Here is a 51,266-nt window from a genome sequence, read left to right on the forward strand (position 1 = left end):
CCAGCCAGACCACGAGAGCAGCAGCAATTTGAGTGCACGTTTTGCACTCAAACTGCCCCTTATTTTACTGTGATTTCTTATTTACCTCCTACAAATGCTGTGGCCGCCCTCCTACTCTGCCAGAGTGCCCCTTTTCTCCCAGTTTCTCCTCCACTGCCACTCATGGACTCCTGGTTCTCTTGTTCTTTGGATCACGGGCTGTCCCACTCTTTCACCTCCCCGAAGCATCCGGATCCAGCCTTCACCTCTGCATCACAGGCGGTTTCCACCAGTGCTGGGTTTCAGTTTCCTCCTGATGTCAAGTTTCAGCCCAGCCCACGGCTCTTCCATCATAAGCCAGAAAACCCTCCTTTTTCTGTGAGGGATTTTTGCAGGGAAGCAGCGGTTTTATTCACCCTGTAATTTATGCACAGTTTCTTTTGCAGCTTTTCTTTCTTATGTGACAAGAGACAGCTGCTTGTGTTGGGGGAAGCCTTTTCCTTGAGCTAAATCCACGCCTTTCCTGGAAACAGAACTTTCAGTGGCTCCAGTGGCACTGAAATCCCCCAGAGTCAATAAAACTTCTCTAAGGAGCGTTTTTACCATCGAGCTTTATTTTTATATCTATAAGAAATACTTACATGGTCTTTAGAGGGGCTTATTTCTCTTAAAATATGAACAAGATTCTAAATCTAAAATCCTAAAACAATGCAACTTTTTATAGGTATGAGTGCTGAAGAGAGAAAAAAAAAAAAAAAACAAAAAGAAAAAAAGGGAGCAGAAGACTTATTACTTGCACAACGTTTAGTTAAATGCTGAACCTACAGGGTAATCCTACAAACTGGCTCAAGAGGAATTTGACTCAATCACTGAGCTGTTCAGGGCCGCTCATTTTGAGTACAGTTGGTAACACAACACAGGTTAAAATTTGTAGAATCTGGGGTATTATCTTGATATCTGAGTGAGGCCAGGACTGCCTGCTACTGTTTGTTTAACACACAGCACAAAGCAGCTTTCTGCTCCTGTCAAAAGCCTCCGGGTAGATCTCCAGTGAGACTGAACAATAACAGCAGATTGCTGATGACTTCTGGAGCAGTCTTCCTGCCTTATCAACCCTCCATCAAATTTTACACCGCAAATCACATGTGAAGTTTTAAAGCTGGGTAAATGTGCGAGCTTGATTAGGGACACTCATACAGAAAAGAAGTTACAAGAAGCTACATTGCGGGACTTCTCCATTTCTGGTACAATTTCTGTACCAGAGCTCTGTAATTCTGTCATAACTTAGGAGTTTACTTGACACTCCCACTTAAAAAGTGCTTTCCCCAGGCTCTGAACAACTCATTCTCATCTTTAAAGTAAACCAGCACTAAATCTGGACTCTTAACTCAGTGAAATCAATGACTTTACTGTATTCCAACTTTCCCATTGGCAGTCTAGAACTCCCAAACTAGATATATTTGCAGTATTCCCTGGGAGAAAGGGGAATAGGAGGGATAAAATGTTTCTCTGCCACCCAAGTATGCCCCTGATGGAGAAGCACTGGTGGTCATAAGGAGCTCCCAGCACCTTGGTCCCCACAATATACTCATCTCAGAATCCTACAGCTTATGGGAATGTTGCTCAAAATGTCACATGAAAGAGCTGGTTTTTCATCAGAATTGTGAATGTTTTGTGAATTTTTTTTAACCAGAACTGTGAAGGTTTGATATATATGCTTCTCCCTGGGCAAATTTTATTCCTTACAGTGCTCACACTCACAGAAATATGACTTCACCACTTCACCTTTTATTTACCACCATCACCAGACAACAATGGGCTGGCAGGAGATGGACAGAGAGGGTTATAAACTCCTTATGGTGGCTTTCTGCATTTTTTTTCAGAATTTTATTTCATCCCACAGAAAAGGCAGTAGAAAGAAAGAGATGACAATATTTTCATCCAATCCTGAGGATCAAGGAGAAATGGCAGGTTCAGACTAAGTATCTCAGCAGTGGCTTTTCACACAGTTGTATCTCAAGGAAACAAAGCAGATCAAAAGGCATTGACGTTAAAAATACTTCAAAAGTGCATGCACAGGCTGCTGAAGAGATCTGGTGCTCTTAAGGACTGACAAGATGAAATCCTACTGTATTGTTATCAACACAGCAGTGTCCACTGACACCTTTAGAAAACCTCACTACCTTCTTTTGATTGGGTTGTGGAGCAGTACCCTGACCACAGAGGAAAAGCATTAAAACAAAAATTACAATAAAATTAAAAACTTGGCATGTGGAGACTGCTAATAGAGCATGCACTTGCTGGCAAGGCAAGATGATGCTGCCATTTTGCTGCTAATGTCACAAATGACATGCTCATAAATGCTGCCAACTCTTCTCTACTCAACATTTGCGAAATAAGAGCAAGGTTTTTTGTGAGGAACACAGCAATGATGCTGCTGAAACCCAAATCCTTCAGTCAGTATATACAAGGGCACTGCAGCAGAGCAGACAACCAGTCTAATGGAGGCTCCACATGCCACTAACAACAGGTGATGCTCACAAGTCACTTCTGGGAAGCACAACTCAGATCCCACTTTATGGCAGAATCTGCAGCGTTTGTTTAGCATCTACTTTGCGTGAGTTTATTGGCATTACTTTGCATTTTCATCCTCCAGGGACAACAGGTATGAAGCAGAGAAGGCGGGAAAAGTAAAGGAAGAAGAGAGATGGAGGCACAACTAGTTTTTAGAAGTGTAGTGAACAGCTCAGTATTCCACAGCTTCCTTTCAGCCACTCTGGCAAACACATCTTTGGGTTTCTCCCTGTTTGGATACCACAGTGCAGAAATGCAGTGTAGACATGCCCTCAGTGCATGAAACCTTGTGAATGGTCAACTTCTCTCCAAGGCAATTTGTGCAGACAGAAATCACAGAGGTCAAAAGCCCCACAGGATTTTTAAAAAGGACTGGACAATGCAAATGCCCACAGTTATGATAGAGATATGATCTCTAACAATGATATATTTTAAGATACATAAAACCTTCTCCAGCTTTGGAATAGAAGGCAGCCGTTAAACTGCTTATGATCACAGATGAACTTCCCTGCAAGGGTTTCTTATTTCAAAACTGCCAAGTGCTCAAGATTTATACCTTTTTCCTCAGAAGCCACAAGCAACAGCCTCACTCAGGAGCTGCACTGTGTGCTGAAATATGATACTGAAACAAATATAACCACTCCTGATTTTTGCCACAATCTCTGATTTCACACATATCTGAAGCGTTTCATCACACTCCAGAGAAATTAAGGCCCTGGAGATGTGAAGCTCACCGTGCAGTCCTGGACACGCGTGGCCAAGCGCAGGAGAGCAGGGTGACAGGAACTCGGGTTCTGCTGACACTTCTGCAGCATCACGCCCCGAAGAGTGTGCTGAGAAACCTAAACAACAAACAGTAAATTCCAAAATGGAGTGCTTTCCATGCAATCACCACCCAGGCCAGGAAGGAACTCCTCAGACCAGCCCAGCTGCAGGTCTGAATGATTGCAGGGGCACAAAAATTGGCTGAGGACCGGCTCTGTTTTTCCTTTGACACAGCTACTGCTTCAAGACAGGGAGAGACTCCCTTGCCTGGCATTTCAGCATCTTGAAGTATCCATAAAGGCTGTTGAAATCCAAGCCTCTTCAACACTATAAAAGTGGTTCAAACAATGAGTGAGAAAATTTTTCATACCTCTTCTCTCTTTCTTCTGAGGTTTTTTCCGGAACTGAGACTTGATCTAATAGGTAGTTTTGAAAATGGAGAAGCGCTCTATTCCTAGGCACAAACAGAACAGTTAAATCTATATTAGAACAATCATATTTGCCAGGGAAGACAAGAGAAGGAAAATTCACAGTCAGAGCTGGAATATTTGTACCATATGCTTCCCCATAGCCAAGCACAACAGGGTTCCTGCGCAATCCTTGCCTTACTGCACCCTGTTGTATTTCCACCTGGAAAGACATATGGCAGTGCCTAGGACAGAAAATGTTCCTTTTTCTTTTTTTACTTTGCTTTCTTCTTTTTTTTTTTTTTTAAAAATGTAAATGTAATTTCCCAGCTTTAAAGGAACATTTGATTATGACACATGCTCGGGCCAAGGAATAAAAAAAAAGTTCCTATCTGTTCCCACTAATGACAAAAACAGGCCCATCGACCTGTTGGCATTATGACCAAGTGGAAATTTGAAAGAATGGCTTAGATGCTACTTTGTCTCATGCGTCACTGACAAAATTGCCTCCTCTGCAGGAACCTGATGCCTCACAGTTATGGCAGGGACACTAAAAAGTACTAATTTTGTTTTTTAGCTCTCAGGGTACAGTGTGGGAGATAAGAATCATCCTTCCGCTTATAAAATGAAAAACACTGCTTTGTGGAGAACTGACCATGGACGGATATTCAGCACCACCAGGGTTGCTTTTACCCTGATTACAGTCAGTTTTACAGTGCCATTTTTTACTGTGAGAACATTCATCATTATAGTAAACTGCTTATCACCGCTGCTGGGTGAAGGAAGAAGTAGTTATGCTAAAAAATGGCAGTCCCTATAATAATAAGAGACTACACAAAAAGCTCTTGTAACTGTCCTATCATCAGAAATATTTTAACAGTGGTGTTATTGCAGCAGTAGTGCTTTTCACCCCCTTTCACAGCAGCTTTAGGAGAGGTATGCTGGATCACTTCTGCTTGAAGAGGGCTATACTTCAAAAAAATAAAAACAGTTGATTATTGCAAGCCTCAGCACCCCATACCACCATTGGGTGTGAGAGGGAGACGGTGAAACTCTGGATTTGCCTCACCAGCTTGGATTAATGTGACAGTTGTGGAGGTTAGTTCCATCCTCCTTTAGTGAGGATGCCCTTCCTCTGGCCACCCCAAACGGCACTTTATCCCTGTGCTTCAAAGGGGCAGGTGTGCCTCGGCAGGCTGTAGCCAAACATTGAGTTTGATTGCCCCAGGAAGCCGATCCAACTGGGCTTTGGTGTGACAATTCCTCCACCCCAGGTTTGAAAGTGCTAGCAGAGGTTTCACCGATGAATCACAGAATCAATTGGGTTGGATCTCCAGGATCATCGAGTCCAACCTGTGACCCATCCCCACCTTGTCCCCCAGCCCAGAGCACTGAGTATCCATGTCCAGTCGTTCCTTGGGCACCTCCAGGGATGGTGACTCCACTACCTCTGTTGGCAGCCTCTTCCAATGCCTGATCAGCCCTTCCAGGAAGAAATTCCTCCTCATGTCCAACCTGACCCTCCCCTTGTGCAACTTGCGGCCATTTCCTCTCATCCTGCCCCTCGTTCCCTGGGAGCAGAGCCCGATACCCCCCTGGCTCCTCGCTCCTGTCAGGGAGTTGCAGAGCCAGAAGGTCCCCCCTGAGCCTCCTTTTCTCCAGGATGAGCCCCCCCAGCTCCCTCAGCCTCTCCTACCACTCCAGCCCCTTCCCCAGCTCCGTTCCCTTCCCTGCACAAGCTCCAGCCCCTCAAGTTCTTCCCTGGACTGAGGGGAAGCGGCTGCCGAGCCTGGCTCAAGCTGGGAGCTTTCAGTCTTAATCTGTTAATTTCCTGAGTAATACAGATCCACAGATCCCTCAGATACCTCAAGCCCTGTACCCGAGGGTTCACCGGAGGCTGCTTGTTCCCGTTAGAGCACCTGGGAACGTGTTTGCTCCTGCCTGGGCTTTGCTCAGGGTGCACTCACAGCCACTGCCCCTCGGCCTACGCTGTCCCCTTCTATCAATTTCAGAGCACATCCTGCTCACAGATAAACAGATGTGACCTTCCCAGTGCAATTTGGCAGATGTTCTCAATACACCAAAGTTGCCACAAAGCTGAGTGGTAGCCCTTAATTTAATTCACTGCAGAAAATCTGCCTGCATCCTTCCTGAAGCAGAAAAACCCTTAATTCCTTGTACTTTCCTTTCCTTTTCATTCTGCTTTCTACAACCAGGATTGAATGAACACTACAGCTAATCTTTTTTGAATCTCTGATAAAATATAAGCAGTTCTAAGTTTGTATCACCATATTATAATTTACAATAATCATACGTAATTAGAAAACATATTGTAATAACGAATTGTGATAAAGTAAAAAAGCATTAATAACTTAATTCATAAGCAGGGACCTATTGGCAAATAAATGATGTAATTTTTCACCAATGTCTTCTATTCATTTCCCAAATGAAGTCAGATGCCTTATTTATGAGGCCAGTCCTAAAGTTTAAACAAACTTGATTGAGTTACCTACTTGTTCATTTGGTTTGGGCAGACAAACTAGTGTGTTTCATTACCACAGATGGTCACACAATCCATTTCAGATTCACACATGATGGTCTTGGCTCAGGTCTCGTTTTTACAGCTTTTCAAAACCAGTGGTTTGGGGCCAAAGTATTTCAAATGACAACAGCAACCTCACTGATTTAAGGACAACAGAATAAGGGCAGCACTGAGACAACACTTTTGAAAGTCATATCTGCTGCTTTTGTGTGTTAGTATTAATTCTGAATACTCTTGCACATCATCCAGTGAAGGAGCAGAAATGATAGGGAGAGTCAAGGATTCAAACCCACAGGGTGCTTGAGGTTGCAAAGTTTAAAAAAATACTGTGGCAACAGATTAGGGAAACTTCAGTGCCACTCTGGAAAATCCCAAAAGCTGGTAGTAAAATTATTCAAAAATGATCATACCATACAACTACAACTTACTACTAATAGTATTTTCATTTTACACTCCTGAAAATCCAAAAATTCAGGCTTTTTCTGCTCCTTACAAGGTTTACTGGCATCAGTGCCACGGATTTTCTAACACTGTGTTGGTCAGGTTCCTTTTTTTGCTGCCACAAGCACATCCACTACAGACCTTTATTTGTATAGAAATAACTGTAAAGCAGAGGAGTCACAGGAGTATTTTGAGGTAAATGTTTTGAGTATTTTGAGATCCACTGCTTCCTCGACGAAAAATCTACTGGTCTGGTCTCTGTTAGTAAGTGAAATCACTGGTTTTAGAGAAACAGTTGCCCCACCAGGTATTTTACAACAGGGAAAGATTTTGTTGCAGAGTGGCTTAGTAATAAAGCTGGGAGTTTTTTTCTTCTCATTACTAGAAATCAGATCGAAAAAGACAATCTACTGAAATATGGATAAACTTTCTGTCTTCAGAGGATCCCTCAGAGTTGTTAACGGTAGGTTTAAAGAAATGCAATTGGTAAATAAAATAATTAGGCTGTAGATTGATCAAGATTAACTGCAATGTTTTGACAGTATTAATACTGTAAATGAGAAATTATTTTAATCAATACATTTGATTTACAGAACAAGCTAAGTTTTTAGCTCGGGTGGTGTCATTGTTATCCAGGTAGGGCTCAAATTTGAATTCTTCAGAGGAAAATTCTATACACAAGCAGGTGAAGGCAGACTTGAGTTCCTCACATGCACTTGGAACTCTTGAGATCTGAGGCAGCACTTACATGGAAACTTTGGAGTAATGATAATGCCGTAGATTTATGGAATGGATTGAGTTGGAAGGGACCTTAGAGCTCATCTCATCCCATTCCCTGCAACGGGCAGGGACACATTCCAGTAGACCAGGTTGCTCCAAGCCCGGTCCAACCTGGCCTTGGACACTTCCAGGGATGGGGAACCCCTGAAATAGGAAATACTTATGCACATGTACAAAGAAGATCCAGTGCAGAACAGGGTGGGTGAATACGGACAAAATTCTGAGAAACAATGGAAGTGGGAAATGGCATCTCCTGCCACACAGGTATTAACTATCATGCTGGTTTTTTACAGTTTCAATATATCTTTAATGAATAATGACTCTGTCTCCTTGTACCCTGACTGCCATGGTGGTGCAATACTGGCTACAGTCTGAACCAACCTCTTTCTTGAGAAGCCTCAGCTGCACTTTAACAAACTTCTCTTTTCAAAGCTTTCCAAACCTCCAAAATGGCCAATCTGCTCTTATTTACAGTGCTCTAAACAGAACAATTCATCGCTTACACAAAATCATTTTTGATTCTCACAGGCAGATCCCGGCATATAAAAAAAAAAAAAAAAAGACCAAGTCTGTGCAGAAGGTGGGTACAAAAAATAATGTAGCACTTCAATTTCCATCTTGCCCTTAGAGGGTGTGCTGAATGGCACACAGCCCTTTCATTCTTCGGGCACAATTTAGGTGATCATATTGGATGTTTTTTTACTGGAGATAAAACCAGAAGGGATTCAGTACAATGCTCTCCACATCCACAGCTGAAGGTGGTGCTGTGGAGGAGAGAATAAGGACAGTAATTGCTCCAGAAACACAGAAGACTGTGCTTTTAGTGAAAAGAAAAAATGTGGGAAGAGGAATGGTTAGCACCTGTAAGAAGATTTTTGTAGGTAGTGTATAAGCTGAAAGGTACTTTGTGCAAGAGCTGTCACTTTGAAATGGAAAGGAGGTCATATAAAGAATAAAATACCCATGAAAATGGCATGTCAGTAAACACTTTGTGGTTTCTGCAGGCAGCCTGTTAGCTTGCAAAATTTTCAGCTGTTCTGTAATGTTTGTTTTCCTGCACAGACTGGCATAAATTGTAAAGAAATAAAAAGACAAAGGAAAATAAATTTAATTTCAGTTATATGTACAGGAACATGGCTGAGCACCAGCCATGCAAAACGGTCCTAAAATTGTGCATTTACCTGGATGTAGACACGAGGGAAAATTGGTTTTGTCACCAGCCATCAAGTCTTCAGAAGGAGCTCTCCTTGCTGACAGAGAACTGTGCACAGAGCTGACGTTCAGGCTGCAAAATCAAGTCCCTGCAAGTGCTGCTCAGCTCTTCAGAACAAAACAACAGCGCTTTTCCTCTGTTGTGACACAACCAGGCTGTTTAAAGGCAGCTATTGCACATCTACTTCACAACCCCTGGAAGACAAGAAAAATAAGCCTTTGGGTAGGAAAAGCTTGACAGAGAAGTACCTGGTGAACATCTCCCCTTGTTCAGGGGAAAGAGGTGGATAAAGCAGCAGTTTTCTTTCTTGGCCAAGTGAAGAACTTTGGTCAAATAGGCGATTTTTTTTCTAAATACAGGTACTGACCAGGCAGCAAACACATTGGAAACTTACGGCCAGCTCAACATGGAGCTCTGAAGTGTCTGGATACAGAAGGTCTGGAGCTCTCAGATATAGTTTTTACTCTGAATGGTGCAGCTACTACCTACTTTTTAATAAAATGAGTAATGCCCTTGGGGCAACATGTAATTCTGAACTCCTGTCTGCACATTTATGACCACTGAAATTGCTGTTTAATAAAAAAAAAAAAAAAATATCCAACCTGCAGGCCAGAATTTCCACATCCTCACATTCTTGCCCCTCTCTGAGTGCTTGTTCTTGGTATTTTGTTATCTTAAACATTTTTAACTATATTAAACTTTATCTAGTTGAACAAAATCCTGCAAGTGTTCCTTGCAGCAGAAGCTCTGTGGAAAGTAATGGGACAGCATTTTTCCATGCCCAAGGCTGGCAGGGGCTTTAAAAAAGACCATTCAATCTGTGTGGCTGACACAGCCACAGTGTATTACATATAAATATATATATATTTCCATCCATAGTGCTTTATATATAATAATATGCTTGATTTGATATTCATCTTTTCTGACCTTCAGTCCCTAGGAAGTATTACTGTATAAATTTTCCCTTAGTTTTGTCCCAGAAGCTGGTGGTTTTCCGTGGAGACATTCACGCACTCGCTCTGTGCTTGACAATTTAATTACCTAATATTTCTAAGAGACGCTTTCGGATGAAAGTCTGTATTAAAAATGTGAAGTGCTGTTATTACTTCAGTGCCTTCCGTGACAGTGAGTTATTTTTAAAGGGACATGATGTCATCTCTGCGTTTCAACAGGGAACTGATCAGTCATTTAACTGATTTTTTAAAGACAACTAATGAGGGGTTACAGCACCAAGCCTGACTACCTGCTCCAAGCAAGAAATCAAAACTACACATCCTCAGAGGGAAAACCCACTGGGAGTGGTCCTTGGGGCAGAGCAGTGAACACCATGGCTGGCATGGAGCTGTATCAGGAGAAGTTTAGGTTCGATATCAAGAAAAGGCTCTTCCTACAGGGGGTGGTTGAGCACTGAACAGGCTCCCCAGGGCACTGGTCTTGGCCTCAAACCTGCCAAAGCTCAAGGAGCAACTGGAGCTACACTCTCAGGGCCAGGACGATCCTTGTGAGACCTTTCCAACTCAGGATATTCTGTGATTCTATGTTTGGAAAGAGCTAAGCTTTGGATGAAAGTCTTGTGGTGAGACTCATATTCCTCCTTCCCTGTAGGGGGAAGGGGAAGACACAGAGTTCCCCAGGACATAGTGACTTCATCCCTCACCCTCTCCTTGACCAGGAGATGGTATTTACAGTCTGCTTTGACTCTGAGGAACCCTCCTCTCCTCCTGAGGGAACAAGGGAGGATTAGCGCGATGCTCGCAGTCGGGGCTCTCCTGCATCTCCACATCTGTGTCACTCCTCCAGCTCATACAGTAACATGAGTTCCCAGCCCCAGGAGAACTAATGAACCCAGGGGCACCACCATCCCTGAGGTGGGGGTGCCACTGCCTCCCTGTGCCCTCCATCTCCTCCTGGAGATGATGGTACCAGGTAGCGCTTGTGTTGCTGAACTCGTCCCTTTCTGCCCATCTGTAGGACTTAAGCACCCTCTGAGCTTATTGACTTGTTTTCACCCCTCCAACCCTCACTTTATTTCATTAGAAGGGTTCCAGGGAGGGTGTTGCTGGTTCTCTCTCTCCTCCTTTTGCAGGTATGGGGAGTGCTCCTGGTCAGTGCAGGTCACAGATCTGAACATTTCTGTATGTTTTGCCCGCAGATGTGTGCCATGAATTCAAGTGTAAGGTTTGGGGTTAAACCCTGATCATCAGTGTTCAGAATAAGAGATAAAAGCTCTGCTTCTGAGGAGGGAAAGGCTACCTGTGTGTGTGAGTGTGTGTATTACACAGTGCTGCAGTGCACTCACCTTGAGGAAGAATCGCGGCATCACAGAACCAAATAGGTTGGAAAAAACCTCCAAGATCCACGGTCTGACCTGGATCAGATCAGTGATTTCTTGGGGAAATCAATAAGTTAGAAACACTGCAGGGTAGCTCTTTTGGTTGTGTTTTTTTTTCCTTTATTTTTCCTCTTAGGAAGCCTGTCCCATTATTTTTGAACATCTTGCCCAGGGAAACTGTGGCTGCCCCATCCCTGGAAGTGCTCAAGGCCAGCTTGGACAGGGCTTGGAGCAACCTGGGATAGTGGAAGGTGTCCCTGCCCATGGCATGGGGTTGGAACAAGATGATCTTTAAGGTCCCTTTCAGCCCAAACCTTTTTTTGATTCTGTGATTCTACTATTTTAAATCACTGCACTCCTGGTAACATTTCACCTGATTTGTCTCTCGTTTCATCCTAGCGAATCAGTGATAAGCACATGCTTGTGCATCTTTGCATTTCTTGATAATTAATGCTATCAAAACATTTTTCTTTTTTTTCTTTTCTTTTTAATTCTTGTAATCTTTCATTGCGTTAATATTATTGTTTATTGAAAATAGACATTATACTCACCCATGTCAGCTTCTGTAAGTGTTTTCATTTTTCTTTGGTTTTCAGAATATTTATTTCTGAGATGGAGCATGAACTTCAACACAACAACAGATTTAACTTCTTTAAGAGAAAGAGATACCCTGCAGAAGAGGAAGGAGTCTACTCTGGAGGCATTTTGGATAGCCAGGGATAGACATCACTGCAGTATGGGCTACCCAAATAATGTAATGCACAAGTCAAAAGGAGCAAGGTCATTTTCTGCTTGCACAGGCCATGAATTTTTTTTTTTTTTTTTTTGCAAAAGTGAGGCATCTGTTTGCAATAAAGGGGTGATATTTCTCCCCCTTCTGCAAATATTGCTCTGAGCTCACTTGTTCTGGCTTGCTGGAGCACATGGACAACCTCAGCTCCCCTGCAGCAAGCATCTTACAGCAAGATACCTGTGATCTGGTTGCTGCCTGTCACAGCAGAAGAGAAATTCTGTAAAAGCTCTTTAACGAAGAGCACTTAAAATTAAAGTTGCTGTTAATTTTTAATCCAACTTTGTGTTTTCAGTTGTACTCATGACCAAAAAACCTGTGACACCAGTGCCTTTCTCAGCAAGGTCTGTTTTGGCATCTGTGTAAGTGAAGTGTTAAATAAAATGTTTGTAAGCAGATAGCATTTATTAATACATAATCCTGAAGTTCCTTCCAGAAGATCTGGTAGAACATTACTATTACCACAGGAAAACCATTCAGACCTGTTGGAGTAACTTGTCCATGACCTTTACATTTAAAAATTAGTGTAACTGGACACCTGTAAGAGGCTTAAAATACGAGCAAGAAATAAACTGCTGTGTTCATCTCTGCTCCTTTGTCCCAATATAAAAGAACAGTGTGCATAAAGGTATTGGAAGCTTGGAGACAATGGGAAAAAGAAAGGTTTCATTTCAAAATGTAGCATCTGTGCAGGTTAAATATCAATCAGAAGCGAATTTCACTTGTACCATTAAGAAACTGTACAATAAGCAAAAACAAAGAGCAGGTAGGTATACTTCTCAACACCTAAGAATTTATTTGCATTATGAAATAACTGTTATTTATTTGCATTATGAAATAACTGTTATTTCCCTATAGCTATTTCCCTGTAGCAAGTTCTGACATTATACCTAATCATAGTACTAACTGTAAGTATTGGGTCCTGTTTTCTCTAAATGGAGAAGCAAGAGAGCAAATAAATGTTTAAAGATCTCGGAAGATGTTTGTAAATGTTGTAAAAGTGAGTGAAATGCCCTAGAGTGTTCTAGAAAAGAAATATCACTGCTTCCTTGTTAAGATGAAGGATCAAATTCAGAAATTAAGTACCTTCATGTGAGGTGGATCACTGATGAAAGCATAAGCACACACTAAAAATTGTCTTGTTTGTACTTAGTTTTATTTAGCAGCAAAAGAAGGGAAGCGAATTGGTTGATTTGTGCAGTTTGAGATAGGAAAGAAGCTGTAAAAGTGGGAGAGAGTAGGGAAATAACACATTTTGGGGTGAAGAGGGGAGGCTGCTGCTTAGAAATTTCTCATCTCTAAAAAGAACTTGGCTACTTTAATAAGAAGTGTTCATTTTTTTTAAGGAGAACCAATTTTTGAGAAAATATATAATGAGAAAGTTGAATCTGAAGTTAGTATGAGAATATGCAGTAATAATTATATCAACAGTGTATCTGTCCCTTGAAAAGAAAAAAATCCTGTTTTCCTTACATATAAGTATACTTTGAGCTGGGCTGTGTTGTTTTTAGGGTATTTTTTTTTTTAAATTAATATCTTATCCTTGTGTGAAGACAGGCTGTGTTCAGATGTGCTCATTAACACCCAGGCTGTGCTGGAGACTTCTGCTGGTGTAGCAATAGAAATGCATTTCATTTTATTTCTGTGATATTTGTGACTCCAGTGCAGACCGGGAACCCATTTAGGTGTTCCTTGAGGTGTATTTTTCATCACTTGAACAAGTGTGAACTACTGACCTAGCATGTGATTTTTGTGTTTGCTTGTTTCGTATTCCCCATTACTTTTCCTCCCTGTTCTATCCTTTTCCCTGTCCCTGTGAAACACTTCCTACATTAAAGGGATTTACAAGAATAGCCACTCCTGTGACTTCAGGTGACTCATTACAGACTGAGGCAGGCTGAGATTAGTGACATCTCACCTGCCTTTGCTAAGGTGTCATGTGCTTAATAGACAATTACCAGCACTTTTGGGGGTCAAGATTTCTGGTTTTTTCTTTCTTTCCTTTCTTTGCAAGTAAAGGAGGGGAATTATTCTTAGCAAGAGACAGAAGAATTACAGAAACAAGAGCTACTTCTTTCTGCGGTACAACCTGTGAAAGGAGCTCTAAAAATTTTGCACTTGGCTAAACAAAGTCTTTAAAGAGGTTTAAGAGGCTTTAAAGTGGTCAAGCCTGAGCTGGGCCACCAGTTTCTGGAGCTGGTATATTGCCTATGAAAGGAGAAGACCCAGAATCCACAGGTGGACTCTTCACTGTCATGGTAGCTGACATTTTGTGGTATGAAATCAGAGCTGTATTTCAAGTTGAAAAGCTGCTGTGAGTGCTATCTTGAGCAGTTGATTTTGAATAAGGGTTAATTACACACAAAGCAGAATTTTAGGTCCTAAGAACTTTAGAGATTGAAATATTGAAACCTTCCTGGGGCTTTCGCTTGAAGTACATTAAGCATTGCCACTTAATGTAATAAGTATTAGAGCAGGTATAGCTGCCTGACCAATGCAACTTTTAAAATCAGCAAGTTATGAAAAATTATTATTATTATTATTTATTATTATTGTTATTATTATTTTCTTCTCTTGCAGGGCAATTTCTATGTATTGCAAAGTCTCAGACAGTGACTTGGCCTTCCTCAAACATTGTAGGGGTGGTTTGAGTTTTCTTGTTAACTTAATTGATTCCTTGGACAGGTCAATTTCTTCTCTGAAGTCACAGCAGCTCTCTGTGCCATCAGTAGTGCCTTTTTGTGGTGGACTGTTTCAATTAGAAACTGCTTTTCAGTTAGAAAGGACTCGGTGTATTTTACCTTCTTCTTCTTCTTAAGGAAAAAAAAAGTCATGATAGAAGAAGCTTGGTTCCCTGAAAGCTTAACTTGTAATGATATGAATTCTGATATGCATCCTCATATCAGATATGCATCCTCATATTTGGGGATGCTATTTTGGACCATCCAACAGGGGAGTAAAAGCAACTGGGAGAGAGGACAGAAATCACAGCATTTCCTGTATTTTAGGGGCCTTCCACTCCATATTGAACTTGTGGGCTGAATGTGGAGTAACTAAGGAAAAAAAGTCAATCTTCCAGTGAAATCCCGGAGAGCAGAGCTGTCTGTCTCTCTTCTCCTTCCATCAGAAAACAGAGCACTACACGCAACTCAGAATGATGCTTTTGATACCACCAAATTCCCAGTCTGAGTTTGCCAGTCACCAATCTATCAAGTAGATTAGAGATCTTCCCTGTATGTAATGCAAGTGCTAATGGTGCTTAGATTTTATCAAGGGGTTTGTGTACAGACAGAGACTGTTCTGGGGCAGGGTATTGCAGAACATGTCAAACCACTACTGATGATGAACAAAATGGACCGTGCTGTGCTGGAATTGCAGCTGGAGCTGGAGGAACTTTACTAGTGTACTGTGGAAAATGCCACTGTCATCATTCCCACACATGGAGAAGGTGGAACTGGACCAGTGGGTGATATTATGGTAAGGAAAACTCTAAAACTGTGCTGTGGCTGAAGTCCTGTTTTGGAGGCTGCCAGCCTTGATATGAAACAATGGCATATATATTTATGGCAGTTCAGATCTCTGCAACCTGAAGGAGCCATTCTTCCATTCCCTTCCGCCCACCCTACCCCATAATATTTCTTTTGGGGATGCTATTTCGGACCATCCAACTGGGGAGTAAAAGCAACTGGGAGAGAGGACAGAAATCACAAAGCAGATCATCCTCTAGTGATGCTTTCTCTCTGACAAAATGTGCCACCAAGTGCCAGACATTTGCCTGGGGCAAACTGCTGAAGGGAAGTTGTGGGTCTTTAAAGCCAGAACACTGGGTTTCTGTGCCTCTCTTTGCTGCTTGTGCCACACACACAACAAGTAACATGGCCTTTCTGCTGTCCCATCTGGCTGATGGGACATTTGATTTGCTCTTTTCTGATACGAAGATGCAAGTGTCTGTTTTTCTACCAGTAATTACATCATAACGTGCTGGATATCTTTGGAAGGGTAGTTCTGATAGAAAGACAAGTAGTATTTCCTGTATTGCAGCTGAGAATTGTAAAATAAAAAAGTAAAGTCAACCAGAAGTACTCTCTGGTGGTCCAGCTGTTACTGTGAGAAATTGTCAGGACTGGGTTGCGTCAGATACTACTTTTTTCAGCCAAAAGGTACAAGACAGACCTTCTCACCAGATTTTAGACCTGTTTCCCTTTGTGCAAATGTGATTGTCCTGTACTGGCTTGTTTAACAACTAGAATTGCAGCTTAATCTAGTTGTTGATTTAAAGGACTCTCGTTTAAGATTTAATTCTGATATTTAGATTCCATGAAATCTCAGCCATTGTTAAGTCAGATCTGTCTTATCTGTCTGGCGGGAATGAGCCACCTCTACTTTAATTGCCAGAGAAAGTTCACTAACAGTTCAGTTAATACTCTTTTCAAAGTGATCATCCCCCAAATCCTACTTAGAGCTCTACAAATGTATTTCTGAAGTTCTTATTTTACCTTCTGTTAAAAACATTCCCACTGAATGGAACAAAGAGGGGTTTTTGCTTCAAAGCTCCAGCTGAGCATTCAGCAAAAGAGGGAGACACGATGAAAAACCTCTGGGGTGGTGAGTGAGAACTGCAACACACATGGAATGGCTGTCGATCCGTGCTTAGATACCACAGTGACACTCTGAGGATGTCAGTGGCGCATACCAGTGCATGCTCAGTCTGTGCCCCTGCAAAAACTAAGCTTTCATAGGCACTTAAGAGACAGGAGCTTGTAACTCTTAACAACAAAAATATTTACACATTTGAGTGTTCGAGGACGACACTGAGAGAGGCGTTTGTTGAGCAGATGTGCTGTGAGAGCCTTCTCTGATAACCTGCTCCATAAGGGCAGAGAGAGAAGGTTCACTCCTACAGCTTCAGAACCTAAATGCTTTTTCTTGAACTGAGTTACACAGAGACGACACGGTGGAGCAAGCCCAATCTTTTTATTCCATCTTTTTATTCTGCGCATTTTATAAACCTGAAATTGTGTCTCTGAAGAGGTGGAGTCAATTTCCTGTTAGATGTGGATACAATTAGCTGAATTCTCTATACCTGTGTGAAAGCTCAATGAATCTGCTGGTCTTCTGATGCCTGATGATAAATTAACCTACCCTGCCTGACTCACTCAGCTCATAGGATACTTCCAGGATTTATTTTGTATGGCATTTTAGCAAGGCTTCAAAAGACAGTTAAAGATCACAGGGTGAACTAAGAGAATTCTAGACAGCAGCATTGCTTACAGGGCCTAGTCCCCTGTAAAAGGCTAAAAATAATAGAATAGACTGGTCTGGTTTGGAAGGGACTTTAAATCAACTCATTCCAGCCCTCTGCTATGGCAGGGACACCTTCCAGTAGATCAGGTTGCTCAAAGCGCTTTCCAACCTGCAAAAATGCATGTTGAAGTCAAGTGTTTATAGTAAAAAAAACCTCAAAATCCTAACCAATAAAAAAAGCCATCCTTTGCCTGCCCAAACTTCTAACAGTTATAGCTGTATTCAAATTGGCCACTTTCTGCTATTTTAATCTTTGCTAAATATGAAACTTTGTGAAGTTGTTGGGGATTTTTTTTTTTTTTTTTTTAAATAACAAAGTGGAAATTTGCAGGACAAATGGATATTCCTCAAGTTCAAACTGGCTGAATAAAAATAAACATCTCCTTTAGGTATTTTGATCCAGCAGCTGGAAAATTCAGCAAATCAGCCACTAGCCCACAGGGAAAGAAGTTGCATAAGGACACTCTGCCAGCTAGTTCTGGATCCTGTCTTTAGGGTAAAACACTACCTTGTCTTCATTTAATTGCAAGGGTGTAAGGGGAGACTTCTTTTAGTTTAGAAGGTTAACTCTTAGGAAAGCCACCCTTCTTCTAAAGTGGATCCATGCTTTCTGTAAGAGACCGGAAACAAGAAGTAAGAACAACGTGACAAAGGTGGGACAGAAGTGGAATACAGCAAATCTGAATGGTCTGTTACCTGGAATAACAATTTCACTACATTAAAGGTTTGTGTGTCTTGTGTGTGAACCCACTCTGATAGGAATTTGGAACTTCTCTGTGGGGGGCCACCTGATCATGAAGCTGCTTCGGGTAAAAAACACATTCCCAGAATACCAGAGGCTGTAAAAAATACATCACCATTACGTTACTCTTTGTGAATTACCAGCACCATTGGAAAAGTTGTGATTTGGGTGGGTTTTTTTCTTCCCTCCTTTCTTTCCATCACTGTAAACATTCAGGATAACAAACACTGGATATCCTAGAAAACCACAAAGAGCAACAAAGATTTTTTTTTTTTATTTTTAACAAGCTCTTTTTGAACTGTTTAAACATTAACCTCTGTCCTTTGAATAAGTGGATTTTCCTAGTACATTAAATTCTTCCATGAAAAGCCTGGAAAATATGTTCGATCCTAAAAATATTTATTTATCACTAAGTGCATCTATTCACATACCAGTTTGTCTTAACTGTCCTAAAAGCAATTGAAATATTTTAAAACCTGCTTTAAAAATAAAATCCAGGCTACAGTGCTGGGTAACAGGCAGGAAATCTACCAGATCAGTTGCTTAAAAGAAATTAACTTGGCCATCAGGGCTGAGAAAGGTTTGTGCAAGTAAGGACAAAGAGGCAAAATGGAGAACTTTTTCATGCTGATGACTTTGTGAGACCCACTGAGACAAAGCAGGGGAGTTTTGCAGCTTTAGTGGTAACATTTCTAATGCCGTGTGAGGGTTTTTTTGGGCACAGTTTTTATCAGAGTGCTTGTCAGCGTGTTATCCCTGTGCATCTCCAGTGCAGAACAGATAGTTTACTCCCTTTTTTCCTGGCAGACAGCTCCCCTAGGCTTTGGTGACAGCAGAGGGTGCCAGAAAAATGTGGCAGCTTTTGCACATTCCGACTTTTCCCTGTCTGGGAAACCAGGCTGGGTTTCCATCATTTTAAGTAAAGGTTTTCCTCTGCAACAAGTTTGGAAGAAAGAATTGGTCACCAGCAGCAGCAGAGTAGAAAATTCAGTAGCCAGCCTGAGTAGCTCTATGGCATTACACCCTCCTGCCAATCTTAAGGCTACCTTGAAATTTATAATGTAATCCTTCTTATGCTGCCCCTGAAACTTTTCAGTGTGGTACAGGGCCCTGGGGTTTGTGTATGTGACCCCTTTCCCTCCTCCCCGTTTAAAAACACACTTCAAGAGTATCCTGTGACAGCAGGACATAGAGTTTACTGGCTTCACTGGGCACATTTGGAACTCCTCACATGGTAAAACTATAAGAAATGTGGTTTATTTCGGAGGGTGCTTCTTTGCCGAAGCACATGGCTGTGGTAACTGCTTAAATAATCAGTGATGAAATGAGAGATGCTTAACTTTTAAAGTATAAACCAGCGATTTAACATCTTAGGAGAATAATTTATGGGTGTGTTTGTGTGGCTGGTTTTGAGTATTTGTTGGTTTGGGGTTTTTTTTAAGTGTTGTTTAATTTTTAGCCTTGTGTGTCCTTCCTACTGCGCTGCTGCCTTTTCCAAGCTGAAGGATCTGAGCTGCTCAAGTGTGGTTTTTTTGTGTGGAAGCCAGTTCAGGGCTTTGGTCACCTCTTTTCCCCTTCTGGAACCTTCTGTGCAGTAACAGCTTTGGTAACAAAGGAACCACACAATAAAGGGACAGGCTTTCACTGGACATAACGTTTTGTTTCCTGTTCCTGTCCTAACAGGTACAAGCACTTATTAAGTACAAGAACTACCTGACAAGTACTTCTCACTTCACTTCTGAACCCTAAACTAACACTTCTTTGAGTTATGGTAAGCAGTGCAGAGCTCAAGTTGTATCAGGTCAGTTCCTGAGACACATGAAACGTATTTTTTTCCCCCCTATACTTTTCTGTCCATCTAAATTGAATTTTGTTTGCCTTTTTGCTGGCAATTTACTTGGTCACACAAGATCTCTCTGCTCCCTTTAACCTGCTTAAAAGAATAACCTGCAAAATAGTAGTTTCCTAACTACAGTTAGGAAGAGGGGTTTAGCATTTTGTCTATGCATATACTCACAATTAGCCAGTTTTATTTTTTCACCGTAGCCAGCTCATCCCTTTTTAGTTTTAATTTTTTCCTTCCCACTAGGTTTTTTACTGCCAACTTGGGATCCAGCACTGGCAGGCAGCTTTTTCCAGTGTGCCTTTGATCACTGGCAGATTTTGCCTGGAGATCCCTGTGATGAAAATCCTCATCCTTGGCAAATTGTGGCCGAAATACATAAAAGTAAAGGCTTGCAGGAGGGTGTTCCACCTGCGGATAACTTCCTAGGTAAGTTATAATCATTTCTGTTTCATGGTGTGCATTGCACTGCCCAGTTTTGTCCTGATACTCTTTCCTCATAAAATCAGAAAGTTTTCAGTGTCACATTGATTACACACACAATGATAACAGTGTAGTGATGGCACGATTACCTACTAAATAAAAGAAATAAAAATTACATCCCAATTTGCTTTATGTGGTTGCTGTTGCGTGTACCTTGCACGTGACCACCTCTACCTGTGTCAAAAATCCACATTTAAAAAAAAATTCAGTCACCTACGAGTAATGGTGTTCTTCATAGTTTGCCTAATCCACAATTGTTTTTAACCTAGGAACCATCTCCCTCCCCTGTTGCTCTTGCAGGAATTCCTGCTGAATCTTTTGAGGTTTTGTCCTCTCAGCCAGAAGACTGGTTCTTTGATTTCCCAGCTGGGATCCTCCCTGCTCTTGGAGACTGATGGCAAAACGCTGGAAAGTTCCAGGTAAACTTTCGATCACCCCCCACCCAGATTTAAAGCAGATACAGAAAATTCCCACCAATGTTGAAATCACAGAGTCATTCAGGTTGGAAAAGACCTCCAAGGACATCGAGTCCAACCTCTGCCTGACCCCCACCTTGTCCCCCAGCCCAGAGCTCTGAGTGCCATGTCCAGTCGTTCCTTGGACACCTCCAGGGATGGGGATCCACAACCTCCCTGGGCCGCCCCTGCCAGTACCTGACAACACCTTCTGTGAAGAATTTTTCCCTAATATCCAATTTAAATCTCCCCTGGCACAACTTGAGGCCCTTTCCTCTTGTCCCATGTCCTAGTTTAGTCCCCTGTGGGTGGCTGGAGAGGAGAATTGGAGGCAAAAAAGATCACAGGTTGAGATAAGGATTTACTGGAAACAGCAATGAGATAAGAAAACCAACAGTAATAAGAACAATGCCGATAACAAAAGGGTACAAAAGAGATTCGCATGCAAAATGCCCCAAGGGGAACCCAACCCACTACTCTGACTGGGACAGAATCCCTTTCCCACACTTGTAGTAAGGAATTGAGGTGGTACAGAATAACCTCCAGGTCCTGGCTCCAGTCAAAAATTAACCCTCTCCTGGCCAGAACTAGGACTGTTCCCTGGTCCACCTACCAGTCAGGGAGTTGCAGAGCCAGAAGGTCCCCCCTGAGCCTCCTTTTCTCCAGGATGAGCCCCCCCAGCTCCCTCAGCCGCTCCTGCTGCTCCAGCCCCTTCCCCAGCTCCGTTCCCTTCCCTGCACACGCTCCAGCCCCTCAGTGTCTCTCCTGTCTGAGGGCCCAGAACTGCCCCAGCACTGGAGGTGCCTCAGCAGGGCCAGCACAGGGACGGGCACTGCCCTGGCCCTGCTGGACACACTTTTTTCTTCATCCAGGAAACATCCGAATTCCTGCTGCTCAATAGGTGCAGACCTTCCTGGAGCATGAAAATCAGAAGCCAGCTCAAGCTGAGAGCTTCAGGAAGGTGGAGCCTTTCTGTCACTATGATTTTAGCAGCTAGCTAACTTCCAGGAACTGCAGAAGAAGTCATAGCAAAGGGATGGGTGAGGAGAAAAAAAAAAAAAAAGGGCAGTTGGTGCAGGAAGGCTTTCATTGCATGCTGTTACCTGCACCTTTAATTATCTTATCTTTATTTCCTTCTGCAGTTGGCTTGAAAGTATCATTTGACATAGTTCGCTCAAAGCAGTAACCAGAAACTTCCACAGTGGCAACAAAGCAGTAAGAAGCCATCTAACTTTTCCTCCAAGATTTTCCTTCTCTGAGAAGTTCTTGGATAGACAAGAACGCATTTTGGAATTTGCTGAAGGAAAAATAAATCAAAACCTCACCTAGCTACAACACAGTCCTGCTGCTTAGCAGGGCTTGAGAGGTGCAGGCCTTAATTCAGTTGCAGCCCCCTCCATCCACCCTCTCCACCCATCCCAACAAATTCTCTGGTGTCTTGAGAAGAGCAAAAAAAAAAAACACCTTCAACAACAAAGACCAGTTTTAAATGCTTTATTCTGGAGCCTCTCTCCACACTCTACTTACAGGTCAAGTCACTGTGCAATGGTGATGCAGAAAGCACTGATCTGCTGCAGGCCATCAGGAAAAAGCTTCCTGAGAAGCATGGTTTTATAGGAAATAAATCATGCTAAAAACTGATCCTTAACAGGTACAAAAAATTAAACAGAAAAAGAGAAAAAAGACTAGGTGCACTATTAAGACCAACATGTGAACTCAAGACTGCTGTGAAATATCATACAAAAAAAGGCAATAAGGAACAGTAATGCAGCATTAAAGGTGGGAGTACAGGGCAGACAAGAGATACAAAACATCCTGCTTCAATATTTCTCATCCATGTACTTTGTTCAATACTGTAACAGCTATGGAGAGCAAAAAGCACCAGACATCCAATTAAAGAAATGACAAAAGAGGAACATAAAATTATGAAAAAAAGTGAAGCCTTCACATTAGGGAAAGAATAATCTCAAATACATTTATTCAACAGAAACACACCACTTGGAAAAGCTGCTATGCCAGCATACATAGACAATACCATTATTCCAGCTCTATGGAAATGACTTGTTTTTCCTAGTCTGTAACCTCTTCCACATACAGTACTGCTGAGGTTATCCCCAGGTGTATGGCAGACACTGCACATACACGAACAAAGCAGCACACTCAGAGGAGTAAAACAAGAGGAAATTGTTCCCTTTAAAGTAGAAAAGCAACAATCAGGAGGCCAGGAAACATGGGACAAAGCATCATTGAGCCCTAAACACATAATTCCAATTCGGTGGGGACACTGTGCAGCTATGGCTTCTGCCTTCCAAAAAGCCAAGCCTCCCCCACAGCCCACGGGAAGTATTCCCGTGCGGGATACAGAAGTTACTGAGGTGACACAAACCATGAGCAAGAAATCCTTGCAAATACATCTGCACTTGAGAAGGTAATTCCCATTTTTGTCTCCTTACAGCTGGCACAGAAAGCAACTGTACTCTCAACTGTTATAGCTGGAGTTTTTGGTGGTGGGGATGTGTCCTGATTCTGACATGGCAACATAGAGACTGTGTGATGCAGGGTTTGCATAGATAGTCTGTCCCCTTCCCAGCCCAAAGAACATAAAAGAGGAAGAAGTCACAGCCTAGGATCTTGTTGCATTTGAGAAAAACATGAAATTGGGAAAAAACCCCCCCAAACAATCCCATTTACAGAGGTTTCCTATATATCCCCAGGTAAGGGGGAGGTGGGGAACAAGACAAACAACACATCATGGCTATTTCAAAGCTTCATTGTCTTAATGAAGTTTATTACAGGCCCCAGTGAAAATATTAAGAATTCACTAACTCATACACTTCTGCACCTTTGTCCTGGTTGTTGTTCTAGAATGATTAAGTTCCTCTATTTATTAAAAAAAAACAACCCAAAACAACCAACCTTATTCGTTTTTACATTATTGCTGTTTCTTACAACAAAATTAGAAAACATTTATGGAATCCACCTAGCAACAAAAAGGCAGTGTTCCCAGAACGAACCAAAAGCAAAAACACATGTTCTCCAAGGGCCCTTCCTACACCAGCTACTTAGTGAGCGGGGCGGGGGAGGTGGGGAGGGGGAATAAACCAACCAACCTATCGCTTCATTTTTTTTTTTTTTTTTTTTTTCCTGGCATCAACAAATTAAACCCCACTTTCCAGAAGGGAAATCCTTTCGAAATAAATACCAGGATGACCTCCGGGGTGATGACGCCGGAGCTCCAGAGGGAGGAGCTGCGGCTCTGTGCAATGCCTGCGGGAGTCCCGTGGTGCTGCCCCGAGTGTCAGTCCAGGGAGATGATGTCAGGAGCGCTGCCGCCGCTGCTGCTGGTTATCACCCCGGCCTCGGCCCTGCCCGAGGAGCTAACGAGCGTGCTGCTCTCCTGCTGGCTGGTTGAGGTGATGATGCTGCCAGGCGTGCTGCTTGTTAAGGTTGAGGTGAGACTATCCAAAAACATAGGAGGACAGTACTGCTTGAAACAAACAATGAAGAGTGAAGAGACTAACTTGCACGAGGGAAATGTATTCTCTGAAGGTACATCTTCCCTACAACAAGCACCAGACAAGTTTCCAGTGGAACACTGTGGAGGTGTGCACGGCAAGAACCAGAGCTGTGCAAACAGAGTAAGCAAGCAGGGATGGCAGACACAAGCCCTTCCCCATTATACTCCCCTTTCTGCTTTTCAAAGAATCCCAGAATGGTTTGGGTTGGAGGGGACCTTAAAGATCATCTTATTCCAACCACCCTTGCATGGGCAGGGACACCTCCCACTATCCCAGGTTGCTCCAAGCCCTGTCCAAGCTGGCCTTGGACACTTCCAGGGATGGGAAGCCACAGCTTCTCTGTGCCAGGCCCTCACCACCCTGGGTGTATTAAAGTTAGTGCTGAGCATGTACTTGCTTTAGAAAGGCAAACCACCAGTAAGGAGCAAGTTTCCAGGCCTGGATTTATCATAGTAAGGCTAAACTGAATCCTCCTCAGTGCATCCATATTACCAGCTCTCGCTGGGGAAACAGATTTTCCTGGTCTGAGATTAGGTCCAAGCAAGTGGACTGCAAACATGGTTTGGGTGACAACAGCACCCTGATAATTATTGGAGCAGAATGACACAAAAATCAGACTTGGAAATTAATGCCGCAGCGGTTCAGACACTTACCTGCGAATCAACTGGGATTAACGAAAGAAAATCCAGACCTAGGAAGAAGAGAAGGATAATAAATTGACAAGTCTCTCTTTTATTCACACACAGCAAATTTAAGGAATTTTTTTGTGTGTGGTTGTAGAACAGATTTTGCAATTGATACACAGCTTCTAAATGGAATATACCACTGTGACACCACTCTCAATGACTACTTCAGGCAGCAGCAAAACGAGTTATCTAGTACAAGTGGCTCTTTTTAAGAATGAGGATGACAATGATGTATTATTCACTGGATATTGCAGGGTGGTTCAATGTGGTTGCTTAGATGGAGGTTGCCATTTGGAGCTGTTGGTTCATAATGCAAGTTTCACTGCATATTGTACCTGACTTGGCCAAACTGGGACATGAAGAGTGTCATCACATTAAAGATGCTGGAATGAAGTAAAGTCACAACATGCACAAGTCCAAAAACAAGCAGCAGGTCTCTTCCTCCACCCACGGGCAGCCAATAAGGAAACATTTCTAATATCATCCCCGTTTTGTGTCTAGACAAATGAAAGGAACGAAGAAGAGGAAACTACAAGTAGTTCAAAGTATATCCTCTAAGAGCAGTGACAACTAGCGTCCATCTTAAACACCATTAGTGTGTAAGCATTTAGGGCAAGATGTTTAGAACTATGAAACCAATGAGAAATTACCACGGTTTTTTGTTTTGTTTCTAAATATTGGCCTTGTGTTTGCTATGTCAACAGAAAGAAATGATAAACTTACTCCCTCCCTCTCCCCTCACCTCCAGATCTGTTCTGGCCAGTGACATCTCTCCTCCTCTTCTCTATTAGAGAAAAATTTTGAAGGAGATTTAAAGCTCAGCTGCATTTACAGAATTGGCAGCTTCTTTTGTTCATGCACGTTCTAGAACTTCTGTTGAAACAGATGGACAACAGTTCTAGACTTCCATTCTCTCAGCTTACTCTCCTACCCAATTTGAGAAGACAACTGATTTCATAACAAGGGAGAAGTGGAGGGAGGGAGCAGTAAGGGAGCCAAAATGGACAGAGAAACAAGGGGAATGATATCCATCTCATTGCCAAACTGGTGCTGAAAGAAGAGGAAAAAACCCAGAGATGTTGCAGGGGAGGCATGGAAACAGGCAATGGAGCAGGGAGAGGGGAAGTACAGGAGGCCAAAGTGACACCTGTCACCACAAGTCACCACTTCCTGGGCTCTGGGTTTGTTACAGCCCGCCAAGAGAACCCCCAGAGTCCCTATATACAAGTGTTCTTTTCAAGGAGCCAGGATAGAAAACAATCAGTATCCCCACCTTTTGTCTGATATTTAGCAGCAGTGTTGAAGAATACATCATAGGCATTTAGGGTATGTCTAGGTAAAGAAAGTCAATAGAGGTCAGCTCACAGATTGTAGCTCACCTTAACCTTTTTCATACAGTCTAGACAGAGCACCACTACAATCAGCAAGTAGAGTATCTATACCAAGGGCTGGGATGAGTCAGCACCTTCTCACCTCTAGTAACTTAAACAAGCAACTACTCTCCATCACTTCTACAGCGCGTAGCCACAGGATGTTTACACAAAGTCTGAGCACAGCGAGAGCAGTCTCTGGCTGCTGTGCCCAAGCGCCAATTTGTACCCCAAAAAGCAACGTTTGTCACACTGCTGTTGCGAAATGCAACCTGAAACTGGGCAAACAGCCTGTACTGCGCTTGTCTAGACATCACATCAGAGCAATACTGCATATAGTCTTGTTCCATTAGAAAAAAAACCCAGCAAAGAGTTAATCAATTCATCAATATTCACCCCCCTCCTCCCGCCCCCTTAAATTATTAATGCTGCCAGAACACACACGGAAAACATCCAGCACCTACCTGGCAAGTCTGATGAAATACTGGATATTGGTGGGTGATGGAATGGTACTGGGTACTCTGTTAGTGAAGGAGGAATAGCAGCAGCATCGACAGTCGTCACGCTGGGCACTCTGGCAGTGGATGGCTGGTACATGAGAACCCTGTTTCAGACAGCAGGGGAAATTACAAACAACCTGGCCGTTAGCTGCAGAAGGGAAAGCGGGCACTGCTGTGCACTCTCATTCACAAGTCGCCGGGTTACAACACGACCCCGGCGTGGCTACTCACTACAAAGTATCCACCCTAATTTCCTCTTTCATAACAGTCTTCATAATAACATGACCGCATCTTGGCTCTCAACAGCAACTGTGGCATAACAGCAAGTTGGCATTAAAACAAAAGTACGGTGCTGGAGTCATTGGTGACAGAGACACAAATGGGTGTCTGTCAGCACGCCCAGAGGGATGCGCAGGTGGCCACAGTCAGGAGTGCTCAGTTTGATTCCTCCTCAGAACTGCTCCTCATGCCAAGGGCATGCCTGACCATTATCCAGCCCCTGGAGCACAGACTACACATGTGGCAATTAAAATATAAGCCCATCTTTACTCAAAGCCTCACCCCAAGCTAAGTTTAGCTGTCCAGGAGGATGCAGCCAGCTCCAGCCTTACTGCCTTGCCTCCTGCTGCCCGACCTCTTCTCAACACTGTTACAGACACCACCACAGGTGCTCAGGCACCGGCCACATGAATAAAATAGTTCATAAACTCTAAGTCAGGGTGGAAACACCCAGAATTCTGTACCCAGCTGCTCCACATCACTCTCTCCAGCCATGAGTGTTACCCACTCATGTCTTCCTCCCCAGACTCCCGTCTTCAAGCTACTTTCTGGTGTCAGAAACTTGGATTTCAGACCCTCCCTTCTCAAGCACCTCTCCATTTCATCAACACCCCACAGTTTTGCCAAAACTAGCAGATAACACTGTTTACAGGAGATAAGCTGTTGTCCAAAAGCCTGGCTTTGACTTGGATTTGAAGAATGAAAATGCCAAATCCATACCCAAAAAGTAAGGAAAACACAAGGGTCACAGAGAGACAAGAAAATTTGGTCCTCCTACAATTACGGTTGCAGGTAGCCATCTCAAACACAGAAGCATGGAAGAAAGTCTTGGTGCCTTCTGAAACTTCGTTAGGAGATGCATTTGTGGCTATTTTTTCTTGTAAAAATAAGAAATAGAGTCTCTTGCAGAAGGATTCCTCCACAGTCCTCACAAAAAAGCAACAGCATTTCAGTATTGCTGCTGAAAGTGGTTGAAGATGACCAACTCTGCTCGCCTAAGACCACACATACCTTCTTGTGGACTAGAGACACAGAGCACCTGCTCGATTCCTCTGGTGAAACAGACGGAGTCTGGGTTTATTTACTATTATTTTAGTACAAGACACAGACACACATGCAGCAACACTGACTGATGAGCCATTACTGAAAGCTGAGCTTGGAGCAGCGAGTGCTGGCGAGCCTGACCAGTGCCCCTCACTCCCTGCAGGTCTCCAGTGCCCCACAGGCCATGAGCAAGAGCATTATGGAAGCCACAAACAGTACCTGAGCCGAGGTGCACAAACCAGGACAGAGATAAAGTGGCACAGCAGTCAAGTCAAGCCTGGCACCGAAGTCAGGCCTGACTATAACGATGGAGCAGTTGACAGAGGATTTGGGAAGTTGTTTGCTGTGCCAAGCAAGGTGCAGGACTGATAACCATGGCCAACAAGAGTGTTCAAGACATTCCAGAGCTTATCTCAGAGGCAGAGGAAAAGGTTGTCTCGATTAGAAACAGCAAAGTGCTTGGATGAAACACCATGCAGCCTCGCTCCCTGGGCATCAGAGCAGATTGGATAAAGGGTATAACAAACAGCAAGATAAGGGATCACACTTTAGGATGACACTAACTTAACAAGAACGCACAAAACTCCTCCACATGGCATAATCTACTTTCTCATGAGAACACTCCCCATTAGATTAGTCAGCTTTCCTTTTCTATGGAGAAACATCCCTGCAAACACAGCAATAGTCAGTGCAAGTCTTTTGTGAGGTGTAAGACTATTTAATAGTGTTTTGCCTGTACAAATTTACCGTATCAATACAACCTTCTGCAAGGAGAGGCCTAGACATTCTCCTCTGGAAGTGTGGAGCTGGATCCCAAGTCCACTTCTCCACAGATCAGTTTATCTGAGACATTACAGAGTAACAACTAATTTTAAAATTAACAAACCCTTTGGTTGGGCTCCCATGTATTTCAGACATGTATATGCACTTCCTTTTGACAGGAGGATCTTCCTCTTCATCAGAAGAGCTTTCTGTTGTCAGGTCGATAATGTCAACTTTCTTCTTGCTAGCCTCACTGGCCACTGTCACAGAACAGGGTTTGCTAACAACACTGGAACCTGAAGAAGAAAATAAAGCACTGTTCTCTAAAGGCTGGTGACATCAGCAGTTTCTATTTGCAACAGAACCAGGAACTCAGATCCTGCTTTATAGATCACCTTCCTGGCCTCTACAGAGAACGTTACGGCCCAGTGACTGTTCCATGACTAATTATGTGTTCCACTGAGGATATTAAAGCACAAACTTTTGTCTTCACTTATCAGTTTAAGGGTGCAAAAGCAACCTTTTCATTTTCTTAACTGCTATTATAAAAAGCAAAGACAAAGCCCACAATTGCACTCTTTCTTTCTTAGTTCAAATTACAAGACAGTCAGAAGTACTAAGCCCCCTACAAAACAAACACCAACATCCACATACATTATCCAAGCTACAACTAAGTCTCCAAGACTTTTTGCTGGTTTGCAATCAGTACCCAGATGTACATACTTTCTATTTTGGTGCACTGAGAACTTGAGACTTTCACAGCTTCTTTCTTTGGCCTCATGGGGCACCAGGAGCCATCTTCTTGGAATTTGATCTCATCCACATCTGAACATTCATTAAGGATTTCCATAAAGAGCCTGAAAAATAAATTTTCCCTTTTGACTCCAAGTGAAATTTTTCTTCTAAGTGAAAAGGAGACACAATAGAAAAGATAGTTATGATCATCTTCCACCCACTCTTCCACACTGCATCTACTCTCTCCTTAGTTCCTCTTACCTGAAGGCCTGTAATTACAGCCTTTGCAGATTATCAGAAAAGATTATCCGAATCTATCCATATTTCACTCCAAGATTACTGCAATGCACAGATCTTAACACAAAAGTGGAAATCATCACCTTTTGAACCAAGTTTGACAATTTTTTATGAGTTAAACACCTTTCAGAGACAGGGACAAGTGAACGGAAGGCCTATCCCTATATGTCACATTTGGATTTCTCCAGAGGAAATACACTGAGGTTCTAGAGTCTCGTGATGCAGCTAGGTGATAACTCACACAGTTCTTTACATGAGAGGAGAAACTAACAGAGTATAGCAGATCCTCCCAGTCTAAAGTATCTTGTCAAAAAGTAGTATGAAATGGCTAAGCCTCAAGAACAAAAGTAGCTGTCAAGTACGTAATGAAAACTTTTAAGTAACTGTAATCAGCAAACCCAGTCTCTTACCCATCTAGTATTAGGCTCTCGTAAGCTGCCTTTTTGTCACAGACAGGGCAGATCCAGGTAGGCTTCTTTTCATTCATTTGAAGATAAAGAGCAGCATCAAAACATTGCAGGTGTGTGCAAGTCACAGCCCGGCAGGGGATTGTCAGTCTCATTTTTCCCAGCTGCAGAAGATGCATTTAAAAGAGTGTCAACACAGAAGACAGAAGCAGGCCTGGATGGCTAACAATGAATCCAGAGGCACTGGGTGAAACAGTTCTCTCTGCTCCTACAGAGGCGCCCTGGGCTAAGGGTGCTGCCAACAAATCCACCCCCTCACAGGATGTACAATGCTCCTAAAGGAACCATTAATCCATACTCAAAGGCTTCACAAAGCTGCAAACAGTCAGGAATGTTTCTAGTGGACCTGCAACAATGTTATTTCTAGGATCCTATATTTAATAAACTACCTGCTGAACCACCCGATTTCACAATTTTCTTTTAACTGAAGGATTCAGAGGTTTTCCTGAGCTCCACATACTAGTAGGACTCAGAATGATCAATTTCTGCCTGGGAAGAGAAACCCCAAGGCAACATTACCTTGTCATAAGGTGATCAACTTTTCGTTTGCTGTAGCAGCTGCAGTATATAAGCAAAGCCACCAAGATGAGGAGGTACAAGATTTTACTTATTTTTACCGTATCTTTTCATTATAAATAAGCCTGCCCCATTAGCCTCAACACCTCAATGTACAAGATTACTCCCTCTACAGACAGCACTGTACACACACAAGCAGCAATTTGCCTCAGTGCATCACAGCTGAGGCATTCACAGTTCTAACCACAGCTGGGTGACTGCTGCTACAGCCAAGTGCTTTACATGCACCCTTCTCCCCACTACTTTATATTGGCTCATTAATATAAAACATAAAGCCGGTGAGGTTTCTAAAGCAGGGTTGCTGAAAAGCAGCCCAATTCTGCACTGCAGATGAAAATACAAATCTGTACCTGTAAATTTCCAGCCATACTTACAGGACACATCAGAGATACCCGCAGACTGGTTGTGGCAATCTCACTATCTGGATCTGCAGTTAGCTTTTCTTTAACTATTAAAATAAAGTAAGAAGTTATACACAGACATCATTATTTCAAATGCTAATCTTGATTCACTGGTACATGTACTTTTCTCCAGCCCTCTAAAAAAAATAAGCATTTAGGAGACTAGTTCATAGCAATATCAAACAACAGCTTCACTACTCATCAGTGACTGGCAAACTGCATCACAACATTCTCTGATGTTGTTTGACTGCAGATGCACTAAACAGCCACATGGTTAGTTGAGCAAACTCAACCCAACATGTGAAGAGATAAATAAAGCTATTATCAATGAGTAAGGTGGGAGTGAAGAGAATTTAGGATATTTACCTGCACCTCACAGCCCAGCACAGTAAGGGGTGCCCATGGCATTACCATAAAGGACATTTCAGATGGGATCTCTAGGTATGCTTCCTACCAGCACAAGGGACACTCACTTAAAATAAAGTGTGATGGCTCAGTAACAGCAAAGGGAACCTGTGACACCCTGGGCACGGACTTTCATCTCAAAATGCTACAAATCCCTTCTGTACTACCACTTTTAGCTTTAGAGAGACACCAACCACCCACCAAAAGTATAGACAGGCAAGTTAATGAGACTTACTTAGTGCTCTGGAATGGTCGGGGTTTCTGATACCTTTCAGCTTTAACCTCTGCAAAAGCATAGCTGACGTGAGCTGACGGACAAGATACACAGACATGGAGTAACTCTACAAAGAGAGTGATTAAAGGTTAAATGTTGATTTCATACACTACTTCCACTGTGTCAACAGATCACTATTTACACTAGCTGTAGCATACAGTAAAAACAAAAACCTGACTTTTTTCTTAATTATTATTAAAAACATTGACAGACAACTTCAATTTTGTGGAAGACCAACACTACGCCAGAATTCTCCGGGCAATCAAATTCAATGGTCTTACTTTAGTTATGACAACTAAGAAAAATAATTCCACAACCAAGAGACAACCTTGGCTCTTTTCTTGAAAAGAACAATTAAAATGTCATACACACAGTCTTTAAGAACTTCTTATATTTGTCTCCTAAATCCTTCCCGTCAGTGGGGAGTTCAAAGGATCACATGACAGAAGACAAAAGGTCTTTATGGTGCAAACACCACACCTTCAGATGGCACAGAATTGCCTTAGTTCCTTTGTACCTTTTCTTTAGCTTGTTCTGCTCTTCTAAGCCCAGCCTTGTTACACCGTGTTCACTCCGCTGAGCCTGGCCCCGCTCCTCGGCATTTCCTACTCCTCCCTAACTCACACCCCTTGCCAGCTTCTTTTGTTCAGTGCTCACTCCCTCTCTTTGAGGTCACTAATGAAAAGTCTGCAAGCCCCGCTGCTGCAGGATAATAATGGTTTCATCTGTATAATGAGCACAATCCATGACCTTTTATTTCCACTCTCTGCCAGCCACCTTCCTCTGGCTCCTACACTGCCTGGGTACTGCACTACTGCACCCTGTAGACAACACCTACAGCCTTGCTCTTCCTTTACCACCTCCAGGAAAAACAGCTCTTACCTAGGCATACAGATAAATTGATTGGATTGCACGTGAAGCCACTAAGAAACAAGGATTTTTGTTTGCTTGTTTGTTTTGTTAAAGAACGACCATCTGTTACCTACAGAGAGGATGCTACAGGCTCCAGTCTGCCCAGCTCTGAGGGGTTTATGCCCCTTTTGCTCAGCAGCCCTTCACTATCAGCCCAGCCCATGCCAACACCACAGAAGCTGCTGACACCCCATGCTGCCCCCCAGGGTCTCACTTTGAGGATGAAAAGCAACGGCTGCTACGCGAGTTCTGGCACCAACTTGAAGCCAAAGAACTCACTTCACCTCTCAGGGCAAGAGGGAGGATGTCCAAGCATTCCAACTCATCTGCTTCCATAAGAATATGCTTTGGCAATACAGGGAGGAAAGAAAGCAGGAGTCAGCAGGAGAGCCAAGACCACACACAGCATTGGAATCATTTAAAGATTCTGTGCTTTGACTGGAAAGCAACAACTTAGATCTTTCCCTCCATCTCTAATTTAGAAAAATCACCCTTTGATGTCAGCATTGCCCTTCATTTATTTTTTGAACATTAGTTTTCCCTGCAATTTATTTTTAAAATTTTAATATGAAAGCTTACACTGGAGTCTCACTTTGAAACATGTGGTGCCTTTAGTCCATAGAATTTGATTTTGGAGAACAACTTAAATAGCAAAGTACTTTGGTAACTGAATCCAGAATTTACACAACCAGTCACAGATAAAGGAGTAAGTAGTTTTTCATTTGCCAAGAGCTGAAAGGGTGCTGCAAGAGTTATTTAAACCTAGGATGAAGTCAGAAATTCCTTGCACTCTCCCTTTCTTTCCTTAATAAACGCACAGGGGAATTTACTATTTACACAAAAAGGGTTTGCTATTTTTGACATGCATTTCAGACAAACCCTAAAAGGAAGGTTTCTAATGTGAATCCCATAAGGAATTCTTTTTATCTGTATGTGAATCTTATACACGTTACTGAAAACCACCACAACTTTAGAGCAAACTTTGTTTCCTGGCACTGACGGTGAGTTCAGCCACCTAACACTAAACACTTGCTGGTGTGTGCCTTGCCAGCCACATCAGGCAGCAGGGGGACAGGGATGCCACAAGAGGTTATTTAGACAACTTCCCACATCCTACAGAACATGAAGATTACCTTTCCAATTTCAGAAGCCCAGGAAATGGAAATCTGGTTTGGCACTGCTGATGACAGCCTAACTAGAGATGTGATATTCAAGGGACGGCCAGGTCGCTTCTGTTCAATTCCATTTTTTGGTGGTGGAGCATATCCCTGTGGGAAGAAAGGACAATTAATGTGTTACCAAGTCTGCTGACACAGACTTGTTTCAAACAGATCTATGGGAAGCAAGTAAACCTAGAGGCCCTGTAGGCTGGAGGCCAAATCCAACATTTATTCTGAGAAATATCAGTCTTTGGCAGTCTAACACTGTACGTTAAGCACAATTATAAGACATTCTTTGTTTTAAGAGGGTTTTACAGAAGTGCTGAAAAGGTGGAAGAGAATACAGTTTGGGAGCAGGTAAGTTCACTGGAAGAGGAAAAGGTTTTATTGATGCTTCAATCCTTTTGGCCCTGTACCCCAGTGGGAGAGAGCGGAACACCACAAGCACACAGCCTTAGTGACAAACACAGCACGACATGAAGAGTCAACTCAGTGTTTCAGACAGAGAAAACACTTCACTGATTCTATTTAAGAAACAAAGTCTTGTTCCAAGACTCCCACATCTCCGTGGTATCTGCTTTGCCTTGCATGAACTACACTTGGCCCCATTAGCAACAAGTGTCACCTGTCCTCTGCCAAGGCCCCCGAAGGACTGTACATGGAATATCAGCTGTGTTTAAGAGATCACAGAATCACAGAGTGGTTTGGGTTGGAAGGGACCTTAGAGACCATCTCATTCCAACTTCCTCAGCATGCAATCAGCCTGCAGCTTATTCCTCTCAGCCTGCATCTGTCACGATGAAAACAAGCCAGTCTGCAACAGAAGCTCTGAGGATCTCTGCTCTGAGCTCACAGACAGCCTTCAGTCACTCACCTCAAACTCATCCTGCACCTGAAGGATGCCAACAAGAGACTGCAGCTCTGTCTTGCACAGAACTGACTGACAGATTTCATTTAGTTCAAGACAGTGTTGTTTCACACAAGAAACTCTCCCAGAAAGAACATGCTGGAAAAAACCGTGTGTTTCTTTACCCAGAGAAACTCATGCATTCACAGCCTAGTGCTTGGGAAAAGGAGTCACTCTGAAAGATGGTAAGTCTGAAAATAAAAACACTAATAATAAAGAAAGTGATAAAAACAGCCTCTTCCACCCACTAGACCAGCATGCCATAGGATAATCACTGCCTTTAGTGGTGCTCACCACAGATGAGTGACCAGGAACCTCATTTGTGCTTTACCCCAGAACACAGAGACAGCAGACTCATGGGGATTGCTGACAATTTCACATTTAAAAGATGGAACAATTTGCCATTTCTTTAACAGACAAAACAGCTGCAGCCATTTATAGACTATATATCCCTACAGCTTTGCTGTAGCAGACCTTTCTCTACTAATGAGCTTATGTGGATGAATACACCATTCTTGCAATATTTAGGAGGGTATTTCCACCCATACCATATCAGTCAAAATAACCCTGCTGCCTCCAACCTACAGTGAGGTTGTCCTGCTTTCAGAAGAGGAAGAATGCAAATTCTCTTACATTTCCCAATCTTTTTCCCTTTTTAGAGACAGCCTCTGCAGTGCACGTGACTCATTTCAGTGAAGCTTTTGTTGAGGTTTTCTTCCAGACTTCTTTCTTGAGAACAGATTCACCCTAATACTCCTACAACAAATTTGAAACCTTCCCTTCCTATCCTCCAAGAGTTGAGAGCACTCTGCTTGCCTCTCACAACCAGAATGGCCTGTTTAGTCAGGCTGCCAACTCCAGTGGCAAGGAACTGCCAACATTATTTGGACCTTACGTCTTCTACATTTCTTTCAAGAACCATATTATTGAAAGCAGGTATCATCTGCTATAGCCAGGAAATTTATCTACAGAAAGAAAACTGCTCTTCTATCTGGCTATTTCCAACCTGCCCTGGCATATTTGGCCTTTGAAAGGGACCTGCAGTGGTCCATGGAGACCCCCTGAGACAAAAATCAAATTACCTTTTGACTTCCCTACAGGAAAAGTCAACAGGAGAAGCCCTGCTGCAGTGCAGCAAGTATCAAATCCTTGTTACCAGAATGGCGAGCTCTACATTTGTTCCTTTTAATTCAGAACCAACGCTAAGAGGAGGACACAGATGCAGGAATACAAGGAAACACAGTGTTAACATAACCAGGCACAACCTGAAACAGCACTGGCACGCTGGCAGCATTTCCATGAAGCTTCTGGTGAGGACTGCAGCCAAGGAGATGACCAAGAATAACTTACAGAGAGAGCTGCCATACCAGGGAAAGACAGGACAGTGCTCACTTATGAACTGTGCAAACTGGCACCAGAGACTGGTATCACTCATTAATTACCTAACACCAACACTACTGAGAGAGACAATGCTGGTCTTTGAGGGAAAGAGGTTATCTTACACTTCCCGAAACAGAAAGGAACCTCTGCATCAGAGGATGCAGACAGTGAACAAATCAACTAAAAAATGTCTGCAGAAGCACTCAGACTGAGACTGTATTTGTCATTCAGCTCATAGTGAGGGGGGAGGGGAAAGGAAGTTGCCAAGACAACAGTGTTTTATTCACTTTCTCACCTAAAGTTCTGCTAAAGAGATGAAAGAATCATCTTATGACACGCAGGAAGAATCTGCAGGATTTAGATCTAAAGCAAAGCAATAATCCAAGACTACAAACAGTTTCTGCCATGACTGTGACAAGTTACTCACAAAATGGAGAGCACAACACAGCACAGTAGGGTGTAAACTATATTAACTCCTATAAAAACTTTAACCTGTATTAACAAGATACTGATGTCCACAAGATGACAACAGACCCAATTCTTTTTGGTTGGTTGCTGTAAGAAATTAAAAGAATCTGCCAAAGAAAGGAGAAAATGCTCAAGGTCATCAGAGAGAATGTAAGTGGCACTTGCAAAAAGTGCCACCCCTAACTGACCAGAAAACATACAAAAGAAACCCTCTTATACCCTGAAGACAGAAGTAGGAGGAAGAGAAGCTGAAGAGTCTCATTTAAGCTGCATAGAGGCACAAAAAAAAAAAAGTCATGGCTGCATAAGGGAGGGAGGGTACAGGACAACACAGCTGGCACACCAAGGTGGTTAAAAGCCTTCTGAAAAAGAAGTTTCACCCTTTCTCCCCCACCCAGCACCCACTGCTGAAAAAAATCTCTGTACTATGACTTTTTCTATCTTCTATAGTTTCCAGAACTGTTTCTGAATGGGTTGTGTAAGGGTTTCTCCCTGTTCTCTTGAACAGAGAAACCTATTCCAGAGGTATTTCGAGAATGAGAGTGCTTTTCCCTCTCTACGTGTATCCAAGCAGGTGACCCTGCCCCTGTACTGCAACATCAGACACCAGTGAAGTGTGACTGCCAACACTGTTCTGTCCCAGTATCAGCAAATGCTAGAAACCCTAAAAAAGTGACTGTTCTTCACCCCCACAATGAACTCTCCTCTACCCAGAGCAGATGCAGGGCAATGCACAAGCAACACACAAGAAGATGATGCCATTCCCTCGTGACAAGGAAGAACTTAAGCCTGTCACAAATTCAGACTGCCCCCAGAGCAAGAACTACGACCCTCAAATAAACTCAGTCTAAGGACTTATGAGGAGGATTCTCCATGCAGACACTGGTTTGTTTCTGACATATTCTGTTACATTAACTGTAACAGAAGAGGTTTGCTATAGGCAGCTAAAGCACAGTTAGTCCGTGCAGTGGCTGTAACATGATTAATAGCAGTAATGGCTATCTCACACAGCAGATGTACAAACCACATGCCTAACATGAGAAGAATTTCAGTGCTAACTAACAGCCTGACTATTTTAGAAAGCTAACATTACAGAAAAACACCACCCCCCCAGATGAGTACAAACACTTACTGGCAATGGAAACAGCTTCCCATTTACTTTAATACACAAACTATTAGGATAATTATCTTCTTGAGGGCAGCTTGTCTCTGCTAGGCACAACCTGTGTCCACAGAAAAGAGAAAGCATAATTTTCAAGTGTCCCCACAAATACCAGACTTATGTTACATTAGCCAATTAAGAAGTTTCAAGAGAACGCTACGGAAATGGTACCTTAGCTGAACTTGGACTGTGTAGTCTCTCCTGCCTCCGGGCAAGAAGTCCCTGTGACAAAGAGAAGAGAAAAAGAGAAGTACCCATTAAGACAGCAGGACTCATATTCCAATCATACACAAACAGAACTGGCACACCTGCCCCAGCATTACTAAACTTTGCTCTTATTTTTTTTTTTATTGAGCTGTGACCAAGTCTTACAACCAACACTTCTGTTTAGCTACTGCCAAGTTATGCAGGACTTCAGGATCAGCATCCTCTAGCAAGAGTTTATAGTACCAATAAAGTTTGATGCTTCCAGAGAGCAAAAAGCACCTATGAATTATTTTGGTTTCTTGCAACAACATGAACACTGGAACAAACAATAAAAGCAGCCTTCCGTTCCCACAGACAGGAAACATGCAGGGAAGAGAAGCTTTCCACCTCTCTAAACAGTGTCAATTACTTAAAAATCAGTAAATGTTAACTCTTTAATGGGGTAGGATTTACCCTGAATGCACACAAATTCTATGCACACTAGTTCCTGAAGAAAACATGACAGATAAACTCAGCGTAACTTCAGTGAGGATCATCACTCTGCATCTACAGAGCATGTGACGAACAAAATGAATGAAAAACCCCACACTTTCTCCTGAAATTTTGCAGAAGTGTACTTACATTATGCCACACTCCCATTTCTTACCTGGAAATACAGATTTCTCTGACTTGCTGAGGTGTTAAAGCAAAGATAAAAAACTTCTCTTGGAACCGCTGAATACTGCTCTGTACTAGAAAAAGAGAGACAAAAAAGAGGTTGAACCATGGTGATTAAAGTCACTGAGTAAAGCAGGATCTGCAACTGAGTTTTTCCTGGAATGAGGCATAAGTCACTGAATATACACTCAAATTGTGGTTGAATTGCACGTAACTGTCACAAGGAAAGCAATGGAACAAATCATTCATTCAACTACACTCAGATGGCTTAAAATCATGTTACACTTCTATACTAAAGCAGCTTGGCAAACTGTTACAATCCTCTCTCCCAAAGAAGAAAGGTTCAGACAAACACACAACAAAATATTACACTGGATACCTGACAAAAGGAGGACCACAGAGATACTGACAACTCCTGTAATGTACTACAGGAAGAGAACGTGCACCAGAAGTTACCAGTGGGCAGCTGGAAAATTCAGAAACAGCTAAAGGTAACTAAACCTTTGGGGAGGGAGGGAGAGACCACAACCCCTAGTGCCAGAGAAGCCAGCTAGACTTCCTGTCTGGAATTACCCATCAGTAGCATCTGATTTTTAAAACAAAAAACAAAACAAAAACAAACAAAAACCCCAAATAAACAAAAACCCAAACACAAACAAAAAACAAGCCTACATCTTTAACATCAGGATCCAACTTGTCTGTCAGTCATGGGAAGCAGCAAGATTTTAGTACTAAAGGTCAATAGTATGCGCATGTTATTTTTCTACTTTCTTTCAACTTGAAAACTTAGAAATCTTGACCTGAAATAAAGGCAGACTACACATGTCCAATTTAAAATAAGCGGCAAGAAGGACAAATGCAAAAATAGCACAATTAAACCAGGCATACTTGTAAGAGCTGGACTGCCTTGGACACTGCAATATTGAGCAGATAATATCTTTATGCCCAGAAATAACACACAAAAAAGACGACAAATGTGAAATAGAGCCCAGGCGGAGAAAACACACAGCAAGTTCTTCAAACAGTTACGAACAGCTACATTGTGCACATATGCACATACACACCACAGAAAGCATTTGACAGTTTAAAATAATACTTGAGCACATGTAAAAAGGACCATAGAAATATTCTGTTATTTAATTAAGTGTGGGTTAAAAAAAAAAAACACACCTACACTTGTGCTCTCAAGTTAGTGCAAAACAACACCTACACTCATCCCTTTTAAAAGAGCTGCAGTGAAGTAGACCGAACTCTCCGACCCACCTGTTATCTGAATCCTTAATTCCCAAACACCCAAAAACTGTTTGTTCTATGTCCCAGTTAACAAGGTCTACTAACCAGGACTATAAGCTATCCACATAAATAAAAAAATATTAAAGAAAGGATGCCAAATTTGCACATGAGTCCATGATTAGAGTGATTCTCAGCCAATGTTACAATATCCCTGCAACATCTGAAGGGCCCATTATTTGCATATCAGTTACTCCTCATATCTGATTCCCTTGCTCATCCAGGACACTGTGGCACTGACAGGTTATCTCTGCAAAGGTAGCGACAGCACAAGCCAGAGCTGTCCAACACCAAAACAGCTATTGCACCAATATCCAGGTCGATATTAAACCCTCCTCTAAAGGGTGTCACAACACACACAGAGAAGTGACAACAGGCACTATAAATAATATTTGTTAGTAAAGTTTTCTGCTTTAGGTACTGGAGTATGACCAATGAATACAAGTCACAGACTAAAAGAATATACGATACGTTAAAAAAAAAATAAAATGTTTAATAGGATGCAAACAGCTTGCAATATTACTACATAGTTAGGTAACCTTTTTGTTGCCATTTAAGGTAAGCCACCTTGAATTTCAAGACAGAAAATGTAGTTTCAAATAATTAAATATAGAAGACTGAGGCACTTGAGGAATACAAACTGGATTTCAGGTTATTTGGAAGACAAAGGTCCACTCCACATTATAACATCCAGGATGGCAAGAATCTGTAGGTTAAGAAAGTTGCACCACTCTTAGCTCAACACAGAACATCCAGGCACAAAGTATCTCTTTTAGTGACAGGTGTCAAAGCCTGCAGAATTGTTGCAGTAAGATAATGGTAAAATAAACAAATGAACTTGTTCTCTTTACACTGTTGCAACTTGTATGCTACTGAGACTCTGAAACCCTTTTCCCGTTGACCCCGGCAGAACTGTTCCTCACCTGTAACATGCAGAGTTTTCAGGCCAAAATCTTTCAGTCAAAAAGTGGAGGTTCAGACAAGGGAGCATTTACTTATCAGGAGGGTGATCAAACACCAAAACAGGCTTTTTGGAGAGGTGGTCAATGCCTTAAGCCTGTCAGTGTTTAAAAGGCATTTGGACAATGCCCTTAACTATTACTCTTCAGCTGTTTTTTTTGTTACTCTTCAACATTGTAGGTACCTTCCAACTAAACTAGCTGGCTCTATTATTTAATATTCAAAAGACAAAGGCCTTTAATCATACTACATTTACAAAGGAGAACACCATTTTCTGTGAAGTGTAGCTTTGCACTTTTGGGGACAAGTGGTGCAGAGAGGGCAAGGATGAGAAACTTCCCACTTCTCCCCAGGTGCAAAAAGCCACTTGAGTCTGGGCTCAGTACGGTCAGAAGCAACACTTGCTTCATTAATTAAGCCCTCTGCAGAGGTGGTAAACACTTACCTAGACTCGTGGGCTTTATGAGCACATCAAGCACATCGTAGAAAGGTAAGCTTTTCAGCTGGACATCGGGATGAACGGGTGGGATTGGAGGGGATGCCTGCTGCATCTCAAAGTGGGACTTAGTCTCTTGGAGTAGCACGGACCTGACAGGCGGAGAAGGAGACTGAGGTGTGACCGAAGTAGAAGGGAGTGAGTGAATGCCAGAAACAGCCAGATCAGGCTCCACAGGAGAGGAACTACTGTCCAGGTTGAAAGCCGCAGGTGTTATTGCCGATAAATCTGAAAGTCCCTCGATCGTCCTTGGGTACCGACGCCTGTAGAGCTCTCGGATTTTGATCTGAACTGCCGGGCTGCAGCCGCTCTTCACTAAGTGCAGAGCCCTCATCAGGAGGTCATGTTTGCGCCCACTTTTGTTACGTCCAGCAAACCCCAGCAACACTTGCAGTTCAGAAACACGAAAACTTGATACCATATTCTAGAGAGGAGAGAGAGAGAGAAGCATAGCTGAGCCAAGAGTGCCCCAAGGAGGCCTTTACAAGGAGCACGATGAAGCATCTACTTTCCATCATCGTACCTCAGGTACTACCCCCACCCTCACAAAACAAAAGAGCACAGCCAGTTTAAAATAAAGAAACAAAGTGTCCAGGACGCAGTTTGGTTGTGTTAGTAATTTCAAAGAGTTGTTTCCACAGTGAAACAATAGTAACAAAATCTTAATGCAACTCATGCAGTACTACCTTAAACTCACAGGCAGAAGCACATTCTGTAACACAAACTAACTGGCTCACTTCAAGGAACAAGCAAACAAGAACAAAAAAATCAGATGACTCAGTATTATGACCCACCTTCCAACACATTTTAATCACTTCTTTACTTTATTTTTTAATTTCTGCGTAGTTTGTTGTGAAACTTGCTTTATTTTAGACAGAGTGTTAAAGGCAGGCATGAACAGAGATAGGCACATCAGGTTTCACTGCTGGAAGGATGGCATAGCAAGGCAGATTTTTTTAAAAGCCACATCCTATCATACTGTATACAGTGTATATACATCATACAATAAGACACAAACTGTTTAGTCAACAAAATTGATTCTTCAAATGTCACAAAAAAATTCCTGTCATTTTCGTATTGCATTCTGGCAACATCTGACACAAAGATCTGTTGAAAGAAAATAATACTATTCACTCAGTTATCAGGGTTAATTGTGGAAGACTTTGAGGATTGAACTATGGTGTTTTGACTTTGTCTTCCCTAATCCTTACTACAGAGTTTACACCCAGGTGTTCTAACATAGATCTGATCTCAACTGAAGTCATAACACAACTGTGGCTCTAACCATGGAGGCAGTCACCCAAAAACTCAAAACTCCCCCTGTGCCCCTGGCTGCTTGGTCCCTATTCTCCCCTTAACATTGTGAAAATTGTTTAGACAATAAGACAGACCATCAAATTGTGTCAGATTAAAACTGAACTCTATTAGAACCACAGAACCACTAAGGTGGGAAAATCCCTCAGATTGAATCCAATCATTCCTCAGCGCCGCCAAGGCCAACACTAACCAATGTCCCCAGGTGCCACATCTACACAGTGTTTATATCTCTCCAGGGAGGGGGACTCCACCACTGCCCTGGGCAGCTGTGCCAGCGCTGGACAATCATTTCCATGCAAAAATTTTCCCTGATATCCAATCTAAACATCATCACCATTCCCAATGCAACTTGAGGCCATTTCCTCTCATTCTGTCTCTTGTTCCCTGGGAGCAGAGCTCGATTCCCCCCTGGCTCCCTACTCCTGTCATAGCCAGAAGGTCCCCCCTGAGCCTCCTTCTCTCCAGGATGAGCCCCCCCAGCTCCCTCAGCCGCTCCTGCTGCTCCAGCCCCTTCCCCAGCTCCGTTCCCTTCCCTGCACACGCTCCAGCCCCTCAGTGTCTCTCCTGTCTGAGGGCCCAGAACTGCCCCAGCACTGGAGGTGCCTCAGCAGGGCCAGCACAGGGACGGGCACTGCCCTGGCCCTGCTGCCACACCACGGCTGGGACAGCCCCGGGGACATTGCCCTCCTGCCCCCCTGGGCACTCCCGGGTCGTGTCTAGCCACTGTGAACGGCCATTTCTTGTGCCATTAAAAGACAGCAGGAATAAGAAGCCGGGACCTGACTTTTCAAGGCCAAATTATTTGAGCAGATCAAAACAACCATCTAAAATACTATGGCACTACTCTCATCAGGCACACCCCTTCTTCATTGTTGAGGAGACATGAATTCAGACACTGAATTTCAACATTTCCAGACAGCCTGTTTGGATACACTCATGCTTCCATTAAGCAGATATTTTGATCAGAGCTAACAGAGCAACCTTCAAACAGGTATTCTCCCAACACCCTGTCTATAAAGACACAGCAGGCAGAGAAAACAGTCACATTTGGCATTGAGTGGCTCACCCAAGCTTCTGAGGAGCCCAACAGCAGATGTCACCTTAATTTCATCCCAGCAACTTCTTTCAACAACAAAATAATAAAACGCAAGAGGAGATGGAAACAGAATTCCACAGAGTTTGCAAACTGATGAAGTTTAGTTTCCACCTGGCATTCCCCTTCTACTTTTCCTTAGTCCCAGTCAAACAGGGTGAGGAAAAAGTGTTTCAGCATTCATAAAAAATGGTTTGAAGCACTATAACAGCTTCATAGTTATGACACATCAAAGAGAAACTGTGTTAGAAGATAATACTGATATTCATGAATTTACTGACAACTTGATGCTGCATGCTTCTGTAGATGGCTGCATAAGCTTGATAGCAACTCCAGCTCCTTTATTTCAGATGCAGGCAGTAAGTATGATTCTGCATTCCACAATCAGAATGCAAGTGAGCAAAATAATCCCTTACCCAGATTAAGGAAACAGCATGTATTGCAAAATACTGTCTATTACCCTGCCTGCTGCCTTCTGTGCATTCCTGCAAGTTAATCAAGGTGAAATGTGCAGTCAGTCACACCTCAGAACAGCTAACATTTCACAGGGAAATTCCACAAACTAGCACCTCACTACACAATGGATTTCATTTTATTAGAAGACACAGGCTGGCTTCAATACCACAGTCAGCAAAATTTTAAAATTAACACCCACATCAGCAGTGCCTGGGAGTATAAAAAAATATACACAGTTTTGTCCATCAATCCAAAAATCTTAGATAGGTTTTTAAAATAAGTCTTGCAAAGGAAAGGTTTACTGTAAGTATTTAAAAACTGGCTTTTACAACATTTGCCCCCTAAAGCCACTTTTACCTTCACTTTAAGGAAACAACAACCACGTAAATGAAAACACGCCTCATCTGATCAACGAATTGTGCCTGACAAATCTGAAATAAAAGAGGTGGGAATGTGCAAACCTCATGAAGTTCAACAAGGCCAAGTGCAAGGTGCTGCACCTGGGTGGGGGCGATCCCAAGCACAAACAAAGGATGGGTAGAGAATGTTGCTCAGCCAGGTGATGCTCCATGGAGACCTTAGACCTCCTTCCTGTCTAAACAGGCTCTAAGACAGCTGGAGAAAGACTTGGGAGAAGGGGGAATGGCTTCCCACTGCCAGAGGGCACAGTTAGATTGGATATCGGGAAGGAATTCTTGGCTGTGAGGGTGGGGAGGCCCTGGCACAGGTTGCCCAGAGAAGCTGTGGCTGCCCCATCCCTGGAAGTGTCCAAGGCCAGGTTGGACAGGGCTAGTGGAAGGTGTCCGTACCTGTGGCAGAGGGAGTGGAACTGGATGGCCTTTGAAGGTCCCTTCCAACCCAAACATTTCTATGATGCTGTACATGTTTTACCTTATTACTCCCTTTACAGACACCATCAACACAGTTTCACAGACACAACATACACGTAGGAGCATTTATAATTACAGTGCAAGGCAGGTATTGCTTCCAACAAACCCTACCAAGTTATTTTCTTTTGAGGTTCCAGCAATATTGCAGAAGACTGCAGCGTAGTTATTAACATGCTTTTCACATCACTCAATTAAGATTAGACATTCAAGTTGTGTCGTGTAAATGCCATCAATTTTCTCTTAAGAGAAGTTCTTTACAGCTGCACAGCCCAATAAAAAAAGCCTTTTTAACACAGAAGACCAAAGCTATTTTAGTTTTAATGTTTCTCCGTGAACACAAAGAGTAGTTTGACAGAACTCTAAAGAAGGAAATCAGACTGGATAATTCAAGCACTGTTACATTCCAGAAACATTTTTACCCCTGAAATTTATTCTTGAAGGTCATAAGAAGTTTCTCAGGTTTTTTTGTTTCTTATTACTACACTTTAGCAACCATGATTAATCAGCAGAAATACTGTTTCAAAGCATTAAGCCGTAGGTGTATCTGATGTATCCTCTTCAAGAAAAAAAAAGCGCAGTTAAGGCCTTCCAGGCATGAGGCAAACTGCTACATTCTCTTCCAAAAAAATACCTAGAGCTTTCCCAAAACAGGCCATGAATTATTATCAAACGTATGTTGAACATTTAGAGAAGCTCCAGGCTAACAGATTCATCCCACAGGTACTCCAGTTTACAAATAAGATGAATGGGAACATCAAAAACACGTCTTCAGACAATTTTTATTTTTTTTTAACTAGTGGCACCTCTTCTTTCGAGCGATGAAGGGCAGCCCTGCAGCCAGCCTGAAACCCAGTTCCCTTTCCCCTCCATACCTCCTGTACTATTTCTACCAAGCAACTTAGGTGAGTTGCTATTAACTATCCATTAATTTCAAAGGTATTTAGGTATCTAATTCCCAGAAAGAGACTATCAATACTTATGGATATCCATCACAGCGGAAACATGGATCACAGCTCCAACTCAAGCGTGAAGAAGAGGAGATAAAAGAAGAAGGGTCACGTCTGCCACAAAGTTTACACTCGGGGGATAGCTAAACCCTTTGAGACACCTCGGAATGAGGGCTGAGAATGAATGAGGACACTGAGCAAGAAAACATGTAAACACAAATAAGTCTAAAGGGAAAAATAAAAAACAAACAATGTAAGGTTAACTTAGGAAAAAATGAACCAACCATTCCTAAACCGAAAAACTGAGACAGAGCGCTGTTGTCCTCAGACAAAGACACCCAGTTCTTCCCATTATATTTTTATGAGCGAGCTCCTCAGCTGCACCCCAGCCGTGTTAGTGCTGGAAGAAGCCTCGGCGTAGGAAATTCTCTGGCGATTGCAGCACATTTCCCGCTCCTGGTCGCACCAACATCAGCTCAGCCCCCAGACCTTCCTCTCCACCAAAGCCCAGCTCCTCAGAGCAGTTCCTATTCAACCGAATTTTACTCCTTCTGTAGCAAAGCCTGGGTGGGGGGGATAAGGGGAGAGGGGGTTGGCGTGCCCGTGGGCGTCCCAGGAAGAATTCCACTTCTGCAGGTGTGGATGCTGCAGAAGGAACACCCTCCTCCTTCCGAACAAAGATACCCGGAGCGGGTTGCTCAGGAGACGGGAGGAAAAAATATAAACTGTGCAGTCAGCACTTCTGTGTACACACCTTAAAAAACGAAAGGTCACAAACGCAACACAGATCTGCTACAGGGGGTCCACCGGCGCAACGCGGAAGGCATTGGACTGGAAATAAAACAGGTCTGAAAAGCCAACACCGGGGCTCCACGCTCCGCAGGCACAGCCTGCCTGGTGGGAAAGCAGTCCACAGATTCCATAACTATCAGCACTTTCACCAACCCGGGGGTTTTTCATCGCCTTCCCTTCGCCTCCCGGCAGGCGCCATGCGAGCCCCGGGGCCGCACGGCGGGGCCGAGGCGGCTCTAAAATGTCGGGAGCCGCGGGGAGAACAACCCCGGCGGCGGCAGCAGCCGCACAACCCGCACGGCGGAGATGGAGAACCGGGCACCGACAGGGAGGGTCCCCCCGGGCAGACCCCGCCGCTCCCTCCGTCCCTCCCCAGGGAAGCTGCGGATACCCCCCCCCCGCCCCGCGCCGACATCTTGTCCCGCCGCCGCCTCTCGCCCTCTGTTTGCCCCTCACCCGCAGCTCCGCGAAATCCGCCATTTTCTACCCGCCGCCGCCGCCGCCGCCTGTGGCCCCCTGCTTTCCCCTCACCCGCAGCTCCTCGAAATCCGCCATTTTCTACCCGCCACCGCCGGGCGCCGGCGCCACCATCATCGTGCACCCGGTGCGCGCCCCCGTCACGTGACGGGGAGGGCGGGCCGGCGGGAAGGAGAGGAGGGGCGCTGAGGGGAGAGCGGCCCGGTGCGGCACCGGGAACCCTGAGGGGGAAACCGGCCGGGTGCGGCACAAACACAGCGGCCACCGTGAGGGGAGGGAAACAGGCCCGGTGCGGCACAAGACGCAGCGGGAACCTCGAGGGAAGTCGGCCCGGTGTGGCACAGACACGCCTGCCGGTGCCCGCCCTGGCTCCGCGGGGCTCCTTGCGGGGCGGCGGGAACTCCAGCGGCCGTGGACAGTGATCCCGGTGGGATCACAGGATTGTTAAGGTTGGAAGGGGAGATCATCCAGTCCACACTCTCCCGCCCGCCAAAGCAGGGTCACCTGGAGCAGGTGGCACAGGGGCGCATCCAGGTGGGTTTGGAATGTCTCCAGAGAGGGAGACTCCACGCCCACTCTGGGCAGCTGTTCCAGTGCTGTGCCACCCTCAACACAAAGAAGTTATTCCTCCTGTTGAGGTGAAGCTCCCTGTCTTGTGGTTTACGGCCATTGCTCCACGTCCTGCCGCTGGGCACCACTGAAAAGAGTCTGGCACCATCCTCTGACACCCACCTTTGGGATGTTTATAGGAATTAATTATACCCTCTCAGTTTTCTAGACTAAACAGGTGCAGCTCCTGCAGTTACCCTCTGCTCATCAGAGGAGACCCGTATAATCATCTCTGTGCCCTTTACTGGACTCTCTCCAGTCTTTGTTGTACTGAGCAGCCTAGAAATGGACTCACCTGCCATGCTCCCTCCCCTCCAGGATTAACACTCAGCTCTTCAACAGAATTGTTCTATTACAAAATGAAAAAGAAAAAGAGCAAACCACAGAAATAATAAATAAAAAATAACCCGGCATGGAGATTGAAGTGGATTAATGGGAAGGTTATGATTTTACAGCTTTCTCAGTTTATCCACCCAATCAAGAGCACTCTCTCTTAATTTGTGTTAAAATGACGGTGCAGCATGTTTTATTAATAAAAAATGAGGGGAAAATGTCACCATCAGTAAGCTTCAAAAACTGGATAATGGGTTTCCCGCTGCAGGGGAAATGTTGAGACATTTACAGAAAAATAAACATCGAGGTGCAGCTGAGAATATTGTTTTCAAAAGCAGCCAGAGATCATTATCTAGTCACAATAATTACCTAGTCACAATATTCAGTTTCGTTGGCAACTGGGCCGTTAAACCAAACAACCAATTTATTGCAATAAAAAATAGCAAAGACTCGGCCAACCAACAGGCAAGCAGCCAAACCAACCCCAACAAGAAGATGAAGAGACACTGGAAGAGAAGGGAGGTCTGAAAGGCAAGACATATTTGGTCATATTAATCAAAAGGCAGCTGTTTTAGCATGATTGATGGATTCAAAGCAGTGACTACAACAGCAACTAGTGGGCCAAGGGTCCAGACTGCTCTTCTAGGGGAGATGCTGGCAGACAATTTTGGGAACAAAGAGCTGAGCTTTTCTCGAGGATACTGATCTCTGCCAAACACACCAGCTAAGGACACTTAATACTGCTACAAGACCTGGACACCAGGAACTCGATAATTACCATTACTAGTGTTATTTTGCAATAGCTTTCTGAGGCAGGCTTTCCTTTTTACTTACTGCCAGCTATTCCAAAATAAACCCTTAGGTGTGTTAAAGTTTTTAACCATAGGCACAGGTATCAAGTCCTTCTCTGCATAAACTGGTTCTGTGCTTGGTCTTAGGACACCTGTTTCCCTGAAGGTTTAAACATAAGGACTTTATTCATTTCAAGTCCCTTTTGTTAGTAAAACCAAGAATTCACAGGCTAATAAGGCATGCCATCTGCCACGCTGCTGCACAAGTTCAACTCCCAAGTCCATCAAACGCTTGTTTTTCCCTGCAATTCAACACCAGACTAAAGGGATTGAAGGTATACAAGCTGTAGGTTAGGCTCTCTGAGATCATTAAAGCACAACCAGACTAAAGCTTTCTCCTTGTCCTTTTTGTACACCCTCAAAGGCTCCTTCCTGCAAGGACTCTGGAAAGACAACAGTGTTCAAGCTTACATCAGAGCCAGGCATTTCTTTTCTCATATAACATTCACCTCTCACTTCATAACCACATCTTTCAGTCTTCCCGTTAATCTCATCCTCGATATCCGCTGGGATAAGAGCAAACAATATAGTTTAACACCTCACATAAGATAATAAGAGTTTACATAGTAGCTTATCCTAATTTTTTTCTCAGAGTTCCTTCATTGCATTTTTTTTTCCTCCACCTTTTCCTCACAGCCTTTCTGTCACATATCTCTGGAGCCATATCCTCAAAAAACCCCCAAACAAAACAAAAACAAAAAAACAGCAAACCAAAACCAAAACAAAACAAATCAAACAAAAAACCAAGAAAAAACAAACAAAAACCACACACAAAACAAGAAAACCATAACCAAACAAACAAGAACCCCCAACACAAACAAACAAAAACCCACCATCACACAAAACAGCTACACTTTTGGTCCTCCTCAAGTTTCTTCCCAGGTCCCTACTGCACAAAAGCATAGGTCACAGCTGTATCCTCTCCCATTCCATTATCTCCACACTGAAATTTCTCTCAAATCTCCCTCTTCTGCATTTACAGTAACAAGAATCAGTCTTCCCTTTCCCTCTACTTCTTCAAAAATCCTACTGCTTTATCAAAACTCCACAATCACACATCAGCTCCAGGCTTACGCTCCCCAGTTACCAGGCCATCTTACCAAAATTTCAACCATTCCAGCATTTCTCTTTCCACCAAACTTTTAAGAAACCTACATCAACTTTTGGGCATTCTTCCAGGTTGTGCTGCTTCTTCTTGTACTGCCTTTTCCAATACCGCCTCTTTCTCCTCTGGTGCCCCTTTTTCCTCCCTCTCTTCTTGCGACCTGTTGCTGAACCATTCTCCAGGCTCTTCCCTTGATCCCATTCTGACTTTACAGGGCAGGCCTTAGCCCTCTTCTTAGCACCAGCCATCCAAGGAGCAGGAGACCCACCCTTCCCCAAGGCAGTCAGTCCATAATCCCAACGGACAGGATATCACAGGAGTTTTTTGTATTTTTTTTTCCCAATAGGCTCTAATTCCAGCATGAAGGCAGCCTATAGGTGCTAAGCATCCCGCCCCCTAAACTGAGGCTTGCTAGGGAAAAACTAGTTTGTTTTCAACCTTTTCTAGTAATCTTTCTAGCAGTATGAATGGTATGTCAACACAAGCACCGTCTGTTCCCACAGTTGTGATAACTACCGAAAGACATCTGAACATCCAAAGAAACCCTCCCAACCATCCACAAACTCTGCAGTTAAAAATAAATCAATAAATTCTTTTAAAAAAAAAATCAAAACCACCAGCCTACAGCTGTTCCGAGCCTTGCAGCAATTACTCTTATCAACATTACACCTCCTCAGACTCCTCCCGTGGTTCTGAACCAGCTGCACTGCAGGCTGCGATGGGAGTCTGGGGTGACTGGCTGGAAGGCTTCTCCATCATCTTTCCTGTCCCATAGTAACTTATTTTAAGGTAACAATGTTACTTTAAGGTGACAATAAAAGTGGATGGCAAAA

The 51,266-nt window shown here is 43.3% G+C and overlaps 1 protein-coding gene across 13 annotated transcripts; it reads right to left on the reverse strand.

Moving 5' to 3' along the window:
• Nucleotides 1-22,128: 22,128 nt before the first annotated feature.
• On the reverse strand, nt 22,129-47,698 carry PIAS2 (protein inhibitor of activated STAT 2). Of its 13 annotated transcripts, none has more exons than XR_007630498.1 (15): nt 47,515-47,670; nt 41,513-41,987; nt 38,807-38,891; nt 38,125-38,175; nt 37,924-38,014; nt 34,010-34,144; nt 31,926-32,031; nt 31,259-31,332; nt 30,252-30,412; nt 29,533-29,666; nt 28,934-29,105; nt 26,689-26,828; nt 26,128-26,186; nt 24,822-24,859; nt 24,000-24,108 (listed from the first exon to the last, which is right to left on the reverse strand). XR_007630498.1 is itself a non-coding variant. In XM_050328864.1 (14 exons), the coding sequence occupies exons 1-14, from the start codon at nt 47,611-47,613 to the stop codon at nt 23,949-23,951; spliced, it is 1,875 nt and encodes a 624-aa protein (XP_050184821.1). In that variant the 5' UTR covers nt 47,614-47,698; the 3' UTR covers nt 22,129-23,948. The 13 variants fall into 13 exon arrangements, 5 of the variants coding, with proteins under 5 accessions (XP_050184821.1, XP_050184823.1, XP_050184824.1 ...); XR_007630500.1 differs by having other exon boundaries at nt 24,026-24,134; nt 24,822-25,351; XR_007630497.1 differs by having other exon boundaries at nt 24,035-24,134.
• Between the last annotated feature and the right edge of the window lie 3,568 nt (nt 47,699-51,266).

Source organism: Myiozetetes cayanensis, unplaced genomic scaffold (genome assembly GCF_022539395.1).
Source record: "Myiozetetes cayanensis isolate MyiCay16 unplaced genomic scaffold, myiCay2020 scf4, whole genome shotgun sequence".
In the NCBI taxonomy this organism is placed as follows: Eukaryota; Metazoa; Chordata; class Aves; order Passeriformes; family Tyrannidae; genus Myiozetetes; species Myiozetetes cayanensis.

Excerpts from the sequence above, each read along its gene's own strand:
- PIAS2 (XM_050328864.1), bottom strand. The coding sequence starts at position 47,613 with ATGGCGGATTTCGAGGAGCTGCGG. Across the intron at positions 29,667-30,251 it reads GAGAGCCTAATACTAGATGG|GCTCTTTATGGAAATCCTTA; the intron begins GTAAGAGACTGG and ends TTTATTTTTCAG. Across the intron at positions 24,860-26,688 it reads TATTTCATCAGACTTGCCAG|GTCTGGATTTTCTTTCGTTA; the intron begins GTAGGTGCTGGA and ends TCTTCTTCCTAG.